Below are 59550 nucleotides of genomic sequence, written 5' to 3' on the forward strand. Positions count from 1 at the left end.
ACACGAGCCCAACCTAAGTATGGGAAATTGACGGGGGCTGTTTTGGAAATGACACCATGCAATTTGTGTCAGCGGTTTCTGGAAAGCAAATTAAGAGTTACTGGAGAAGCGATAAATTTAATACCTTTCAAATACACGACAAGTTGTACCACGGGGCGTTCAGATCAGATGTGATTTCATTCCGACTTTAAACACGTTTTCTTTCAACATAACGGTTCCGGTGACTTTTATTTTCTATGCAGTCATTCTTGTGAATTGGTGGATGTTTTGGTGTACTCATGTATGCGTGTGGCGGTGCGCAATGCATTTGTGGATGTGATGGTGGTGGCTCATATATACCGATGGTGGTACCCAGTGCATTGGTGGATGTTGTGGTGAGCTGATGTATGCCGGTGGCTTTGCCCCATGCATTGGTGGATGTTCTGGTGTGCTCATGTATGCTACTGGCGGTGCACCATGCATTGGTGGATGTTGTGGTGTACTCCTGTATGTCGGTGGCGGTGCGCCATGCATTGGTGGATGTTGTGGTGTACTCATGTATGTCGGTGGCGGTACGCCATGCATTGGTGGTGATGGTGGTGTCTCTTGTATGAGGGTGCTGGTGCCCCATGCATTGGTGGATCTTGTTGTGTACTCATGTATGCCGGTGGCGGTGCGCCATGCATTGGTGGATGTTGTGGTGTGCTCATGTATGCCAGTGTCGCTGCGCCATGCATTGGTGGTTATGATGGTGCTGTCTCATGTATGAGGGTGGTGGCGCCCCATGAATTAGTGGATGTGATGGTGGGTGTCTGATGTATGCCAGTGGCGGTGGACGATGCTTTGGTGGATGTTGTGGTGTACTCATGTATGCCAGTGGCTTTGCCCCATGCATTGGTGGATGTGTTGGTGTCCTCATGTATGCCGGTGGCGGTTTGTCATGCATTAGTGGATGTTGTTGTGTACTCATGTATGCCGGTGGCGGGGCGCCATGCATTGGTGGATCTTGTGGTGTCCCATGTAGTGCCGGTGGCGGTACGCCATGAATTGGTGGATGTTGTGGTGTACTCATGTATGCCGGTGGCGGGGCGCCATGCATTGGTGGATCTTGTGGTGTCCCATGTAGTGCCGGTGGCGATGCGCCATGCATTGGCGGATGTGATGGTGGTGTCCCATGTATGAGGGTGGTGGTGCACCATGCATTGGTGGATGTTGTAGTGTACTCATGTATGCCAATGGTGGTGCACCATGAATTGGTGGATGTTGTAGTGTACTCATGTATGTCAGTGGTAGTGTCCCATGCATTGGTGGATGTTTTAGTGTACTCATGTATGCAAGTGGTGGTGCGCCATGCATTTTGAATGTGGTGGTGGTGTCTCATGTATGAGGGTGGGGGTGTCCCATGCATTGGTGAATGTTGTGGTGTACTCATGTATGCCGGTGGTGGTGCCCCATGCGTTGGTGGATGTTTTGGTGTACTCACGTATGCCGTTGGCGGTGCACTATGCATTGGTAGATCTTGTAGTGTACTCCTGTATGCCGGTGGCGGTGTGCCATGCATTGGTATATGTGATGGTGGTGTGTCATGTATGCCGGTGGCGGTGCGCCATGCATTGGTGGATGTTGTGGTGTACTCAGGTATGCCGGTGGCGGTGTGCCATGCATTGGTGGATGTTGTTGTGTACTCATGTATGTCGGTGGCTGTGTGCCATGCATTGGTGGATGTGATGGTGGTGTTTCATGTATGAGGGTGCTGGTGCCCCATGCATTGGTGGATGTTGTGGTGTACTCATGTATGCCAGTGGTGGTGCGCCATGCATTGGTGGATATGATGGTGCTGTCTCATGTATGAGGGTTGTGGTGCCCCATGAATTAATGGATGTGATGGTGGTGTCTCATGTATGCCGGTGGCGGTGGACGATGCATTGGTGGATGTTGTGGTGTACTCATGTATGTCGGTGGCGGTGCGCCATGCATTGGTGGATGTTGTGGTGTACTCAGGTATGCCGGTGGCGGTGTGCCATGCATTGGTGGATGTTGTGGTGTACTCCTGTATGTTGGTGGCGGTGTCCCATGCATTGGCGGATGTGATGGTGGTGGCTTATGTATGCCTGTGTTGGTGCCCCATGCATTGGTGGATGTTGTGGTGTATTCATGTATGCCGGTGGCGGTGCACGATCCATTGGTGGATGTTGTGGTGTACTCATGGAGAAGAAAAAACGTGTTGATTTACAAAACTTTACAAACTTTAAATGTCATATTTACAAACATTTACAATGATGTTTACAAGGCTTGTAAATGTTTGGAAATTTAGGAAGGATTTTACCGCTACTTCTTTCAATTTTGCCATTTCTCAAGAATCCCCATGACTCTTTAAACTTACTAATTTATTATTTCTTTTGTTCTGTTAGAGTTCTTACTGTTGATATGCATAATGAATCTTGCATGTGACATATTTATTCATGAAAACTGAAGGAATAAACCATATTTTGTGTAGTCCATTTGTGCTTCATATCAATGCAACTGCGTCTGGTGCGTGAAAACAAGAAAGTTCATGTGTACGGCCAGCATTGATCCATATACCAAATACTTGTGCCTGTTAAAACAGATGTCTTGCCTTTGTTCGAGATCATCATCCCAAGCTCATTCCGATGCTTTTACCACTCTACTCCATGGGGACTATATGCATTCTCTAAATAACACCTGTCACTAGACCTTTTATGTTGGTGCTCATTAACGGTGTTATGCAATTGGCGTATTCAAGAAATCTCATAAACATGTCAATAGATAATTGGTTGTGATATCAGTACGTGTGGATTGGAGCAAGTAGTCAAATGAATTAATAAAAATCATTGTGTAACAAGATTTATATAATCATTTACAAGAATTATGTTACAGAATATTTAAATGGTGCGTGACGGTCTATCATTTGTTTGTTTATGTTCGGCGTACATAAATTTTTAATTTATTATTCATACATAAAACATAACTTACATAACTGTACAATCTGCTTTGCATTTGGTGACTTTCGTGAATATAAGAAATTCTTAAAGTGCTACACAATCATACATCATCAGTGTCAACAGTGATAGTTCACTTCATACACAACTGACCCAACAAGATGGGAAAAAACTTTTCCATACTCTGTTATGGTCTTCCTTTCTGCTTGAAGATGTTTTTTTGTCTTAAGTCTATGGTTACTTCGGTGAGCATCCACAATTTTACCATCAAGACACCAAAAATAATTATCTTACCAATAACATTCTCGTAAATGCTCTATATTAATACAATTAGTTTGTATGTGTGGAATGCACTTTACAAAGGTAAATAAACCAAAGTTCTGATACAAGATTATCATATGACAAACCACGAGGTTAATTCTTCAATCATATATAGTATCAAATCTAAAAGAAGCAGTGACGAAGAGGTGGGCAGATCTTAAGATGGACAGATTATCAAGATCAGATAATTCACTATTTCCATATAAGATTGTCATCAAGCTTTACCCATGTTTGTTATTGAAATTTATATACATATGTGACAACACATGCTGCATTTAAATTTTGTATTGTATGTTGTATGGTACCGGTGTCGATATAAACTGTAAAGCTGTTCACAATCCCATGTCATTTTTTACCAATAAAAAACAAACACAATAATTAAGCACAAAAATGAGATGTGTAAATCATTCCCTCTGCTGGTGATGGCTGTGTGGGATTAATTAAACGACCAAACCCAGTTGAGCAAGCCTTATAATTCTCTTACTCTTAAAATAAACAACTTCAGTCCAAAGAGGATACCACTAGTGGGATTATTTGGCCGATTTGAGTTAGTGTTTTGATAACGCTTAGTCTTGATGAACAATAGTCTATTTCAACAACATGGTCAATTGGTAAAATTCATACTAAAGTGACATACCTTTATTTACATGTTTCACAAACCGTTGGGTACACGTGCACTGTCCATTGTATTTTTTGGTTGGAGACGTTACAGAGAGGAAAAGTAACTCAAAGTAATTTGATGACCTTTTGAGATCTAAATACATATATGAACACCCGATGGGAAAATGCAGTTGATCATTGCACACCAACATACGGACATTTTTGCTATCGTGAATTTGAGACTTTGCATCTACAAAGCCGTTCAGAATGTCTGTCAGCGATATATCTTCAGAGGGCACATTCAGCTCAGGTGAGTATATTGCAGATGATGCAAGTATATTATTTGTAAAATCAGTAAGGCAACCCTGATGATGCCATGTGTTCCTTCAGCAGCATGGTTGTTGAGAAATCATACACTCAAGACTACCATATCATTTGGCAGGGAGCTCAATATACAGAGTATCCCTGCCATTCAGTAAGTGTTTAGTATATTGAATCACGATATGAGAACAACAACCCGACTAATTGGCTGATCAAAGGTTTATTACATGTCATAAATATCCTTCCTGGGACTTAATCAGGCTATGGGGGTGGAATATATTCCCCAGGTAAAACCAGCTGTTTTTTGTGGTTGAGCTGAAGGATTACCTGTTGCATGTAATTTCAATCATAATGTATAATCAGTATAAGACTGATTTTGGACATATTCTTACAGATGTAAAATGGTCTGTTTTATGTTTTAAGAGATAGGTTTCATCAAAAACAACAATGACGCAGCAATACAGACTAATCCCAGTATTCATGCATATACGTATTTTGGGTTCCCATATCACACGTCATTATATGGATGGAATAGTGACTTTAATAGATATATCCTTTTCAAAATCGCTAAGGCATTTCAAAATCAAATTTAACACAAATATATTTTAAAAAATAAATTGATTGTTTATTCCTTTGTAAATGTTTGTAACGTTTTCAGACAAGATATTCTTATACGATGTTGTATTAGCAGTAATTCGACTTTATTTAAGACTTTAGTTGTAATACCTGCTAGTCATTTTGTTAGGTTTTTCAAAATGCTAATTGCATTTTCCCCATGAATTTACTTTCACAGACAACTGTGAGGCAGGCTCTACGGAATGCTGAGTCTGTAGAAGGAATGACCCTAAATCCACAACAGACGTAAGAATATACTTTAATATGATTTAAATACAGTAACTGCAAGAGGTTCAATGCATTAAACCATTCAACAAGTAAAACTTCAGGTGTTTCTACAATAACCTCGACATAAATTTATCTTCATTGTGCTGACAATAAATTTAGAATTGTATTTTTTCAGTTTGGCAGCTCTCCCTGTTATTCCGCACGCTGAGTTTCAAGGTATTGCAGTTCTGCTTAATGCTCTGTCCTATATGCATCAGTGCACAACAAAAAAATGAGCACAATCCACTGTCATATAATGAAGAATGCTCATTTCTTGAGCTCCAAACAGTAAAATTATGTAACAAAATGTGATGTTCATGGGCGATTTTGTTCAACCGTTTGAATCGGGTGCATGTGTTTGGCGACGACTTCTTGCTATAATTCTGTAATCACTCTATAATATACGTCAGTTTTATTGAAACATAAAGTTTCTGTCAGGGTATTGTATTTTGTTTGTTGCAGTGGCTATGACAAGATGTTTGCAGACAAAAAAGGAAACCGTCTCAAGAAAGAAAAACAACCAAAACAAACACAATGATGTCATGAGAAGAAGTTCCAGAAAAACTACAGTAAGTAAACATGAAAACCAATTTAAGTAGCTTTCGGGAATCAAGAATTAGATGAAATTTTTTTAAGAGGATGCACAACATAACTTGGCTTACTATCAATTAGAAAGGAAGAAGGCATGTTAATTGATGAATCTTAACTGAGATGATATCAATTAACAAGGCATTAGGCCTTGTTAATTAATGAACCCTTACTGACATGACTCGCTCATCAATGAACAAGGGATTACGCCTTGTTATGTGTTGAGGCTTTGTTCAAGGCTGGGAGATACAGTAACAATCACCCCACAATATTAATCCGTGTGATCTTTCAAAGGAGAAAAAAGGTTGTACCATACAACCTCTGTGTTCTAATGCACCAAGTACACAAGTATCAATAATACCTGCTATGAGATTATGAGAATAACCATTGATTCTATTTTCACATTGGTTTACCATTCACTTAATGCAAGTATAATCATATTGACTGTTTTCTTCAGAAATCGAGTCGAAGGGATGCAACGGGCAGACCTCCCCAGCCATAAGAAAGCAAAATATGAACAAGTATTAAAGAATGCACAACTACAATGCTACCCCATTGTTTTTGATTGTATATTTGATAATAATGTGTAACATATTTTCCGTAAATTTGTAAATGGAATGTTTTTGTATGAAATTTAATTTTCCTCTTGTTATAATCTGTAAATAAACATCTAGTGTAAGCTTGACACTGTCTATTTGTTTTGGGATAATTTAATATGCATGAAAGACGGGAGTATTATAAACGTGAAACAAATTCCGCATTAAAGAATACCATTTCCATCAACAGTGCAGTATTGACCATTGAGCACTATCAAGCGAACATCAAATTTAGTTCAATGTTATGATATGCTAAATTCCTTGTTCACGCGTCATAAACCAAATTCAGCACATTACAACTTTCACCACCTAAACAACCCACTCCTCGGCGCATTATCGCGATGATGACACTGCAAGATGTCAAACCAGCCTACAACTCCTCAGAAACAATTTCAAACTGTTTTTTCTCCAATTTTTTATCCAATAAAGATGTAACAGAGTAGCGAGGGAAATGGAAGCAGTGTGACTCGCCACACCTCAAATATGGTTCCTATGCCATGTGAATAAACTGACAATGCACAAAGTCGAACGAAGGCCATTCTGTGTTTTTACAGGCACAAGGTGGATAAGAACTTACTAGTATTTGGCGTTACCACTTTTGATCACGAGATAAGAAAAAACCCCAAAACATATGAAATATCAACATGTCAAATATTCCACCACTATAAGTATTAGTAACATATAGTCCATTATATCAGTACTGCTGTTTGTAAGAAAATAATAAATTTACAAGCATACAATCGCGATTCAGAAGTGCAATATGTTTGGACTTTCGTCCCTCATAACGACCAAACCCAGTCATAGATGGTGGATGTGCACTAAAGTGTAACGACGGCTACCGATTATCTGCTTCATTTGCTGATACGCCGAGGGCTCATAAGGTGGGGCCCATAGTGTGTTCAGAAAGATGATGTGTTTGATGGGCATTTTAGAAGTATGGCGAGTCACAAGAAAGTACGATTCTTTATGGATAACAACTTTTTGTATTGTATATGATGCGTCGTTTCACTATGGATTGATATACCGTTGTCAAACAAAATCATATACACTATGTTGTTATCCATAAAGAATGTATGTAGAAATGTTGGGTTTTGTAAACCCATCTCTGAATTTGCGTTCGATCCAATAAAAAATCATCTCAGTAGAGATGGTGAACGACTGGAAATTGTAATTCGTCCAAGTACAAAGCAGGACTTGAAACTGACAAGCGTTTGCACCAGTTTCCGTGAGATCCAGTCATCCGAGAAAAACGGATGTAGTTTCTTTGCAACCCATAGACATAAAAACATGTCATATGTACAAGTATCACACCTGCTTAATTACATAATGTGGCTGAGACAGGACTCGGATGCATGAGTCATCAATCAATTTATTTTGTTTATGGCGTATAGCCTGATAGGTGTTAAGTTTAAATTGCATGTGGTCAATGACTGAAGCTGTGTATTGCATATTGTCTTTATCAGACAGACATTAAGCTTTCTCTGTGATAAAGGCTTCTTCTTACAATCAACATGTTTTTTATGTAACGAGTAGATTATTTACTTGTTTGTGTACACAACCAAGATTAGACTACTGCTCACGATCCGGGCATGCATACTGTTTCAAGCTCCGTGAACCTATTCACTGCGCATGCGGTATGGGCGCAGCACAACTGTTGAAACAACTTCTTCCCCCAGCGCTGGGGGAAATTTAGTGAATCGCTTGAACTCCGAATTCGCGGTTTTTTTCCATCGCGTTTGTTTTCTTTATAGGTTGAATTGGCATTTTTTATGATTTGTTTCGGTAACTGCATACCCAAAGGTATCAGAATCTGCAAAGTTGTGTTTTTCTTTTTCATGTGACCTTTTAGAAAGTTTCGTTCCATGAGATAACCTATCAAAATAATACAACATATCAATAATGCCCTATGTTCCATGGTGGGCAGTTCTCTCTGGAGGTTTTGATGTTTCTTTTTCTTTGGGAGCAGTGTCTGGCCAGCACTATGTTGCACCATGTTCAGTTCATTAATTTGCGTCTCCAGTTCAACATGAAATTTATCATCTCGAAAACGTTGGGATGGGCTTTTCCAACAAGTTACTTTAACCTCCCATGCCAACCTCCAACCTGTTATTTGTCCAGGGCACATTTCTGTCATGGGCTTCCATTCCTGAAGGTTATTGTTCAGTTATGTTAAATATAGCAGTATGTGTTAACTGCAATTAGCCCGTGTACAACAGGTGTAGTCCCACGAAGCCTAAAATTATTCAGTTGGCTTATGGGACTTCATGCCTCAATGATTTTATGGGATTATGGTGGATTGTTGCTTGGCTGACCACAGAAAGGAAGAATCAACAGAAACAACAAAAATCAAATATGATTGTGAAATATTTCAAAAGGTGACCTATCCCATCTGTATCACTGGTACTATTGGTAAAAGTTGGATCGACCACATGATTCATAGCAACATATACTGTCATGTGTTATGTTATCACAACACAATCTCTATCATTTAGCATATTATCAGAGGTGATATTGTTTATGGTTATTGTTATTCACTGTTCTCAAACACAAAATAAGTGGGATACTGAGTCGGAATTCTTTTCTAAACAGCTTGCGCATAGTGAAAGACACACCCATGCATCTTCACTCCACCGAACACTGTAGTAAGAGCATCAGCATCCTACCCCTAGCAGAGTGACCCCTTCCACTGAATAGTGGTCTGTCCGACTCTTATTTCACGCAGCAATTACCTCATTAATTATGTCGAGGGGTCAAACTGTAATTAGCCTTTGGGATTTATTAGGTGTGAATTTGAGGCCTTGCAGACCGTTTTACCATCACCCACCAGTTATCTCCCCTTGTGGATCTTTACAAATTGTAAATGTCTTGTAAACATCATCTTTACAAAAGATTTACAAGCTTGTAAAAGTGAACTCTTTTTCCAGTGTCGCCTGTTCTCTACCTGTATCATTTACACTTGAAAACGATACAAGAACCTATATCGAAACGTCGTGTTCTAGTATAAAAATGTTGTCACCCATGTACACTTATTCTGCTTGACTTCCAACTTCTATATATGCCACTCAAACAATACACACCTCTAATAATATACGTAAAATGACGTAAAACATATGGGTAATAAGTGGTTATCTCAGATGGAACACAACCTCCCTGATAACGATGTGATTAACCATGTAATATACAGTTAATAATACTGTTCGGGAATATTCACGTAAAGGGTTGATGGATAAGACAAGTTCAGCGCGTGTAAAACTCCAAAGCAGGGACAAAGCATGACAAAAGCCCATTATTTTACATAGTTCCCTTTACTGACAGAGCCCAAACAATCCACAAACAACCATAACGTTGTACCAACTGTCTTGATAACGTGACATGCACTCCTTCCAATCTGAAACATAAAGTTTTGACCTATTTTACTCAACAGTCATAGACTGAAGAATTTGAGGATCGGGACAAGAAACAGGTAGGTCCCACCAATCTTCTAGTAACGGGATGCTTCGGGTGGGCAGGTGCCTGTTTGCAAAGCGACCTTACCACTAAGATGATCCTAGCTCCCGTGCTTTAGCACGAATTTACGATTGCTCTTCCCCTGAATTCGTTTTGTGAAACGGGACCAGTGATCGGCGATCTAACTGAATGTTTGCCATCGGTCCAAGACAGTGATGATAGTTGATCATAATATCAGTCCCTGGATTGTCTGGTCCAGATTCGATTAGATACAAGCTGCCGTGAAGCAGTTAGAAATAGCTCTTTGGTGGCCAAAGGAGTGGCTACGTGTGTGAAACGCCGACAAATGACAACGTATCACCTTGATGATAATTAAATGTATATATCACGGCGTTTTTGTTTAATATGGGAGGAAAGCCCGAAGTCATGTTTTGAGCGTTGACCATTAATATTGAAACAACGAGCATGGCTGATAAGTATTTCTGTGGTCGTTACATATGAGTCATTCCCTTACCTGTAGAGCTACTAAGGGTTCGTATGTAAAAGCAATCAACCATGACATATATTTATTTAAGGCATAAAAATAATGGCACTTATGGCTAATGGGGTGCCACCGCGCTCAAAAAAACCTAGAGTGAAAATCAGGATTCGAACCCACAAAGGTTCCTCACACATGCGCTCGCAGAGAATTTGACGACTGGGACACTCGTGCTCCTATAGAGGGTTGGAAGGGTCAGATTCCCCCTTACACTTTGAGTCCGACTACTATGAAGGATTACACTTACCTTTACAAAATGTTAATAATTACTGCCAAGGTTGAATAATCCATCAGCTGTTTGTGTGATAACGAACTCTACAGATACGTAAACCGCTGACCATACATGTAAGTCGTGATAAGGTTATCCACCTGGGGGTTGTGGCTGTATAAATATTTACACGGCCTATAAGGGTTAACGTATTATGTTTTCATTTCACTCGACATATTCAGAATACATCCAAATCAACAGTAATCCGATTACTTCAGCAAACGAGAACGCCGTTATACATCTGTACTCTAATATGACGATATTTTCCCAAGAGACTTGAGCGTTGATAATGTAGGCGTGTTATGTTCAGTACGAAGGAATGCGTAGGTATTTAACATCATATACCATGACAAAGTAGCCTCGTTCCTTATGTTTCCGAAAACCCGAAGAACAGTCTCAACAAGACTATGAGAAAGACAAGGATGTCATGATCGGAGGTAGACTTACATTGGTTTTTCACCAGGTAAGTCTCAATGCACATATTTTTGTTTGGTTTGATGTTTATCAGCAATATTCCAGCTAGATATATGTAATCGAGCCTGGACATCATATTCCAGTGATCAACAACATAAGCATTCTTCGGAATTGGCTACCATGACATCTCAATAAAGAGATACTAAAGATACACAGATAGTTTATTTAAATGTAATTTGGTGGTTTTAGACTCGAAAGATGGATGTATCATAAATATGAAATTTCCAGGTTTCAAATATTATACTTAACCACTTCCTAATTCGATGGTGAGGAGCGTCTACACACATCAGTAGTTTGATTCCGTCATACAGACAAACGTTAAAATGTCATTCAGATTGTTATCTCGTCTGGGGCGCAATAGTAAAAGACAAACCCACAGTCTACCGCTTGCAGCCTGTAAACTATGCTTGGATAGGCTACCATTTCAAACAGCAGCATGATATCTCAGTGCGCTGGCGCTATGAAAACGATATTACCTAGGAAATGAACATACACCTGACCACAAATGACGCATCTGTTGTGATTTATGTACAGTATATCTACAGAATGTGATAAAACGTATCTGAGAAGTTGTTTGTTTATAGGGAAATTCGTTACACTGGCCATATCGCCATGTTAAAGAGACTGAGGGACGGTGGGGTAGCCTAGTTGTTAAGGCGTTCTCTCCTCACACCAATACAACCTATAAAGTTCGATTACTCACATAGATAGAATGTGTGAAGCCCATTTCTGATTTCATCCGCCGTTAAATACCTGAAACATTGCTACCAACGTAAACACCTTACGCATGTAAATGGTTGAGCATGTCACGGGCCTATCTGGCCCAGGGCGCCGCTACACGAAACATGCGTAGTGCAAGGATAGTCGCAAGGCTATGATAAACTATTGAGTTAAGACAGGTCCTAAGGTTTCGAACGCTTTGTGGATCGGAACCCAGATTCGATTAGGTTGTAACTGCCGTCAAACAACTCGATAGCAGCTACAATGCGACCTGAGGACAGGCACATATGCACGCATGTCATTTGCGACGTGACTGATTAGTGAGTACGGTTCTACGTCGCGTTTAGCAATAGTCCAACAACACGACAGACGGGGACACAGAAATGGGCTTCACACACTGTACCCACGTGGGGAATGGTACCCGGATCTTCGGTGTGACGAGCGAACGCTTTAACCACTAGGCAGCCCCATCGCCCCGAATGAGTCAGTAAGGTGTGACGCCGATTTAAACAGGACAGAGCGAGGGGTCAGATTAATGAGATAGGAAGGGTGGAACTGTTACAGGTCTCAATTGTTGACGTTGGTGAAGCCCAGTTCCACGAATAAACTCTTCGAAGTAAAACCAGGGCGAATGGGGTTTTTAAGCCATAGTGTCTGCCACTTCAAGTGATGTTACTATGAAGGGCGAATCATGGCGCTTCTCAATCCCTAGGTCATCTGTGCCCCCAGTTGTAACCACACGGTAAAGGTGAATATAATGCGGTCAATATTACTTTATACTCATGACTGACTATCTAATCACTCGTCAGGTAAGGAAATACCTTGGTCTATACCTGTCTAGGCAGTTTTTGTTATGACTAACTGAGGAACATTAGAAAGTGTCCAAGCTTTTAGCAATATTTCAGCAATATCACTGCTAGGGACACCAGAAATGGGCTTCACACGTACAACTCATGTGGGGAATCGAACCCAGATTTTCGGCGTGACGAGCGAACGCTATTACCTACACTCTACCCCACCGCCCCTGAATTACACTGTTATCAGGTTGACACTTTGGGAAGAAAGTACAAACAGGAGTCTTTTTTGTGGAGTATTGTGCGTGATTTTGAGCGTAACTGATGGATATATGTCAGAAGTGAATATTCTGTTTTCCAGACATTCGTCATCCCTAACTCACAACCGTTGCTAAGACAACATGCCACGAAGACTGGTGTCAGATCCGTACAGGGGGTGGTATTCCTGGGAAACCCACTTCAACGCTGCAATGCGCATGAGCACCCAGTCCATGTGGGATTTAAAACTGAAGAATGAAAAGGAAGACCTCTACTGCAAGAGGCATCTGGATAAAATCACCTTCGACCAAAAGATTGAAACTTCCGAGCATTCCAAAACAGTCAAGAGTCTCAGACATGAATATGACAGACTGGTGGCCTTCAAGAAGGTGTCTGGTTTGTACAGCTTCCAACTTCATGACAAACTGAATGGCCACAAATCAATCTCTTCTCCGATGAAAAAATCGAAGAATGTTCCAATTGCTAAGCCTGCTAGAGAAAATAAGTGGAAAAAGATACTCAATCCGCAAATAGATAGAGCCAAACAAAATACTTGTGTTGACGAAACCAAGACTGATGGATGTTATTACTCGTACAATCTCTTCCCAAGCATAAATCTTTACAAGGGGAAGACGAGTTGCGGTTCATTTTCTCGGAATCTACTGACGAAAGAGAATGGCGTTCCAGAAAAGCTACGACCTGAAAAAGTTGATCAAAATTGGTCTCGAACATTGGCTAGCATCAAAGGTATTGTGAAATGGAAAGCTCTCATCCAGGATTCTGATGTCTGTCTTGGTCCGAAAGTCAAACCTAGGGCCTCAGAGAGATCGGTTTTACCAGGAGGCTGTAAGAGTATCTATGCCCTGAAGAAAATGATGAAGAAAAAGTTTAAAGAGGCTCTCGAGTTTGAAAATAGAAAGAAGATCTCATTTCCACCTGTAGGCACAAGGACACGTTAAGTGTGACCTTTAGTACCACAAGCAACGTGGTGACTTTGACAGTGTTTCCATTAAAAATTTTCACAAAAAAGGAAAGGCCAGATTTATATATGTCAGCTTATATATGTCAACATTGTGTTTCCACAAAGAAGAAACTGACATCCATACATCTGGCTTTTCTTATGCTTTCCACTTCTAAATGTCCTTCATAGATTTCATTCACAAAAAGTTGGGGATATTCCTTTTAGCGCGCATACCACTAGCCATTGTATATGAGAAAAGTAATATATATAATATATATATCCACAGAGATAAAACATTTCTAAATTTCCAAAGGAATGGAATAAAATGTCACATTTTCCTTTTGAGATAATTTCTGTCCATCATCACCGTCTTGGCGTCATCATTTGCATTTTGTCAGTCTTGTAAATCCAATATCGCCTACTTTTTTTCGATGGTACATGAAGTACCTTCCACTTGCAGAGACGTTGACGTGTCAAAGATATTTTCATCACGAAATCATTTGTCAACGACCATGCAGCCATCTGACCCGTTGGTTTGGTTTGATGTTTAAAGCCGCGCTCAGAAATGTTCCACCTATGTGACGGCAGGATATAATCGAGTCTGGATCAGACAATTCAGTGAGCAACAGCATGAGCACCGATCTACGCAGTTGGGACAGGATGACATGTATCAACCAAGTCAGCGAGGCTGACCATCTGATCCCATCAGTCGCCCCTTACGACAAGCACGGGTTGCTGAAGATCAATATTCTAGTCCATATCACGGGTGCCAGCCATTTGAAGTACTTCATGTAAGTTCAGTCTTTGAGCATTGGCAACATGCTTTGAAAATAGATTTAGCAAATCTGACAACGCAATTACGATAAATTTTATTCCTGAGTATAGATTCTTCCGAGCTGTCATTTGTTTGCCATCATCTTCTCGCCTCGGACGAAATATCTGTAAGAAATAAAAGTAAAATGTTATCAGGTCGCCAATATGGAGCACATAGGCACACGTTAAGTGTATCACCTAATATCTACGCTCCAGCTCTGTGCCACACACAAATATTGTGGATATTTATAATGCGCAATAGTCCATACATCAAGTCTGCTTAATGCGCTACACATTATTACCCTGACGGAAATTGTCCTTTCAAAGCTGCTACTAAGCGCGACCGTATTGGTCCGTACATCCGCTTTTATCAAGGTACCGATTTTAAACAGCTGGGTGGACGAAAAGCCATGCCCAGGGGCACACCACAGTATGAAACAAAGGGCTGATTTGCACGAACCGATCTTATAGATTGTAACTCCCATTTTTCAACATAGGCTTCAGACAGTCGTAGATCTCAACTAACCATCATGATCACCACTACACCACTGTGCTCCACACAATTAATAGCCAGTTCACTTACAAGAGAATGAGTGAACGTTGTTTTATGCTAATATTTTCCAGAATTGTGCCACACATGTGAAGTTGTGTCGGATGGGAAACAAATCAACGTGAGATCTACATTAATGCCATACCAGGATGCAGTTGTACAAAACGATCTTAACGTTAAACTAGGGTGACCGTAACTTTCATACCTTAACATAGACCTAAGGCTGTCTCACCACTGAGGTTGTATTGCAAAACAGCATAGTCAGGGCTCGACAGAAGGAAATGAAACATCACGGAAACATCCGTAGTAGTAACCTTGCTGCACCAGTCAGAAACCTGTTGCTGTTCATAATAAAATCAAATGTAATGCTAGGGGTTTAGTTTTGATTGTTCTGAACATCAGGATCTGGGTCTGAAAAGATCATTCTCTATTATTTCTGTTCATGAGAGTCGGAGTATCAGTTATTCAGTCATTGTCAGTGCCATCGGAGTCACTGCTTTAAGTAAGTTTCAGTTGAAGTCTGTCTTCTTTGAACAGCAAAGATTAACACGCACTTGGCTCATGCTGTTGTATATATGACGTTGCACTTTGCAGTATCAGACGGCGCCAGTTGAAAGCACCTGGTTAATTCAAAAGGTGGAAATCTTACTTTTCAATCTTCTCGTCCAGCCAAGCTTTGTGTTTGAGATTTGTAACCCATGATACCGGAAGTGCAGACATTCCTAACTTACAGCCGAGGAGAGCTCCAGCTACAGCACCATTGGTGTCAGCATCACCTCCCTGGAGATGGATGATAAATTAACTCAGATAAGTGAGTGAGTGGTTTCATACCACTTTTACAGTATCAATATTCAATGCAAGGGGCACCTTCAGCTGACAACTTGACATTTTGTTTATATCAGGAACCAGTGATCAGTCAGAAGGGCACTCTGTTACCCGTGGCACACATTCCCATTACATACAACGACAAGGCAATGTTTACCTGCACAAACGTGCAAACATATGGCAAAACCTCTGACGATGCACAGGGGCGGTGCCATAGCCCATTTCTGGTGTACCCAGTCGTGATTTTACTGGCATATTGCTGACATATTTCACATATGTCAGAACTTACTACTAAATCTAAATCTAAACTAACACTCACCCTGACGACACACAAAAGGAAATAGCCACCCGATTATTGATGCGATCTGAAAACAGACGTAATATTCTGACCAGCATCATTACCTCCATGACGATTTTCTGCAGAGCTTTCCTGAAGTCCTTCTGTTTGAGCGCCCAGAAGCCGGCACCCAGGCACTTGTAGGTGTAGCCGATCTTGCCGGACTCGGACAGTTTCAGGTTCTGGATCTTCTTTATCTCCAGGAATGACTTCAGTTCCTTTTTCTGGACAAATGAAAGCAACGATTGAAAGATGTTCTCGATTTACAGACGGTGATATACGGCAGTGTCTTGTGCACTTAAGGAATGTGAAAATTCATGGAAAATATCTAAGCGAGGGACTAAACTTTACAAATGGGAACTCCAACAAGGTCGGAACGTAGTCCCATGTAATTGTAATTAAACTTGCAAAACAATCACTAGAAGCGTCGGCTAATGAAGATCAGTTTTTACCCGGATCTTCATGGGTAAGATGACATGTTAACTACCAATATCGCCTGTAAACAACAGGGAGGAATTCAGAAAATACCGACTGATGGACACTAACCTGCGCGTCACGGTCAGTAACAGGTAAAACAGAGAGGGGACTGGACGTTAGCACTTCTCCCGATTGGTGTGTCTATTGGCCGACCACTTGACATGCTGGCAAAAACCTATCCTTCCTTTATTTACAGTTTGAAGTAAAATACACTTGTCTGGATACCTTGGCTATCATGAACGATTGTATGCGGATGCTAAAGACATTTTTGGGTACCATATTTCTAAGGTCCTAGAAAAGAAGCTGACACCATATATGAAGCAGTTGAAGCACAAAGGAAACGGCCTCAGACTCCCCAACTAAGTTTACAATGGATGTTATACCTCTTCCTGGGTTTGAAGACAGGTAGCGGCCATCTTGAAGCTGTCATGGATGATTTTGTTAACTCTGTATTTCCCACTGCGCTTCATGTGTTGCGGCGCCCTCTTCAACATGAGGCTTATTGCTACCGACACAGCAACTGTCGACGCCTGACACCTGGCGCAACAACAGAGACGGCAGACTCAGTTGATATTCTACAGGAGTGAATAAGTGGGTTGGGTTTTACGCCTCTTTCAGCAATGTTCCATTAGTATCAGGCGTGGTACACCGGGAAAGGGCTTCGCACATTGTACTCAGGTGGGATCTTCGGTGCACAGAGCGGACCGCTTAACCACTTAAGGCTTCCGTAGCGCTCCAGTGTCACAGCAAGTGTGTGTGAGTGAGAAATGGGTTTCACATATTGTACACATGGTGGAACCCAGGTCTTCGATGTGACTAGCGAACACTTTATCGAACACATTAGTCTTCCCCAACGCCCCGTCACAGAAAGAGTGCTTGAGTGAGAGACTTCAGTTTACGCCGCACACAACAATATTCCAGCCATATGGCAGCTGTCTGTAAATAACCGAGTCTAGACAAGACAATCCAATGATCAACAGCATAAGCATCGATCTCAGCTAATGTGAACCAATGAAATGTGTCAACCAAGTCAGCGCGCCTGACTGCCTGATCCGGTTAGTCGCCTCTTACGACAAGCATAGTTATCTTTTATGGCAAGCATGGGTTCCTGAAAGCCTGTCCTATCCCGGATATCTAGAATAATAATGCGAGTACACAGCAACAGCCTTACTGACGGCAAAGCCGCCTGATAGTGTAATTTGTAAAAGCAAAAATAATATCATAGCGTGTCAGCTTACTGAGAGAAAAACCGGAAGTGATGAAGGTCACTACTTTGGTGTACCAAAGATAGGCGATGAACGAGAGGACGACTATTGGAAACCGTTCCCTTGAGAATGTCTACAGATCTGTAGCATGCGATACATTCCCAAATCTAAGCTTTCATGGCGTCACTTCACTTTTTGAAACAGTAAACGGTTATAATAACGCTGGTAATATATTTACACAAAACATTCAATTCATTGCTGGGCGGAGGGAAAGTCTAGTGGTTAAACCGTTCGCTCGTCACGCCAAGACCCGGGTTAGATTCCCCACTTGGGTACAACATGTGAAGCCCTTTTCTGCCGCCCCCTGCCACGATGATGCTGGAATATTGCTATAAGCAGCTTAAAACCATACTCACTCAATTCATTGCGACATATTTAGGTGAGGCCTTTGAATATCACCCGATTGCTTGAACCGGTTTACTTTGTTTTCAATATTAGTTACTTCTTATTTCAGTGCTACTGACAATGATAGTGGAACTTCAGAAACACATTTCTAAATTGTCATAATCGAAATCAGTGCTTCATAAACATCTGGGTCTGTGACTGGGTTTCCATTAATACGTTACAATATATCAACAAAGGTGCATCCGGGGAATAAAACTTCAACGATGATTTAAATGGCCTTTCCCTAAACCGTCAAATAAATTTCAAAGGTCGTCGTACTGCAAAGATGAAATCAGGGGTTGCTGAGATACTTTAGGAGCAATCCCAGAAATTGGGAACTGGTCTGTTGACATTTTTTAATTATTATACAATTTGCATAGAATTTTTAGAACTTAACATTTATAGTTTAACTAAGAAATCTTGCCGTTACATGTTGTACTGCTAAGATCACCTTGGGTCGTAATGAGTGGTTTTGCATATATCCAGGGCATTGCCAACCACAGCGTCGGTGTCCCAAAACTGGTGGACGCCAAGAATGGAGGTCCTCATGACAGCTCCATTTGAAGCCGCCATTTTCCCGCTCTCCAACCATTCCCGCGCAGCCTGTACGAAATAATCAATATCGGCCAAAAGGGAATGAGGTGTGCGTTATGAAGTATTGGTAATATCTCTTCGAGTAATTATTCTATCAGTGTGATAAATATGACAAGAAGGAATCTGATTGGTTGAGACAGATCGTATCTGAAATAGAGCGTAGCCGAGACAGAACGTAGCTGAAATAGAACGTGGCCTAGGCAGAACGTTGCTGAAATACAACGTGGCTGAGGCTGAACGTGGCCGAGGCAGAACGTAGCTGAAATAGAACGTGGTTGAGACAGAACGTGGCTGTGATAGAATGTAGCTGAGACAGAACGTGGCTGTGATAGAATGTAGCTGAGACAGAACGTGGCTGAGATAGAATGTATCTGAAATAGAATGTGGCCTAGGCAGAACGTTGCTGAAATACAACGTGGCTGAGACTGAATGTAGCTGAAATAGAATGTAGCTGAGACAGAACGTGGCTGTGATAGAATGTAGCTGAGACAGAACGTGGCTGAGATAGAATGTAGCTGAAATAGAACGTGGCCTAGGCAGAACGTTGCTGAAATACAACGTGGCTGAGGCTGAACGTGGCCGAGGCAGAACGTAGCTGAAATAGAACGTGGTTGAGACAGAACGTAGCTGAAATAGAATGTAGCTGAGACAGAACGTGGCTGTGATAGAATGTAGCTGAGACAGAACGTGGCTGAGATAGAATGTAGCTGAAATAGAACGTGGCCTAGGCAGAACGTTGCTGAAATACAACGTGGCTGAGACTGAACGTGGCCGAGGCAGAACGTAGCTGAAATAGAACGTGGCTGAGACAGAACGTAGCTGAAATAGAATGTAGCTGAGACAGAGCGTGGCTGAGATAGAATGTTGGTTCCTGCCATCCTTCTTCCTTCACCGATACAACCAGCCACAGAATCTATATTGACACAAAGGCACGCTCGCTTTCACGGGATAAGGAGAAACGCCTATTGTTTAATCATTCGGGCGTTGTTTTCCGAACTGTAAATCGTAATTTCACTAAGGGCAAAGAATCCGGTAATTCCTGGAGCACTTGTGGTGGAAAATGCTACCTACACTGGCTGCAACCTAACAATGGTAACCTCCGAGTACAGCCAGTCTCACTATGGCCCGCAAGTTTTCACACCTTTTTAATTGATTCTGTTCTGACCTCCCACTATGGACCGTGACTCCATTACAGCATAGTGCACTACTGAGAACAAACAATAGCATGAACAGTTAGAAATTCATGTTACATGTGAACATAAGTCATCAATCACATCAGTCACTTAAGTGAACATGTCATGATCGTTGTAATTATTGTCAACACCAAGAAGTAACACGGCCAACAACGGCACCACAAGCTGAAAGATATATGAGGCAATGCTCCTCACGAATGTACACGTTACCTTGTGTGGCTGTGTGACAAATTCGGGGTTGGCAATAACCTTCGCTGTTGTGGTACCAATCCCCATGCCAACGCGATCGCCGAGTTCAGGAAAGCCATTCCGAGACCAAAACTTCAGTCTGTCTGCAAAGTCCTCGGGTTTTACCTACCAAACAAAGGTATGCTTCTGTTCTTTTCTGTACAATGAAGTGTAAGGACAAGTGATATAACTGATTTATATACTGAATAAACAGTCGAGTGAGTTGTGTTTGACGCCGCCATGAGCAGTATTTTTATTCTATTGAATAGGACGGCATGTCGAAGTACGGAGAAATGACGAAAATAGCCTTATCTCCTAAATGAAACCTACAAAAACGGCCATTGTCGTTACAAAGCCATTATAAGAAATTAAAAACAAACATCATTACTCGTCTAGCATTACCTAACAGTGGAAGAATATCTTTCTCACCAGTCCATCATTGTGTGTAACACCATATTGAGCAAGGGCATCTCACCTGTCCGTCATTGTGTGGAAAGCCATATTGAGCAAGGGTATCTCACTTGTCCATCCTTGTGTGTAACACCATATTGAGCAAGGGCATCTCACCTGTCCATCATTGCGTGTAACACCATATTGAACACGGGCATCTCACCTGTCCATCCTTGTGTGTAACACCATATTGAGCAAGGGCTCCTCACCTGCCCATCATTGTCTGTAAGAAACTGTGGGGGAGTAAATCTCACCTGTCCATCATTTCGTGTAACACCATATTGAACACGGGCATCTCACCTGTCCATCATTGTGTGGAAAGCCATATTGAACACGGGCATCTCACCTGTCCATCCTTGTGTGTAACACCATATTGAGCAAGGGCATCTCACCTGCCCATCATTGTCTGTGAGAGACTGGGGGGTAGTAAATCTCACCTGTCCATCATTGTCTGTCAGAGACTGCAGGATGAGTATCATCTGGTCCGTGTCATCCGTCCAGTCTCCCTCCTCCCACCGTGTTCTGTGTACATCAGGCCACAGATGCTTGTGCTCCAGCTCAAGGTGCTTTCTTACTTCACCATACTCCTTGTTTTAAACAAACGTACTGGTTTGAGAATTCTAAACGCGTTATTGATATTAAATGTGAGCAGATCAAGTTTGTGAGTGAATATGGTGTTACGTCGCCTAGCGGTATTCCACACTGGGCCCGACTGGGCCCCGAAATTGGCATCACACATTTTGTCCATGTGGGGAATAGAACCCGGGTCTTCAGTGTGACGTGCGGACGCTTTAACCATTAGGCTACCCCTCATCCGAAACGTTAGTAAAGTAGCTATAACATTATACCAAACCTGCGGACACTCGGTGAATCATGCAAAGAGTAACATAAATCATAATTTAGATAATTCTGCATACCTCTTTCGCCTCCTCTTTGGTAAGGAACTCTGTCAACAAACCAATAGCATCCCCCACAGCCTGACCGTAAAGTGTCGCCATAATCTGATCCCGTGGGTAGTCGCCTGTAGACCCTGGGGTGGAGGCCTGAAAGGACTATTTTTATTTTGGCGCAAACAAAATATGAAATATTGCCAGCGGCGTAGATATCATTATAATAAAGAGCCCGGGTTTATACATGATTTGGACTAAAAAGATTGGTCAAGCCAACAATGCTATCAAAATATAAAATTTTGCAACCTGTCCGGCTTACAAGAAAAAATGGCTTGCTGCGCGCATGGCTGGTTAGTCATGAGTTAATACACAGATTCAGCGCGTTAAGTTATTTTATTACCAAATATAATCTTCACACACACGTATCCTCGTTAAACCACGACCTCAGATCAATTGCAAATTAATTGTACATCGAATTCATCATCATCAGCAGCAGTAGAAACAACATTAAAATAATAGCTATTAACCTACGAAACGAATGATATTTATGCAAGGAGTTCTGCAGTAGACTGTTTCACGGTACCTGAGCCGCGGCCTACCTTCCACCCAACCCGTTCAGTGATATGGTCAAAATGGAGCAAGTCTAGATTTCCCTAGGTCCAGGCTCTGAATTTCCCATGTTACTGCGTCTCCTTTTGAATTCGTTTCGGTCCTACTCACATATTCAGAGTCTAAGCGTTTCACTTGGCAAGGCGCTATATTCTACTAAGAAACACTCACCGTTTCAGCCATCGCTATTATTAGATGGGATGCCCCAGATCGTTGTTTCTAAACTGTAAACAAGCACGATTCTACTCTTCGGCCCCAGATTCCCCTGTTTGGCGATGTGCTGGGAAGTTCTCTCGCCGTTTCGTTCATGTTTGGAAGCAGTTCATTTAATAATGGATAACCTCCCTGGACAGTTATGGTTTACGATATTGCTTCATGTTATTCTCAAACCAGCGAGAAGTCTGACATATCGAACGGCATTCGTTCTATTAATACCCTGGAAAGGGAGGTAACTGGCATATGGCTATCGGGCAAACATATCGGACAAATGTCACTAGTTCTCATCAATGTCTAACTTTGTTGTTTTATTTCACGGGACAACAAAGAACAACGTCAATATTATTTACGTACTGAATTATATGCAAATGATGAAAGATTCACCGGTCATAAAAAGACAGCGCTAGCGTGTGTCATTTGGCCGGGGTTTCTGATCACACGATTTTGTTTTTACATTGTTAGAAAAAATAGCTCATGTCACATCTTCAATTTAACGGTTTATTTGATGTTTCAGCTGACCCCCAGTTATCACGCACATAATTCCTCTACATAAACCACTTTCAGCTATACATATTCATCCATTGTTTGGTTAAAGGGAACGTGTACAGAACATATCACGCGACACTTATGCGACACAAAACGGAATGTTATAATTGGTTAATATCAATGTTAGAAAGCACACACTCACTTTCCTCACACTGAAAGTAGAACATCCAATACGACTGTTGACATTTTATGCCGATATCATTATTTTGTTTTCCTAGTTACACGTACAGGACTACATCCCATGTCTAGCATGTGACGCCCCAAGACATTTTTATTTTTAAAAAAAAATAGCATTTCCTATTTAAACAATTCATAATATATTTCTACAGGAAATTACTGAAACTGAACTGATAAATTTAGTATTCTAACAAATATTTTATACCATATTTAAGCAATGACAAAATAGCTCTTTCAGCGAAAGTCATTCTGTTTGGATATAAAATGTCATGTACCATCTGATTTACTTTTCAATCAAAATAAAAAACTTTCCACGCATTTTCTTGGGTGGGTGGGTGCGTTGGTGATTCTATAATATTATGCAATTGTTATATCGGCGTGAAGCCAGTTTGTGATAAATAGCTAGTGTATACATATTGAACATTAGAACGCCTGCACCTGACAACTTTATAAACATAATGTAAACAAATGACAATATTGTGGATCAATAACAAAAGAAAGTTTTATTCTGAGATTTACACTTGAATGCTGTCAGCACGTTATGTACAGTCATAAATGAATTCCATGCGCCTCCTCTTACGAGCACCAAATTGCTCAATGATCTATTTCGTGTGAAACAGAATTTGATGAGTAGTGTGTGTGTGTGTGTGTGTGTGTGATTGTGTGTGATTGTGTGTGTGTGATTGTGTGTGTGATTGTGTGTGTGTGTGTGTGTGTGTGTGTGTGTGATTGTGTGTGTATGATTGTGTGTGTGTGTGTCTTGGGGTGGGGTGCTGGTGGGGGGTGGGGCTGAATGTATGTGTAACAGCAACTAATATGATATGATGATGACAGATACATTGAAATTATGATGTACTTGGATAGAACTTCCTGTCAATGTATCACAATATCTATTTCAATATCTCCTAAATCATTGCAATATATCGCTATATGAAAATAAGGGCAATATCCCATGTTTGCCGCAAAATGCGACTATGCTTGTAAGAGGTGACTAACGAGATCGGGTGGTCAGGCTCGCTGACTTGGTTGGCATGCTATCGGTTCCCAATTGCGCAGATCGATGCACATGCTGTGGATCACTAGATTCCAGACTCGACTATTTCCAGACCGCCGCAATATAGCTGGAATACCGGTGAGTACGGCGTAAAACTAAACTCACTTACACACACTGACTCACATCTCTCTGGCCTGTGAGGTACTGTGCTGGTCGCGTGGATCTATGGGTAGGACAGTGTCGTGACGTGACGTTAATGAAACCAGGAAGCAATACTAGTCCATATTTAAAGTCACCTGGGTAAACAACCGGGTTCCCGGTCCATATCCCTCCATTTGTCACACTGAGGAAGGATTAAAGACAAGCATGGCTTCATCAATTATGAGTTGTGAAAGATGACTAATTGTATGCGTACTGTCACAATTGAAAAGTCCTTTCAATTTGAATCAGTGACAATCTTTGTTAAAACTTACCCTGGGAACTCTTCGATTTTATGAACAAGGAAATGCACGTGCGTTTGACACACAATTGACAGGTTAAGACAAATACAATACTATCTATCATCCATATGATTTATACAGACTTTTATTCAATAAATAAATATGGATTAGTGACCAAGCTGTTACAGCTTATGTTAACACCGCCCCTATATCACATGATACAAACTGAAAATTTGAACAATATATACAATGTTATAGGCGGTAACACTAGCTTGTTAAACAGAAATACAGAAGTATGTTGAAAACAAAATATATGTGATGTGTATTGTAAGCACAGGAGCTTAAAACGATAAACACAGCTATCAAAGTATACACTGTCACTGATGGGATCCTAGTACTGTATGACCCGTGAAGGTCCCGGGTAGAATAGGCCTTCAGCAACCCATACTTGCCATAAAAGGCGACTCTGCTTCTCGTAAGAGGCCACTAACGGGATTGGGTGGTCAGGTTCGCTGACTTGGTTGACACGTCATCGGTTCCCAGTTGCGCGGATAAATGCTCATGCTGTTGATCACTTGATTGTCTGGTCCAGATTCGATTGATTCCAGAACGCCGCCATATAGCTGGAATATCGCTGAGTGCGACGTACAACAAAACTCACTCACTCACTCCTAGTACTATATGAAAGGATGCTACTAAGATATCATCAGGGGGTGTATATACCTTGAGGGCAGTTTCACCGTTACAGCTCTCCCCGTGTTTGTGTGTGTGTGTGTGTACATATATATATATATATATATATATATATATATATATATATATATATATATTTAGACATGAGTCCGCCACACTTAGGTTTGTGAGATAGGATAATAAAATGGACGATGATGTGGACATTAAATGGTTATACGTTTCCTTATAGAAGTTAGTATTACATACTCTTTACATACTGAAACTGAACGGAACTGAATACATTCAAAGATGTTTCCAGTGGAAAGATCACATGAACACAAAGCTACGCGTACTTCTACACAGATCAGCCAAAATACACGTTTGTCGTTTTGAAGTTTTATTTTCTCCTCATATTAACCTTCTTAGTCCTGACTTGATTCACCTGCATCTTCGTAGGTTGCTTTGCCGTCTTTTATTCGCACCAGAATCTTCAGAAACCTGAAATTTAAATGGGACATTTGATACAGTGTCTGGACCTGCATCATTCTCTTCCCACAGAGGTTACTCCTGTCATATCTTCCTACGTAACCTCTGTTCTAATACGGCCATATTTCCCGGTCATGGAGAAATCCCCTTGCGGCTAAAAATCGTAACAGGAATTATCTCCCTTGTTACAATCCAATCAGAGAACACGCTTTAAATAGACTTAGCTCCAATGTGGTGACCCCCATGGAGTTGGTTCATCAACGTGCGAAGGAAAGATTCGGTGTTTCAGGTTTAACTGAAAATCAGAAACTGACAATAGAGAGTGCAGGGATCAGTCGTCAGGATGTGCTTGTAGAAACAAAAACTATTAGTGGCAAGTTTTCCCAATGCATTCGGAAATTACCGAGATCTTGCGAATGATCACTCTTGAAACAACGTCTCTCATTGCACAACTAAATCTGAATACCTCCAATCGCGAATCTTGAACACTCGCACCATGAAAGGGCCGTAATGGAACAGAGGTTACGTAGGAAGATATCACAGAAGTAACCTCTGTGGGAAGAGAATGGACCTGCATGTGTACTCCATTGCCTTCGGGACTGTGATCAAGATTAATGATGTGACATCGTTGAACTGGGAATGTTCTGATGGCCCTTTACCCCGAACACATGGTTTCATGATCAATTCATGAAATCAGCCCTTTCATTGCTATTTTACTTTTGCGGGCCCAATAGAATCGGTTTACTCGGATAATATAACGAGAACTCTGAGTCGCACTGAAAATGTGGACAAGATCAAGCTCGTGTCATTCACTTTAGCGTCAAACATAATTAAGAGGCGACACATTACGTGGTCACTAATCATGACTTATCACTGAACGCAATGGTCACTGTTGGTTGACATCTGCCAGTTTCCAGCACGCCATTAGTCCCTGGACGCTCTGTGTATGGCAGAAGCCCTACCTCTGAACCATAAACAATGAACAAGAAAGGAACAAAGACCAAGTGAGGCCGCTTTCAGGAATAGTCCAGCAATACTAGTGGACACAGGAAATGGGCTTCACATATTAGGGAATCAAACTCAGTGAATCTAGGGAATCGGCATTACGAGCAAACGCATTATCCGGTGCTTTTTTCTACACACTGTCTAATTTTGGAATTGTGTCGAGGCACAATTTAAGCAGATCGAATGAGTTTGGGTGATTAGTTTTACATTTTCACCATGTTTGTCCTCAATACTTGTCTTTGTTATTATACTTAGTCTTAGCCTTTTCACTTAATTATCGCCTACTTCTCTAAGAGACAATTTCAGGTACTAACCTTTCAAGTTTTTCATCTAGCCAATCCTTGTGAATAAGCTTTGACACCCATGACACCGGAAGTGCAGGCATTCCTAACTTACAGCCTAGGAGAGCTCCAGCTACAGCGCCATTGGTGTCAGCATCTCCACCCTGAAGAGACAAAGGAGTCATGCATTTAACAAATATTACGTTCACACCCGTAGACTACACTCCGTGGACTAGTGACTTCCAGTTCTATGGCGACAGTCTGTAAATAATCAGGTCTGGACCACACAATCCAGTAATCAACAGCATGAGCATCGATCTACACATTTCGGATATCTGTTATTCACCTCTTATGACAAAGGTTTACTGAAGATCAATTTCAACCCGAATCCTCACCTCGGGGTACAAAGGACAAACCTCCATGACAATTGTCTGCAGTGCTTTCCTGAAGTCCTTCTGCTTCAGGGCCCAGAAACCACAGCCCAGACACTTGTAGGTGTAGCCGATCTTTCTCTCCTCACAAAGTTCCAGGTCCTTAATCTTCTTACACTTAAGATACTTCTTCAGCTCCTTTTTCTGAAGTTAAGAAAAATGACGGAACTGGTCAAAATGTGGTGACAGGAGACATTCACACAAGAACAGGCACACATGCAGAGGCAGGCACACACATATAAGTGCCTTGAATGTGTAAGTATGTGTTTGCCTACGATGAGTAGACAGCAGAATGGTGTCCATTCAAAGGACTATGTGTGTGTGTCATCTGGCAGATTTATTCCCAGTTAGGGTGGGTGAAATGAAACTAGTACGAAATCAATAACTACCTGCTCATCTGCCTCCAGACACGTGGAAGATGCAATGTGAAAGCACTCTTGTATAATTTTGTCGATGTCGTAGTTGCCGTTCTTCTTGAGGTACTGGGGCTGCCTCCTCAACATCAGGCTGATGGCGACGGACACCGCCACCGTCGAGGCCTGACACCTACAGTGAACAGTTGGCTCTATAAGCTTTCCTCAGGGATATATTCCATCTTTATGGTGGCTCACTGTGGGTATTCGAGTCTGGACAGCTTTTACAAGAGTAATAGTGATTGTGTAAGCATAATTGTTGTCGTTCGCCATGTTGAGTAATATCGAACAGGGGTATGATCTTCAAACTTTGTATCAAGGTGGGGATTCTTTGAAGAGAAAAGATTCTAGGAAGTCAAGCACAGAACATATTGGTAAGTTTCTTTTAGGTCACTTTTTAGCAACATTCCACCAACATCACGGCGCTGGTCACCAGAAATGGGCTTCACACATTGTACCCATGTGGGAAGTCAAACCAGAGTCTTCCACAAAACGACAGAGGTCTTTAACCACTAGGCCACCACAACGCCCCTAGAACCCATCAAGATTACTCAGCTATTATGATTCAGTTTGTGAAAAGTTGAACGGACAATGTGTATCTTTGCGAACGCAATATGTAACATGTTCCAGTATTGGTGTATTCCCAGAATCGACGTCATCATGACGGCGCCAATGGGAGCGTTTTCTTTACCATGTTGTACCCACACACGCTCAGTCTGGACTTACCTTGGATCGTAATGGGTTGTCTTACATATAGCAATAGCATTGTCAGCCACGGCGTCAGTATCCCAGTACCGGTGTATCCCTAGAATGGACGTTCTCATGACGGCGCCATTTGAAGCGACCTTTCTACCGGTTCTATCCCAAAGACCAAACGCTGCCTGTTAAGGTGCAATATTACCAATTGCAACACCAATTGCAACATGAATAAACACACAAGGATATTCTTACGTAAAAAAGTGTTGTTTACGTGTGGACGATATTTGTTGAATCTAATATAATGTTTGAGATGTTATGCTTGAATCATATAGTGCAAGGTAGGTGCAGGATACTGTATTCCCCTATACGAGTGGGTAATGGGCATGTGGAGAATGTGACCGGGTGTGAACGGTTTAAACATAAGGCTACACCACTACCCGATAATAACCTACAAAGCTTACCTTATGTGGCTGAGAAACAAACTCGGGGTTAGACATAACCTTCGCTGTTGTAGTACCGATTCCATGGCCGACGAGGTCACCGAGTTCGGGAAAGCCATTCCGAGACCAAAACTTCAATTTTTCTGCAAAATCCTCGGGTTTAACCTGTGACAGATAATATGGCAGTTTATTGTCTGCAGCATGGATGTAGGTTGAGTATCTGCTGCACACACGCTGGTTTGAAAAGTAATTCAGTGTTACCGCGCAGAATCATCTTGATACGGGACGAACCCCGAGATAATGCATTTCCCGTGTGCTTACGATCTTTATGAAACAGGGGTTTGTTGCTGACAAACCAAGAACCATAACCAGACAAACCGGGATTTGAATAAACCCATCTGTCAGTCATTGTCTATAACACATACTAGGGGATTACATATCACCTGTCCATCAATATATATACATCGAACACACTGTGGAGTGAGTACATGTTACCTGTCCATCATTATGTATATCTAACACCCCGTGGAGGAATTATACCTTACCTGTCAATTATATATCTTATACCGTCGAGGCATTATGTCAAACTTGTCCATCACTGTTTTTAATTATAATTGTGGGGGATTATATCATATAATTTTCTATAACACCTGTCCATCATTGTCAGTCTATAGCACGCACTTGCGATTGGGGGTTGTACCTCGCCTGTCCATCATTAGATTTAACACTGTGTGGAAGGATAATATCTCAAGTGTCCAGCGGGGTTCCCCTTGAAAACCTCTGAATATGAGTGAGTGAGTGAGTGAGTTTAGTTTTACGCCGCACTCAGCAATATTACAGCTATATGGCGGCGGTCTGTAAATAATCGAGTCTAGACCAGACAATCCAGTGATCAAGAACATGAGCATCGATCTGCGCAATTGGGAACCGATGACATGCGTCAACCGAGTCAGCGAGCCTGACCACCCGATCCTGTTAGTCGCCTCTTACGACAAGCATAGTCGCCTTTTATGGCAAGCATGGGTTGCTGAAGGCCTATTCTACCCCGGGACCTTCACGGGTCCTCTGAATATGACCAGTGTAATGTAAAAACACGCATAGAAAACCAACACTGCGTCGCTTCCGATGCAATAAAATCACCTACAAAACCACACAATTCATTGCTAGTGGTAATGAATGTAACTAAATTCATTCCAGATTTTAAAATGATTAGAAAATACACACGATAATTCTTTAGAATTCAGAGATGGAGACACATACCTGAAAAAGACGTTAATGGTTGAAAATCGATTATCTTTGTAAATTGTCTGACCCCGAAATTTGGGTGTTGACGCCAAAGGAAAATTTGGAGAGTCAACCTCACCCCCAAATATAAATGTCTAGAGGGAACCCTATTGTCCATCAAGGGCTACATCACCCTGTGGAGTAAGTAAGTGTTGTTTCATACACATGCATGCCAGTGTGGACAGAGCCAATCTCACTTGTACATCATTGTCTGTGAGAGACTGTGGGGGAGTAAATCTCACCTGCCCATCATTGTCTGTCAGAGACTGTAGGATGAGTATCATCTGGTCCGTGTCATCCGTCCAGTCTCCCTCCTTAAACCGTTTCCTGTGAGCTTCAGGAGATAAATTCTTGTGTTCCAGTTCGAGGTGCCTTTCAACTTTGCGGTATTTCTGATTTCAAGAATTAGACCATTTGAAATCCCTAAATCAATGAATGAGCATGAATTCGGCGTTATTCACTGTATTCATGACAAGGTGATAAAATAGTTTTCGAATGTTGCTATCCAGTCGGTCAGGCTATGCCTGAAAGTAACGAGCCAAGAAAATAATTCACTAGTTCGAAATTTGAATGCAGATATGGGTCTCATTATTAAGCTGCTAATATGATGAACATTTTTATCAGGTCATAATCTTGCATGGTTTATAAATGTTTTATAACTTATCCAGTCGGAGAGAATAATGTATCTACAAAAACCCCATGAAACTTCACTAGAAAGTCGGGCCAGGGACTCTGAAGATATACTGGTCCGGCTGGATTTTCATTAGCCATGGGCTAGCGGACCAGTGGGTATTTCGGACACTATTTTCGTGATCGTTTTCAACGTTACTTCCACCGTTATTTACGACTTAAATGTGAATGCCGTGAATGTGAAAGTTATAAGTGAATAATTTAGGCTATATATATACGTACCTCTTTAGCCTCCTCTTTAGTAAGGAACTCGGTCAGCAAACCAATAGCATCCCCTACAGCCTGACCGTACACAGTCGCCAGAATCTGATCCCTTGGGTAGCCGGCTGCAGTCCCTGGGGTGGAGGCCTGTATGAAATGTAAAGAGGACATTTTGTTAATGTTGTCAAATAACATGTACATTTCATCGAGTGGTCTGACAAAACTGATAATTATGTTCACGAGTTGCGCAGCCATTAACAAGATATTCTATTAATTATATTTTCATCATTGTAAATGATCGTGACATCGAGTAAGTCCACATTTTGTTACTCAACCTAAGTCTAGCCCATGAGCAATGTTGCACTCGCACCAAATAGTTCGCTGAAAAACAATTATGGTAGAATAATTATTGCCATGTTTCTACATTTTGTAGTCATATTTAGTGAAATACAAAGTCACATAAACGGTAAATGTATATCTTTAATAAGAAATATACTTCAGTATATGTCTGGAGATGCAATCAGTGCGCGTATTAATACACACTAACTTGAAGAGCCGCCATTGTTTGATTGTAAACCAGGGAGCCTATGTAGAGTATCCCTGTGTAAACGAAGCGAGGAATCGTCTTTGGTCCGACAAAACTCAAAAGCATCAAAATAACAACTTTGAAGTGATGAACAGTGAACGTAGCATATGGAATTCAGCCAATTGTCACTTTTGACTGATGTCATATTGTTCTCACTGGATGCAACGGCCTCTAAGCCCAACACGCACTGTCGACTGCGAGAGGGATACTGCATCAGCTGATTGTGTAGCCGATGGCCGGAGCATATCTGCACTGATGATAATGTCGACATGTTATTTCCAGGGAATATACTGGAAAAGGTAAGTAGCTGATGTCGTGACTGCGTTTCGGAGGAAAACGTAGCGAGGACAGGCGGCGTTTGGAGCCCTGGCTGTTTTTGACAGACTAGACGGCTGGGACAACCACGTCACTCTCATCAGCTGATGTGACAGTTGCACAAGCAGTAGCAGTGGAAGATTTCTTGGACAGGAGATGAGATATATATTTTTACTGATCAGGATTTAACTTTGAGTAGTTGTTTATGAGTACTTGTTTATTGAGTTGACATTGTGGTGCCCTGAAAATGAAAATAATCTTAGCTATTCACAATAAAATAGTTTGTTTTTTGTTGTGTTGAAAATGGTTGAATTCTTTTTTTTATTAGGGCTATTAATCAAAATCAAATATATTCTAGACATATAAATAATAACAATTTCTATATATGCCATGGATATTTCACAATGCTACACAATCCATGATACCTTGCTTATGCTTGATAAAAATCAAATATATTCTAGACATATAAATAATAACAATTTCTATATATGCCATGGATATTTCACAATGCTACACAATCCATGATACCTTGCTTATGCTTGATATTATATGCTTGATATAATAGAATTTTTTTAGCTATTTATTTTAGTTATCAAGTTACCGCCATAATTTCACACTGCATATAATCTATATATTTTAACATTTTCATCCACAGTACCTGATACTTGGATTATCTGGTTGGCAGGGAGCCCTTCATCTGTGAGAGTCTGCATCAGGTGTTTTCTGACACTAGAAATAGTAAAGCCATGATATAAATTTGATTGATTGTAGAATGGTGATAGATCTACACTGAATGGGATAATTATAAACTTATTAGCATCATTAGTGATTAGTAAATTTGTATTAAAATTAGAAAGTGATCAATTTTATGACTTTATGTTAAGAACTTGATATCTAACCTGTAAGGAGTTATTCTTTTGTTTTCTTTCATTGTTGTCCCTTCAGTCATTGTCTTCATTATCTTGTACAAAGAATTGATCCCGAGTGGACATTTTGTGTACCAAGGTATACCTTGTTTGTAGTTAATATTCACAGCAAGAAAGAATGAACTATCCAGTTCTGACCAGCCAAGGGGTCTATTTGCCGAAAATAATCAGTATTGTACAACAGGGTCTGACTCACTGCCATCAGTTGAGCATGCTCTAGGTTTAAGAATACAGGTATCTCCAGGATTTTCACCTGTTCTGGTTTTTGTTTGGCATTCCTGTGTGTATCTGAGATATTCTGTTCCTCTCTAATGTGTTTCACATCTCCCCATCTTAGATTATGGGTCTCTACCTGTACGCATGCAAAACTGAACAGTACAGATCATCCTCATAGATTTCTCAAGGGCAGTGGGAATTGAACAACCTTGAGTTTGGACCTGGTACATTTCGTCATTGTTGTTTGTGGTTAGTGGTTCTGCAGCATGAGGTTTGTTAGCCTTTCCCATTGATTTTGTGTGTTTTTGTTTAGCGTTCAGTGTTTTTCTTGCCTTATCAAAAATATCATCTTTTAGAATGTTTATGCCAGTTTCTTTCTTTTTCATATACCGGTTCAATGATGAAATGTATGATCTGAGGGTTGAGGGCTCATATTCGCCGCCATCACGCTGCCAAACTGCCATCAGGAAGGAGCAAATGTATTCATTCAGCTTGGATGCTGGTATCTCCTCTGGAACTCTGAAATCTTCCGCTGAAAACCAGTACTGGCAAAATACTTTGACATCAATCTCTGTTTTATCCTTTGTAGATCTATTCACATTCTCTTGCTCATCAAGGAATTGATCCACATCTTCACAAGTGACTGAAGAAAATCTTTTGTTACCTTGTCTGCCTTCTTGTAATACATTAAAGTCAATACCCTCAACTACTTCTGCAATTTTTTCCTCTATAATGTCAAGCAATATGCTTATGTCCAATTCAGCAATGTTTCTAGCAGACGAACAAAGGGACACAACTCTGTGTAATAAAATGCCATTTTCAATTCTGTGTTTCACATATGAAATGGGAGTTGACAATACTTAAATTTACTTTGTGTGTTACCATCCGTCATTAAAAAGTGTCGGAAAATATTATTTCGATTGTCAGCAGTTTCATAGGTTAGTTTACGAATCCACAGCAGAAAACGTAAAGAATACTATTTTCTTCAAGCCTAGTTTCACAATATCCAGCTAAAACAGAACAGCAAAGGACATGAAGTGACCGGTACACGTTCTGCGATCTTTAAGTTCTCCCTCATTCCCCGCCTTTTCTTTAATACAAATTTCAGTCGACCCACCCTCAGGATAACTTTAAAAAGATCACTCTAACAGAAAATATTAGGGCCAAGTGTATTGAATGCAAACGTTAAACTTAAAGCGGTATGCTTACTTAAAGGGTGCGAATCTACTCCGGTAGTACAATCACGTAATTTAAAATATGGAATTTGCTGGACCATCGCCTGCTCTTTAGAACGCATACCCACGTCTTTCCGTGTCTTTAAATATATACCTTTGTATCATAAATTATCTGTTCACAGCCTCGATCTTGCAAATATACCACAAGTCGAATTCTTGGTTTCCTGACATCCTAAACAAAACTACAGAATTCTTAGACCATCAGTCACTGAGTCACTCATAAAATGTCAAGTCTTAGAATCACTCACCGCTTCGGCCATCGCTATTAATAGACTGAATCCAGTTGCGCTACATTGCCACCACTGAACAAGATGGTGTATTCACGATAGGCAGCATTTTATCGTGGATGACCGCCTCTAATAGTCAAGGTTCAAATATTGGCATAGCATATGTACCGCATCGTCAAGGTAAAACATAAAAAGTCTTTATATCTCTCGTCGAACATCGTAAATCGAACTGTTGTGAACCTAAGGAAGGGAGGCAACTGGCGTCATCATAAGTGACACACCTCCAGAAAATTGGCATTCGCAAATCTTTGTTTAGTTTTCATATTTTTCTTGAGATGTCACAAATGTTGTACTTGCTATGTAATTCATGTGCGTTTGCGATGATAGTTTACCTCAATAAATCGTGTGGTGGTCATGATAGTTGGCGTTACTACTGAGTTAAACGTGAGCTTTCCGACATTAATTACTGGGTGGTTGGGTACGACACCGAAATTACGGGTTCACTTCCACACATGGGAACGTTTAATGAATGTCAATTCATGATTTTGCGAGAATTGGTAAAACCGGACTAATGCAATACTCACCCACTCCCGACATAATGCGTGTTGCGCACATGGACCAGTGCGGAACGGTATTAACAGTGAAATACCTAGCTAATTACGCCCCCATTAGGGACCACAGTTACTGGAGTTTACTTACCAGTTCATGAGGCACGTTCTAAAATGAAAAGGATAGACAGATATATTGTTTGTCATGGTCTCACCACAATAAAAATACATTACGTATCATGCAGTAAATATGGCAACATTTGAGCAACTCCTGCGTGCAGAAATCGGAGACTATTATATTAATGTTTAATAATTAGGTATTCCTAATTATAATGTACTTTTAGTTTCTCAGATAAACTGTGCAATAATTAAACATATTAGAGTACATACCCGTATAGTAAAAAGTTATTACTGGCCATGTTTACATAAGAAATTGGCTTTACAATTATGTAATGTTAGGTTTTAGTTAAACAGAAGCCGACCGTTGAAGGCCCCGGGGTTGAATAGGCCTTCAGCAACCCATGCTTACCATAAAAGGCGACTCTGCTTGTCGTAAGAGGCGACTAATGGGATCGGGTGGTTAGGCTCGCTGACTTGCTTGACACGTGATCGGTTCCCAGTTGCGCGGATAAGGCCAGACTCGATTATTTACAGACTGCCGCCATATAGTTGGAATATTGCTGTGTGCGGCGTAAAACTAAACTAAACGGAAGCCAACACCTGGGTTGGATGATATCAAATTGGGTGCCGTTGTACAAAACCACCTCCATGCAACCACTGTCGTCAGTCTGTGTTAAGATAAAGGTGTTATGTTCCAGGAGCCAGACCCCCAGTTCTGGCAGCCGAATCAGATGAGGTTTTTCGCTATCAGGAATGATTAAGCTTTGATTTGAAAGTTGGTTACCATCAGCTACCGTGCATGGCTACCGTGCAGGGACCCTTTTAAGGTGTAACATGTCGGGTCAATTATTGTAATCGTGTAAATGATTACTGGGTGGTTTTATTTAAAAACATATTGGTTTGAATTGACTGATTTTCATCAGAATGGTAGTTTTGGAATGCCCCGATCACCGTGGATAATAAAATTACATGTATGCACATCGCAAAATATATTAGGAAGGTCAAAGATCATTTTTCATAGAAATCGCATTGATGAGAAAATATGAGGTGAACTTTACAAAGAAGTTGAGGCTCAGGAACGGCGTCCATGGATAGAGTCATTCGCCACCATTCGCCCCTTTCCGTAACCTTTAGGAGACTCTTCTTCTCGCCCCTCCCCCTCTTGTTATGTGCGAATACATCACAAGGCGCGTAACGGCCGCGGTGCTTTGATTAAAAATATTCCCGATTATCGTTTATTCTTGAAAAACATTTGCAAAATATCTATATTGTCATATTGAAAGTACTAAGGATGTAGCTAACAGAATGGTGCTGTCTAACGTGAAGTTTTTGGTAAGAATCATGCAACTGTCAATTTGACGTTGAGAGTTTCAAATACACGAACGGGCGTATGTTGACGTGCGTATGTTGAGTACGGTAGTCTGCGTTTTCACGCTTGTGTGTTGTGTATTTGGATCGTAATTATCCTGTATCTGGTTACACGTTGTATATAGGTCCATGCATGCTGACTACAATTGTTTATTCGTATTACAAAATACACGCACGCACGAACGAGCGTGTTTATCTTAATGTGGGTCCTGATACCTCTCCTCCTCAAACTCTTATAACTGAACAAAATCGTTCAACGCCTCTTGAGCTGTACAATGAAAACTTGCGACGAGAGGCAGTGGGGTAGCCTTATGGACGAAGTGTTCGCTCGTCACACCGAAGACCCGAGATCGATCCCTCACGTAGGTACATTGTGTGAAGCCCATGTTTGGTGTCCCCCGCCGTAATATTGCTGGAATATTGCTAAAAGAGGCGTGAGACAAAATTCACTCACTCACCCATGACCAATGCTTAAAGGTAGTATCAATGAGTATCTACGTCGTCACTATTCGCATGACGTCTCAGTTAGCGACAACAGCGGGAAACGTGGTCATAGGTGATAGTAAAGTTACGTTTTTGACGTCACCGTGTTTTGGACCTACTTTGGAAGCTCCACCAGCATTGCAGTGCGGTGAGTATTACCATCACTGTCTTCATTGCCAGCATATATATCATATTGTCAGTGGTACTGCCAGGGAACTGGTTCTCTGTACTGGCTCTCTGTTTGTACTGCCTTTCTATGTTGCAATGCCATTAATTTAGTACTGACTCTCTATGCTACACTGCCACTGAATTTGTCCTGCCTTTCTATGTTGCACTGCCATTGAATTTGTCCTGCATTTCTATGTTGATCTGCCATTGATTTTGAAGTGCATTTCCATGTTGCCCTGCAACTGAATTTGTACTGCCTTTCTATGTTGCACTACTATTAAATTTGTCCTGCCTCTCTCTGTTGTACTGTCATTGAATTTGTATTGTCCCTCTGCCGTGTTTGGTGAGAATGCTGTTCCAAGCAAAACTTAACAGAAGATATTCAGTGTAAAGGGAGTGCAAGAATTTGAAGGGTTGTGTTCAGGCGAACTTGAATATTTGATATGTGGTTGGGTGGTTAATATAGGTGATTTGGTTCTACGGTGCTTGAAATATTTTTTCACGTACATCAAATTATACATGAATTCATGACAATTATCTCCAACGACATGAAATTATAATACTACGAGAAATATAATCATCCCTGTGTCAGTCAGAAGTATTTCGTTTCCTGGGCAAATGTTTGGTTGATGAGCAAGTATGCACCATCCGCTATTAAAGTAATTGAAATATTTATAGTATTTGTCTTCCAGTAATTTCAGTTTAAATAATGCCGATGTTATTATTTTTACTGGCAGTAAAACGGACAATGTCGGTGTACTTTCAAAACGTTACAAGATTTCTTAATAAGTTGCCTAGCAACCGTTAAGACACGGGTTAGAATTGATCTTCAGTAACTCATACTTGTCATAAGAGGCGACTAACGGGATTGGGTGGTTAGGCTCGCTGAGTTGGTTGGCACGTGTCATCGGTTCGGATCGATGATCATGCTGTTGATCATTGTCTGATCCAGACTCGATTATTTACAGACCGCCGCCATATAGTTGGAACATTGCTCACTCTCCGCAAGGAGCCTAATTAATGATTGTCCACTTTTACGAAAAAGATCGGTACATTTTTCATTGAAAATATGTGTTAAATGTCCAGATTTCAAGTTTTTCCATGTAGATTTCGACCCGTGGAGGTCCCGGGGTAGAATAGGCCTTCAACAACCCATTCTTGCCACAAAAGGCGACTATGCTTGTCGTAGACTGACGGGATCGGGTGGTCAGGCTCGTTGACACATTTCATCGGTTCCGAGATCGATGCTCATGTTGTTGATCACCGGATTGTCTGGTCCAGACTCGATTATTTACAGACCGCCACCATATAGCCGGAATATTGCTGAGTGCGGCGTAAAACTAAACTCACTCACTCCATGTAGATGTCAGCCCAGGTCTTAAAATGTTGCCGAGGAAGTGAAAAGGAAACAGGCTTATCCTCTAATAACTTTTTGAAAATGTTTTAAAATGAAAATATAAATGACCCCAATAAATACACAAGGACATGCATTCAATTTTATTTCCAGGATTTTGTAGGATTTGTGATAGCACTTGGTACTGTGTAGTTAAACAACTGGAAGTCTGGATAAAACTTCCGCCACACCTGCTGCAGTAGGGAGGGTGGCACATCTTGGTAATAGTGTCTCAGAAGGTTGTTCGTCTTCTCATTGCGGTACCAATCTGAGCGCTGTGGAAAGGCGACACTGGATGGCGCCCCTATGTGATCTAGTATGGCTTGGGCAGTTGTCTGTAACTCCTCATATTTACCAATCAAGTCGTATTTAATGTTACACACTTGACATAGGTCTTCCTGCAGTTGCCAGTGTTCATTCAATGTCAGTGTATTTGTTTTCACGACATATTCCAGAAATTCGGAGAATGACGGATGAGGGTCTTTATTTCGGGAATTATTCCTGTACTTTTTCACAATACTCCTGCCAAAGGATGCAAACATCCCTTCTCTGGATGCAACGAGTTTATTAAGATAAGCTGACAGGAGTCTCTCAAATGGTTCACGTACAAAAACAAACTTGTAATAGGTTTTCAGCACTTCATCTATTTCCACGGGTTGAAGAGCTGATAAAAAGGTGGTATACTTTTCATACCTGTGGTGAATGTCACCCGGTTTCATGTTTAGCTTGAGGGATGGGCTCATTTTGCTGGAGAGCATGAGAAATACACGTTTCCAATTCGTTGTAGCGACCTTGGGAATTTCACAGTAGAGAACCTTGTACTGATGGTCTACAATGATCTTGTGGTACGCTCGTTTAGCGTGATCTGATGTCAGCCCCATTTCCTTACATTTTTTCTCAATCGAGATTCCACCCTGCAACAGTGAAGAGAGCATCTGCTGTCAATAATTATGCACAATTTATTACATTTTATTATTTATCATTTACAATCTTGTGGGAGTCATCCCTTTAGTCACCAGTGGTTGTACGTAATGTAAACGATTATATAGCTGTACGACGATTTGGGCAATATTACGGCGTGGGAATGCAGACACGGGCTTCTCACAATGTGCCCATGTGGGGAATAGAACAGGGTATATAAGGCGTGACAGGCGAAAGCATTAACCAATACGCTACAACACAGCCTCCTTTGCTGTATACAAACTCACATGGCACTCATGGAGACGAAGACACTAATGCATCACTACGTTTTCGCCGTTAATGGCGCCGTCTTTAGTAATCTCAGATGGTGATACTGATAACATCTCACTTAATTAAATGAGTGTCTAAAAGTCACTTAAGCAGTGTTTCAGCAATATCTCAGAAACTGATTTAAAATTAGTATTTATATCTAAAGATCACTACTCAAGGTACGATAGGGATTTCCGGTACTTTTGCCCCTGCAATGATCCTGGCTGGATTTACACCATCCATTCAGACACTGTAGTAGTCAAATTTAGCCATCATTTAAATTCGCAAATATACTACCTTTGAAAAGAGTGGTAAGCGTACGTTTACTTCAAATGCTTAGGGACTTACGTTACGACAATAATTTTAAAATACGTTAAACGCCTTTGGGGATAGAGCTACAGTCAATCTCAGGTGCTAATTTAAACACTTGTTTAATTAGTTCTATTTCTTATATAAACTCCGCGCGGTGGGTAGCCTAGTGGTCAAAGCGTTCGCTCGTCACGCCGAAGACCCGGGTTCGATTCCCCACATGGGTACAATGTGTGAGGCCCACTTCCTGGTGTCTCCCACCGTGATATCGCTGGAATATTGCTAAAAGCGGCGTAAAACCAAACTCATTCACTCACTCATATATAATCAAGCAGGACACGCTTGACATTTGCTTCTTTCATCACGAGGGATGCAAAACGGAGGATCGTCACTTTTTAATAATATTCATTAGCTAATCTTGTATGTTCAGTGCCACGTCGTCTCATAATGACTTCTTTGAATCTGGACTGACAACCCAAAAACTGGTTTTATTTGATATAATGTATTGACACCTACTTGGATGTCCCACTTCTTTGGCCTTAGATTATAGATGTAAGACCTAATAACAGAATTGTAATCAGTGTATGGGATCAGAAGTGACGTCACAGATATGTAAACTACCCCTCAACAGAATACACTGACACACACACACACACACACACACACACACACACACACACACACACACACACACACACACACACACTTACACACACACACTTAATTGTACTCTGGTAGAATAGGAGATCGGAGTGGTAATCCGTTTTGTAAAATGTGTAAATGTTGTATCATGATCTCAAGTCACATTTGAATTTCATGTGCCATTGTATATATCTTGTTTTACCCGAATAAAATGCAAATTATTGTTCAACTAAAATGTCTTTTCGGTTTCCTACAGATCATTCGGATTGTCTTGAACTGGAACTTGTACTGGTAGATCTCTGATTCTACCAGTAGAGTCTCCGACTGCAGTGTGTATTAGCACCCGGGTTCGACTCCGCTCATGGTATATGAAGTCCTTTTCTGGTGACCCTCGCCATCACCTTGATATCACTGGAATATTAAGACCATAATAAAACCATACTCACTCACTTGGAAGGGCAAGACTTCTGTTACCGTGGAATGTGTTCCAGTTGACATAATTGTTTTTGACCTCTTGAGAAGAAACAGTCCATCTACAAAACCAAATAGTGAAGAATGTGGTCAGTTTTCAGTGAATATTTTATAATAAATCACAAATCTGTTGTCTAAACATCTACACAGTGTTAGCTGAATCGGTGAACTGTATGGTTTGAACAACGCTAATCATAGAACATTTCTGCGTGCGACCCTAAGCAACAAACATGTCTGCAGAGAACACGTGTCAACTCAAATGTAATCAACCTTCATGTAGATAATACTGAGTGAGTGAGTATGGTTTTACGCCGTTTTTAGCGATATTCCAGCAATATCACCCCGGGGAACACCAGAAACGGGCGACAGATTGTGCCCATGTGGGGAATCGAACCCGGTCTTCAGGGTTACTAGCGAACGCTTTAACCTCCAGGCTACCCCACAGCCCCCGATAGTACTGGTATTGTGGGCAATATGTCTGAGAACGAGTGACGTGTTTGTTTGTTGTTTAACGCCACACTCTGCAATTTCCCAGCTAAATGATGCTGGTATGTAGGAGTGAGTATTGGTAAATACATTGTGTTGCAATATACTTAACATTGCGATTCAGGTGCACAGTTTTGGAACTAAAGTGTTTGACAGTGACACCAGTTGTGCGTGTGAATCCTATTTTGTATATTATGAGCCTCTAAATATATATGTTATGGTACCCGTGAAGGTCCCGGGGCAGAATAGGCCTTCAGCAACCCGTGAATGTCCCGGGGTAGAATAGGCCTTCAGCAACCCATGGACCCGTGAATGTCCCGGGGTAGAATAGGCCTTCAGCAACCCGTGAAGGTCCGGGGTAGAATAGGCCTTCAGCAACCCATGCTTGCCACAAAAGGCGACTATGCTTGTCGTAAGAGGCGACTAACGGAATCGGGTGGTCAGGCTGACACATGTCATTGGTTCCCAATTGCGCAGATCGATGCTCATGTTGTTGATCACTGGATTGTCTGGTCCAGACTCGATTATCTACAGACCGCCGCCATATAGCTGGAATATTGCTGAGTGTGGCGTAAAACTAAACTCACTCACTCACTATATGTTATGGTTCTGACAATAGCAATCCCAGCGTTAGGTTGCATGGTCATTGTTTCTATTTTCGTATGTATACAATGTACAGCATTACAGTATGGAGGTTTGTCATTAAATAGCGATGAAAATCATTTGTTGTGAATGTGCACAAACTTCATAAGTGTTCTTTACCCATTGGCAACATCCCGGTTGTGCATACGTATCGTTTAGAGACGTACTGCGAATTACCGATATACCGGTAATGTCGTGCGGTCGTACTGGTCATATGTAAATACCCGAACTTGATGACTGAAATTATGCTCCTCGATGTACACACGTCACATGCTATTGTGTTTCTGTACGTTAGAGACCGCCCCTCAAGGATGCCGATATAAAATAATACACCCTTTGAAAGTGCGAACACTACTGAAAGGCAGCTCCTACTATGTTTAAATAAAATCCAGAAATGGACTTTGAAGGATCTTCACTGTGTTCATTTTGGATAACCCAGCGCGCCTCTCATAGAGTTCGTTCGTTGCACCAAAGGTCCGATAGAATGTGGGAAGCTCATTTCTGGTGTCCTCCGACGTGATATTGTTGGAATATTGCTAAAAGCGGCTTAAAACCCAATTCACTCTTTCAAACCATGAGTAAATAATGATTCAGATTAACTGAACAATGCCATTCAATGATACTCTAACAATATGTAAATAATCGACTACCCAGTGATCACCAGCATGATTTGAAAATCTGGAATACGATGCCATGTGTCAACCATGCCAGCTAGCCTGACCACCTTACAAATGAATGTTGCCGTCCAACAGTTGGTTATGAATTCAAGCATTTTGGAGTCAACCTTAAACCGTCCCTAACCACGTAAGACCACTTCAGTAATCTATTTAGAACGTGTCTCTTCCAGCTCCCAAAATATCGCCATATTTATATTTGAAAAGCGAAGCGTGATTTTTCTAATCTTTCCCGCCTGGATTACTGCAACAGCCTCCTCTCTGGCATTTCTGAAGATCAGCTCAAGATTTCGATCATCGCAGATTTCAGTTGTGGGTTTAGTTAGACTAAGTCGAGAGACTACAGCCAACATGTACTCAAATACCGTCATTGGCTACGACTCCATGAAAGAATACAATCTGAAGCTCTATACCTTGCCTACCTACCATAGATTATCAATCTTCTAGAAACCTTCTTTCAGCTGACAGCTTTCTGTACCATGCTTAAAAACATCCGGTGCCAGATCGTTAAAGCACTATGCTACTGTAATACTGAACTCTCATCTCAGATTTGCTCCTTTGACTGCCTATAAAACTGGCCTAAAGACCCAGCTGTTCCCAAACTACTGACAGTTTACCCCCTTCTCCAAACATCACACTGGTCACAGAAAATCTGGTGAATTAAACCTGTGAAACTGTTAGAAATGCCCGTGAAAGTCAGCTCCATATAAGTAACCTTACTATTATTTTCTTCTGCTTTTCAGTTAGTGCTTTCTGTCTGGCGTTATATATTCCTGTCATACGAGCCATTTAAAAATATGAAGAAAAGGGAGAAAATCAGACTTTCCAGAAGAAAGATTAATGGAATATATAGCTCTGATGAATTTTGATTGGTCCAAGTGCATAAGTGTCCCCGTCGATCAACAGAATAGTTGATGTTGACATTGTTAAGCCGATTGGAATATCTATAAACAAAACCTTCATTGTCATATTTTGTGCAATTATTCTACATTATACCAATGCCCAATATGCCATTAAACAATTTCACAGTTAATTATCACCCATTTAAACACAATGCATGTAAAAGGAATATTGTCATATATATGTACATGAAACGTGTATATACAGGTAAAATATATGCACATAGTTATATCACTCACCATAAATGATATAAATCGCCAATGGCATGGTGAAGATTGCCGCTATGGCCATTCGAAGACGTATTCTGGAACAGGAAGTATCACTAGAAACTGTGAGGAAAGTACAGTTATACAACATCAATTGGCAAACCAATGTACGTGACCTTTATGAGCATGAAACAGTTTGACAATTATGCAACATCCGGGATCCAGACTTTCGAAGCTCTCTTAGCTCTAAGATAATCGTAAGTTAATGTTAATGTATGGCACGTACGGCCAGCTTAGCGACAAAAGAGCTTCAAAAATCTAGACCCAGAAGCTTTATGGCACATAGTCCATGCAACAGAATGCATCTGTCATATATTTTGTTATCAGATAATCAAACCAATCACTGAAGGATATCTCAGTGTCCTAAGATAATGATATCGTATCAAGCCGAGCCACTGATGACACGTCCTGGTTCAGTCAGGGTGTACATGCAAGATCGTATCTGTAATCACGGCTGTTCCAACGTCAGAACTGTTTGCACGCACTGTCAGTATTCAGACATTGTATTTGTTTTTCGTATGTGTTACACGACGACTGTCACCGGTCGAGCAGGACATTGGTACCCTTCCCCCAACATTTGTTCCCTTCACACATTTTCATTGTTTCGTAATTACAATTGTCATCATCATCTGGTCCTAGACCCAACGGAATGATCAGTTGGGGTGGAAAGTCTCAGTTCCATAACCAGCACCTCTTACATGCCAGTATGTCTTTACAAATACCAAATAACAGCTCTTCTCTAACAGCCGAAGCAACCGGCATATTAACGGCTCTTAAATATATCAATTAACACCCTTATTTTAAACAATATATACTAATTTCAGACTGACTCTCACGCCTGCGGGTTATTAAAATGTATCTTGTAACCATTCATTTTTTAATGAAATAAATGAAAATTATCTGTGCGTGCTACTGGTCAGTACAACATTGCCCTTCTGTTGGTTACCTAATCATGTTGGAAATTCTCATAATTCAAAATTCATTCGGCTGGTAATGAAACCTTCAAAAATCTGTGACAACACTTCTTATCCCATACGCAGATAACAAAACCGTGTATTGAACTGACAGCCATCATTTTATACAAAAGAAGTGGGTCAAGAAATTACATGCAATAAATCCCATTATTGATTGCACCTACTTGGTCTGTTAATCCAGATTTGAAGAGGTAATTGAGCAACGGTTTTGCATTTACCATGCACTATATACTCATGAATATTTATCGAATGATGATGATCTTCCGTTGTGCATACTTTGAGATGAAAAAATTATGGAACAGCATTTCTTGCTTGAATGTATCGATTCTTTTCCAGTGCAAGAGATAAACATTTCAGTGTCACAACGCTAACAGATCTTTTTGATAAGGTTAATTCTAATTCTTAAGAATTTCAAAGAATTAACTGAGCGGAAGCATTCAGATTTCCCATTGTCAAATAACACTAAAGGTTTTGCTTTGCCAGACCCTCACTGGTAGATACTTAATGAGGTTATATGAACCTTGAACATTTGTTGTCAATTTCAAATATACCGACAAGTAACAAATCAACAGCCTTTGACATATAGAGAGGAGACAAAGAACAAACGCTCGGATGCACATTACCAATAGTATCAATCTTGCAATCATACATTACTCACTGTTCAACATTTACATAGCAAGCATCGTTACAAAGAAAACAGAATGTACAATGCTCACCCATAGATCCAATACAGGGAACTTTCAAACAAACGTCATGCGTGGGTTAAGAAAGGCACACATGTTATATAGTTAATAGTGCAGCCGTTTCAATTGGCAGGTGCTCAGTAATGGGTATCAATTCCTCACGTGTGTCTAATGATTACACTATGGGCTGCTTGTTTTATTTGTTTTTTAGTTGACAGTTTTATTACCGAAAAAATGAAAGGCATGTTAGAAAAGTGTTTACGACAAACTTAACCATGGTCTTTCGAGACTTGAAGAGTGTTGAAACTAATATACTATATTCACAGCATTCGTGTAAACGTGTGTTACACATGCCAGAAAACAATGGCCAGATTTACACACCTGTGAAACATATTAATATACACACTTGAGTGTTCATTTATTTCCACACCCCATGAAACGTGTGCAAATCTGACAGCCAGATGATACGTAGATTTCAGACGTAGTTCATATGTCCGCTGGGTGAGTGAGTGATTGAAAGAGTTATAATTTAACGTCACATCGGCAATACTGCAGCCATATAGTGACGAGAAATGGTGTAGATACACAATAAATACAGGTGGTTAAAGAACCAGTCATCGACGGACCATAAAATAAATATACATTGTACCAGTCATCGACGGACTGTAAAATAACTAGAGTATCACAAAAAATGAATTACAACTAGCTAACATGTATTTTTAAAAGCAGAAAACTATCCTAGACAATATCGTATAAAAATTGGACATTGATCCCCAACAACTGAAGGTAGATCACCATAGTAGGGTCTCCGCTCCGCCGAACGAAACGTTTACTTAGAAGATAAAGTAAAGTTGTGACACACTGTTCGTGTGGTGTTATGATACCGGTGTTATAACCCGTGTAAGTCACGATATGGCTTAAACACTCTCGGTGTGACTTTAAATATTAACTCACTCACTCACTCACTCACTCACTCACTCACTCACTCACTCACTCACTCACTCACTCACTCACTCTTATTTATGGTGGCTATCGTTGTGATGTTCCTAAAGAATCGCTAATAGCCAGGCTCTAGACGCCTACTGATTAGTTGCAGGAAACATTATCAATGGGTACTTACCGTTTCATTTTCGTAACTGTGTTCGGAACCCCAGCACAGCCTCTGAAACCCTACTAAATATAAACGGTTCCGTGTTAGTTGGATAATAAAAGGCATAGACTCTGTATCAATCAGTTTATTGCATGAAGGCCAGTGGCCCATATACAAAATATATAATTATGCATAGTATGTACAACATATACAACATACGACACACGTTACAGTGAATCTCCTCTCAGTATGAGCGCATGGTGAATGTCTCATGTTGTAATAGGGATGCTTGACTTGAAAGTATTGAATAAAGTTTTGTAGCATTCTTGTGTGATCGTAGCCATGGTGGGAAATACATCTGCCTTAAATCATTATATACAGGACAAATAAATGAAAAGTGAAATTCATTCTCAACAGTGTTACAGAATGGACAGGTTCAAGTAGAGATATAAACTCACGATAACAGTCATATCTTGAACTTTCACATAGAGATGAATGCCAGTCCTGTTTGAAGATAACGACAGCCCTGGTACCAAAATGTTTGATAAATGCATTAACATCGCCCACGGTTTGGGATAACCAGACAAATCCAAAGCCATATCTAAACAAAAGACTACGAATACGGGTTTCCCAAGTGTTTTTACCAATATTATCAAGATAAACAATCATATTGTAGGTTTTTAGGCAGACGATGTTCTGGCATATTTATTATTTTATACCCCTAACTTCGATATAACAGAGAGCAATTGTAGTAAAGCCTTTTCCCCTCTACTTGCCAAATTAATAATAGATTTATTCAGGTTTAGTGTATGTGTAAATAATATCCCTAGATATTTATATAATAATTCGTTGACAACGGTCATACGTTCACCTTTACAGTACCATTTCTCTATAGCAGCCGCTGGGCCATCCTTACGAAAAACAACAATTTTGGTCTTTTCAAGATTAACATCCAGTCGCCAGTTAGCTGAATAATGTGATACTCTATTAATTTGCCTCTAAAGACCAATAACAGTGCTTGACATTATAGGATCTCATCGTCGGCAAAAAGTAAAATGAAGAGTTCAACAAGATCAGGATAATTGGATGCCATGTCTGCCAGAGTGTATAATGTCAAAGTATACACCGACTTGAAACCTTACTACAAATCTACTGTCCTAAAACGGACACTAATACCAATTATTTGCCTTACTAATAGTGCCAAAATAGTTAACTTATCTTCTGCATGTAGGATTTCAGTTGTTACTACACTCAGCGAACTTAAAGAGCTGTTGAAAACAAACTGGGCTCAATCTTAAATACTACGCTGCCACCATATAGGCTACACTGGTTACGTAACGACCCGAGACATGCGTTCAGGGGCTTTTCTGTGAGTTTCTTCTCCATCTGTATATAGGCTCCCTGCCCCTACATAGGAAACCATGGGAGGCATGGCAGTGACAATATGTTTGTGCGGGAGGACGCGAATGAATGCGGCTGACAGTGGCAGTGATAGAGATACAAGAGCGCTGCTCGTACAATATGTTTGTGCGGGAGGACGCGAATGAATGCGGCTGACACTGGCAGTGATAGAGATACAAGAGCGCTGCTCGTACAATATGTTTGTGCGGGAGGACGCGAATGAATGCGGCTGACACTGGCAGTGATAGAGATACAAGAGCGCTGCTCGTACAATATGTTTGTGCGGGAGGACGCGAATGAATGCGGCTGACAGTGGCAGTGATAGAGATACAAGAGCGCTGCTCGTCTTTTGATGTTGTGTGTTACTGTGCAGTCCTGATAACATATACGCAGAAGGTATTCAATCTCTTGATAACATTCACAACTCTTCCAACCAATTGCCCGTCAATTTTGATGAAATCAATAACTTTTATGGGCGACGCCATATTTGTTTACACTCATGAGAGGCCTACTAGACGTATTTGTTTACGTGTTTTTATAGATTGTTTTACTTTCGTTTTTATTACAGAAACTTGAGTTATCATAGAATTGAAAATAATGCTAGTAACCACTCTAAATGAAATAAATTTTATCTAATTCCATAGAAGTGTTTTCGTTTTACATGCTCTCAGATGTGAAAACTTGAATGAAAATCATGAATAGAATGAGTGATGAAAGTAGTACCAGTAATGTCAAAGTTCACCAAAGTTAGCCAATTAAATCATTAGAAGGTTATGAAACACCTTTACGAAGTAGCACGTGGGTAATAAAAACGATTGTAGTCTATCAATGAGACATCTTGGATCAGTACTTCGGTCATAAAAAGGGGAGTTCGCAGGGGCTACATGTATACAAAAAGGAAATAAGTCATTTGGTAGATTAAACACAGATCTGTGAAACTTCAAACACACAAGATTGTTGATTTCGGTCTTCAGTTCAACACATTTGTCGCACACCTATCTTATAATATTACTACAGAAGGACACTTATAACATGTGACAATGCACTTGTGGGTGTTTATGCCGCAATTCGTATTCAAGGCAAAGGAATGCCCAACAGATGTAGATTCTCAGATCTTGTATTTGTCAGTACCATGATAGCTTGTCTCAGGAGAAACATTGTGTCCATTTTTGGTATTCACACATACCTGACAAAGTTCCAAGGATTGTGGGATCATTATCCATCAGAACCATGAAACTCCTAACACATAATACTACTACTAATGCTAATAATACTAGCTCGGCTATAGAGATGGCAGTTTTCACATGTCCTGGGCATGGCCGTGACCAATGTTCTAGACTCACAACTAGGCTTTGAAATGAACATATTTTACAAAAAAGCTCATGTTTATATTTATACTGAATACATTTAATATGAAAAGGATCCCTGAAAATTTCTTCATTTTCAGAAGCGGAAGCCGTGGAAATCTAGACTTCTAAACTTGCGTGGGCTCTTTTTGATATATTTCCTTCAGGGTCTGGATGATAGGCTATCAGTGTTCCTACTGAGATGGTTTCCGTGCTAGTCAATCCTTAAGCATCCGTCACGATCCGGGATAGAATGTATCTTCACCCGTTCTGCTAGTCCTAAAAGGTGGGTAATAAGATACGGTTGTCAGACTCGTACTGGACAAGATAAAACCAGCGGTATTGTATAGTGTGGCAAACCGCCGTCATACAGCCAGCTGGAGTACCGCTGGATGCGGCTTAATACATGGCCTCAGACCACATCTACCCCCTCTAACTTTTAAAATGACTCGGAAGGAAAATAGGAGAATATAGTGCATTGTTTAAATAGGTTGTTCTGTCTGTGGTAATGTTTCCTAGATTACTTGTGATAGCTTAAATGAAAGGTTAGACATTGCACTTTATGGCCATTTTGTTTGGCCCCCAATCTGCACATGGTGTTGACCCCAAGTTCAAGACTGTTTAGTCTGTTTCGGCATGACACTTCCTGTGACCATTGTTGACACTGGATACAACCAAATCTCGCTGGCCAACCCAGGGTGATATATTGTTAAGTGTTACCTCATTATCATACGTACATGTTTGCCCCATCATACCCCCATATTTGAAAACGGTGTAAGAATCTATACCAAAAACGTCGCCATTATATGATGTGAAAAAGTGATCATCCATACACTTCTGTCATCCCTGTACCAACAATTTCTAGAATGCCACTCAAACAAATCCTTGTCCATAGACATGGAGCAAATGTGAACAATTCAGATTATTTTGCGGATGGTACCTTATATTTAACCATCACATTAGCGGAAAGGAACACTCAATACTTACTGTCCTCGAAAAGAGATTCTCTCTGTGTGTGAGTGTCAGTAAGATATTAAGATATTTTTAATGGAGGAAATACCATTTGTCCATCTGACATCGACAGCTGTTGCCGCAAGAAAAATGGGATGAGACAGTCATGACTCATGATATTACGTCACTGCCGCATTGTCTGCCAACAGAGATGCCTGAAAAACTGTGATCAACATCTATCTCTCACTACACACTGCTCTTCCTCTATTTCAGCTTATAATTCAACGGTCGCAAATATCAAATGTAGTACACAGCATATCAAGTACGATATACTGTATATCACATACACTACACATTACTTTGACTTTAATGTTGGTACTTGATTTTGTCAAATTATCCATTGTCGCCTCAACCTCGGCTGTAGTGATCTCAAAGCAGACAGATATGTAATCGAGAAATATCTAAGTGTTCATGTGGCCATTATGACGTAGACGTTATTCAGTACCTTTTCACGTGTAACTATAAAAATCTAAGAACTGCGTATTATTATACTCAAGGATATGTTGTTAAAACTACTTTGAACGGTAACGGAGCATTAAATAACTCAACAAATTGTGACATTCTCAAATCATTACTCCAGCTCATTTCTAAAATTAATCGTTTTCAGTGATTATCACCTCTATACATATATTCAATGTAAGACAAGCTTTATATAACTTGATTTTCTGCGGCAGGTCATTTTGTTAATTGGCATAACCGACACCATAATCAACATTTTTATTACTCAATCATATATTTATTTGGTCTTAGTATAATTCTTTGTTGTCAAACTGTTTCGTGTGTGTATCCAGCTACTGGAATTATATCCTCGAGCGGCGTTTATATAAGCAACTAGGCTGTTACCCTATCCCGGAGACTTCGAGAAATATAGCTAGTGTAAATTGACATGACTCTCACAAGGCATAGCGATGAAAACACAATGCCATTTAAGAAGCAGCTAAGTTGTGCCGTTGAGGCGAGGTGCGGAAGTCGAAAAAGCTGGTTTTGGGTGCTACTCTGTATCCCTAAAATGTAGACAATTGTAAACAGCATATGTCGAAATAATCCACGTCGTCCTAACTGGGCATTTAGTGGGATGCGTAATCGGATATCCAGAAAGGCAAGCTTACTCGTAAAATGAGGCAAAGCGTAGAAAAAATAGAATGGTTGCAAAAAACTATAGATCAGATTATAGCTGGCAATAGGGTCGCCCAACCAGGTATAACGACGGACAGTCGACTCAGCTGGCATGAAATGCATACGCTGCCTACGAGCACAAGGGTCCATCAACTTCATGCCTTTCCGTGTGGTTGAATATGTCTCACCTGTTGATTAACACCGTACCGTAAGTTTATGTCTATTTTCGTAAAAGTGCATGATACCTATAGAAAAGCTTAATTCACCCAGCTTACTACCGTCTGATAATATTTAGGTGGCATGACAAGCTGTTTTTGACATTTGGGATTCAGGTACATCATATAACGATGATAAATGCTTGGCCAACGTGAATTTGCGACCAAGTGTATTTGCAATATCTGATTTATTAGTCAAAATGTTCCCATGTTTCAAAAGGTGAATGCTGAATTTAGAGCCCTGATTACCATGATCATGTTCCATATCTTTGACATCGGCATGCGCGAAAACATTTTTGAGGACCAATCAAGAGTTGAACATGTTCCTGTACCAGGAACATATTTCAATACGTATGTATTGCAAATGCATGAATCAATATTTGCAACGAAATGCTTCAGTGATTTACCTTTGGTTTTTGTATTAGTGCCACCTCAAATAGGGTTGTGACCATTTGAATCACCTTTGATTAAACAGGGTTTAGATAGTTCGTCATAAAAACCTCGCAGATCAGTAAGCTGAAGAGCTCTATAAAGCGCACAAAGTAAAAGCAACGACTTAGTGGGACTTCGAGATTTGTTACCGTGGATTTGAGCTATGAATAATATTGCTCCTCACCAGGACTTATGATCCACCAGAGGCTCTATCATCCACAGGTGGAAAACAATGGCATGCACTGAATCGACAGAAGTCAATATTATTCATCGTTTTCAGATAGGTTTCTTTTACGCAGACAGCTGATGGTTCAGATCTCTTGGCCTGGTAAATGTAAATCGTGTAATCCCTCTAAATTCCTTTGTCTTATAGGTGAAGACATAATTTCTACAGGTGGGCATGAGATCTATCCCTCATGCATCGGGACGGCATGCATTGTGTCGTACCATGGCTACTTGTGACTGTTAAGGGAAATCAGCTACTGCGATACCGATAGTCTATTGCAACATACTATTGCGATAGTGATAGTGCAGTGTGACCAACTGTTGTAATCGTTTTTTGTTGTTGTTTATTTTTGGGTTTTTTAATTGTCTCATTTCCCAAAGGAATGTATAGTTACTGTGAAATAAAAATAAGTCTTCAGTCTCAGAAACACAGATCTGTAAACATTTAAAACCAAATTAATGAAACTGGAAGCCTCCGCCCAAACACCCTGTATTTTGTGCTGCGTATTTATCAACTGTCTAACTGTCGATAGTCACGCATACTATCGATGCATCGGTAGTTTTTCTTTGCTGGCATCGGTTGACTGTTTATCGGAGACTCACCAATCTCAATTCATCGATAGTCTGGTGCACTGTTACAACTCTACTAGGAGGGTATACTCGATCAGGAAAATATCTTGAAAAGACGTTCTTACAAGTTTGCTCCATGAACCTACGCCGTCTGGGCATAAAGACTCTAGGCAAAAGAATAAATCCAGCGTGAACATGTTAAAATGGTTAATTTTGAAATCAGCTGAGAGACCCCTCAAAGGCACGCTTGTATGGATTTCAGCAGGCCCAACTGTTTCGTTTATTGATTTTAAAAATCTCGATAATATTGATACAACAACATGTGTCGATATATGCTTGAACTGGATAATATTGATACGACAGCATGCGTCGATATATGTTTGAGGACAAAATCCAAAGTAACTGATTTACATGACAAACAGAAACATGAAAACCGTAACGGACTTAGAACGCTTAGCCTAGCAGGTGGGTGCAATCAATATGTACAGATCAGTTTTGCATTGATCGGAGCCTGTATGAATAGTGGATTGTGTGAAACAAGAGGTGTATGGATATCATGCCCGAATATCATCTCATGGACAGAATGCTACTGTAAATAGGGCTTTCTGTTCGTGTGTGTTTAACTGCAGGGCAATCCAGGTAGGCAAGAGAAATGGCTGTTAATATGTTCCACCACCCACCTCCTGCCGTCCATGATTTAAATACATTTGGAATGTTAATTGTAAAGGCTAATAGTTCGTGTGAACAAAATAAAAGTCATTTCTAGCGCAACAATGTTTCTAAAATAGATTCACAAACACCACTGCATGAAATTTGGAATATGGTGCAAACAGTAGAAGGATAACGTCCCATGTCTTGTGTTTACCATCTTAAAGAGAGTGACACTGTGATTACTGTGATTGACAAGACGAAAAATGTAGACGACAAAGCAAGACGAAGAGACAATAATTTTGATTCTGAAAAAGGTGAGGGTTATAGCGAAGGTGTTCCATTTATGGGCTCCATTCCGTCTCATGGAAAGTTCATGATACTGTTACAGGTGCTCCCGATATTCATTACCAGTTCCCTAAACATTTATCTGATTCCTGTTCAGAAACAGTTATATATTTCATCCGATTTGGACAAGGGTAGTGTCCCTTCATAATGGCGAAATGCTGTTAAATTCCAGTTCCCAAACCAACCTGGCCGTGATCATATGGATGCTTCAAACTACTACAAACTACTTCAAGCCATTACCTCAATAGTGCTTGTAAAACCATGAAAGAGTGATCAACAAGCGATTAATATAATACTTAAAAATCAAATGATGAATAAAATTATGTTTTCTTGGGCCATTGGCAGTGTTTCATCTCTATTTTGAGAGTAAAATAGGACATAATTATGACACATGAACATAACAGGTTACAAAAATCGAAGAACTCAATTATAAGCAACCAGAAAATTACTTAAAACTAGCATTTACATCTAGAAACATGTAATACATTGTACATGGTTATCAAAGCTCATGATTACTTAAACTAAGCCCTAATATCAAATGTATTTACTATATAAATATACATACAAAAATGAAAAAAAATACATTACAGTGTCATCTGGCTAGTAGATACACAATAAATAATTCTAATATCAACCATTCGTGTAATCAAACTTGCATACCTGTAATATGGAAATTAGAAGAACCCACCTCCTATTGCCAGCATGGTGTGTGCCATGCACAAATCACTTGTTGCTTTTATATCGCCGGTCTGCGCAGGACACATGCGCAACATACTATATCTTCTAGAAGCCAGCTCATCAGTATGGCAACCTGTTGGGGACAAAGTGGCGTCGTGGAATGAGCCAGCGATGCTCTGCTACATATACAAACGATGATAATTTAGCTTACTGTAGGACCATAGTTGAATTATCACCATCACTTCAGCCGTTGACGAGTGTGCTGTTTATCTACTTATGTATCAAAACGTTTCAAACAATTCGGTTTCTTTTAAACAGTCCCTGATTAAACAGCAGCAAACATTGCCAAAAAGAACCTTGACTGTTTTCTTACTGAAATATACTTGGCGTCTTTAGTACAGCGTCAAGTGACATTTACACATCATAACCACATAAATGCTGTTTTCTGATTGACTGAACCGATCAATGAACCCCGCCTAAAAGTGAGGTACATTTCATATGTGACCCGTGAAGGTCCCAGGGTAGAATAGGCCTTCAGCAACCCATGCTTGCCATAAAAGGCGACTATGCTTGTCGTAAGAGGCGACTAACGGGATCGGGTGGTCAGGCTCGCTGACTTGGTTGACACGTCATCGGTTCCCTATCGCTCATGTTGTTGGTCACGGGATTGTCTGATCCAGGTTAGATTATTTACAGACCGCCGCCATGTAGCTGGAATATTTGCTGAGTGCGGCGTAAAACTAAACTCACTCATTTTATATGTTTTCCGCTGGATATGTCGAACTGAGGGAATTCATTTGGTACTTTGTGTTAGTAGTCTTTGGGTTGTTGTGTAACTCCGGTACTCCTTATGATCCAAACAGTTCAAAATTAACACTGAAGTGTTTGGTAAGATAAACATGTTATTCATTGGTCCCTTGGGCCCACGGGTATGTACCCTCTATGTGTGTTTATGATCCCTGCATCCTTTGGGCTAAGGGAACATAAACACCCATACTGGCTGTATGAGTCCATGTCCTCCACATGACCAGTGAACAACTTATAATGGCAAATATATAGAAACGCCCAACCCAATCCCCATCCCAAATGACAATGACAAACATAAAGCACCCGGTCATTCAATATCTTGAGTACCCAAACCGATATCGCGCCTTCAAACACTAATGCACCGTTTTCTCAGACTCCTTATCAAGTTAAAAAAGAAAGCTTGCGGAATTGCATTTTCCTCTACAAGATCTCTGCGCAGTCAGAGAGATCCACTGTTGCTAGATGCCGTGGGTACACATATCAACCGACTTCATACCAGGATGATCAATTGGGTAGAGGTCTGGCAAGCGTGGTAGCAGCGCCATCCTGCTGTCTAAGGAATCCTGTGCCATAAGAGCCAGGTACAGCCTGAACGAACGGTACTTCTTTTCAGATTCTTTTCAATGAGTCCCCTCGGCCCCAGAATGATGACTAACCTTTCTTGCTGGTGATCCATAGCCCTATTTTTACTTTTGTAATGGGATCGTATAATCAGATGTTCTATTATTCTACAACTATTCTGTGATTTATTGCCACTTATTACAACGTCTCTCGATGAATTAGTTTAAGTTATAGCAACAGTACAAGGTGTTCTAGTAAAAATACGGATGAAGTAGATGTTGCTCACGTGACTTTACATTTTAACTCATTTTCTCACATATGGGGAAACCATGAAGTTCTCATCTGAAATAAGTACCGTGTTTTCTTACATGATTATTCAGACAATGAAATCTTAAGATCATAGCTTTAACATATCTGCAAATGGGAAGTGTGTAAGAGTGAAATACTTGTATCCTTGCTACAACGCATCCCTGTGAACGAAACGAAATAACTTACATATGCAGTTTCCACTTGATTCGTGAACGGCTAGACAGTGACATCTGCAGCATTATTAATTGACCCCAGAATCTGTTTGACACATTTTCATAATGCCCTTTTTAATTTTTAGCCAAAGGATTAGTCTACCAACATAAATTTTGCTCTTGCTGCGTGTGACAGGTTCATCAGATATGAGAGCTTGGGAAATCTCCCGTCAGGAATGTCATATAGGTACGTTTGACGTCCTGCACAAGTGTAAAATGTATTACTACTGGGCGTAAACGTGGCTGAATTCCTGGTGTAGTTAGCCGATCTGTCTCAGCTCTTTGTAGTAATATTTTTGAAACATATTTACAATTTTATTGCAGAGCAGGTGAAGCGTACATTTGCTCGTGTCACCTCTAGGATGAGGAACTATTTTATTCCGCGATGAAGTTGTCGTACAGCAATGAACATGAATCACATTAAGTGAAAGTCAATTCTCACACTGGGGTAAAAAATAGCAATAGAATATGGAACCCAATGCCTCTCTGTCAACGATGAGCAGTGAAAATATTAGAGTATCACAAATAGGAATATAAACTGAGCATGTGAAACTAAAACTTTAATAAAACAAGACCATACACATAAAACATGAGCTGTAGATCGCCAACAACTGAAAGTAGATCACAATGCGACTTAAAGGGACGTACAGTGCTTGAACTACCTGCATGGATTAATATGACAGAAATCAAATAAGCAAGTGTGCAGTGGTTGGGTTGTGTGCTGTTTGTTTGAAAATTATATTAATATATAATAGTATATTTGTTTTGTGTTTGTTTTTGGTTTTATTCCGCACTCAGCTATATTCCACATCGCGACGGTCTGTAAATTATCGTGTCTGGACCAGACAATCCACACCGTGAGCATCGATCTACACAGTTGGGATACGATGACATGTGTCAACCAAATCAGCATGCCTGACCATCTGATTCCGTTAGTCGCTTCTTACGACAAGCATGGTTTGCTGCAGACCCATTCTAGAATGGATGTTCACGGATGCGATGATTAGGCTGTGTGTAAAATGTGCTGCAAAACATGGGTCGCTTGCAGAAGATTATAGATGCAATCGCTTGGAATCTTTCTTACAAAGCTTCAGCTCAAGAGGCCTTACTGTCTCAGGGGATATATAAGACACGAAACGCCTAGGAAAAAGATATGGCACGAAATATTTTAAGATGCCGGTACATTCGTATTATGACTCGTGGGTGATGGTCAAGTTAACATATTCAATATGGCCACCATGTCTTTAATCGGATGGGAATTCTGTGAAACGTTTGCAGAGAGATTTAAGCGTGACAAATCATGCTCCTCCAATTGTTTTACAGTGTCTGCCAGGATGTCAGAATTGCATGAACACAGATGGTCCATCACTGACATTTTCTGCACGGCCGACGTGTGTAAGGTTGGGCAGAAATTCCATATTCCTCCCGCCTCCTTCCCCATACTGAAACGCCGGCTGTACAACAGTGAGTGCCACATTCCCCACACTGAAACACAGGCTGTACAACAGTGGGTGCCACATTCCCCACACTGAAACGTAGACTGTACAGCAGTGGGTGCCACATTCCCCACACTGAAACACAGGCTGTACAACAGTGCGTGCCACATTCCCCACACTGAAACGTAGACTGTACAACAGTGGGTGCCACATTCCCCACACTGAAACACCGGCTGTACAACAGTGAGTGCCACATTCCCCACACTGAAACACAGGCTGTACAACAGTGAGTGCCACATTCCCCACACTGAAACGTAGACTGTACAGCAGTGGGTGCCACATTCCCCACACTGAAACACAGGCTGTACAACAGTGGGTGCCACATTCCCCACACTGAAACACAGGCTGTACAACAATGAGTGCCACATTCCCCACACTGAAACACAGGCTGTACAGCAGTGGGTGCCACATTCCCCACACTGAAACACAGGCTGTACAACAGTGGGTGCCACATTCCCCACACTGAAACGTAGACTGTGCAACAGTGGGTGCCACATTCCCCACACTGAAACACATGCTGTACAACAGTGAGTGCCACATTCCCCACACTGAAACACAGGCTGTACAACAGTGAGTGCCACATTCCCCACACTGAAACGTAGTCTGTACAACAGTGGGTGCCACATTCCCCACACTGAAACACAGGCTGTACAACAGTGAGTGCCACATTCCCCACACTGAAACACAGGCTGTACAACAGTGCGTGCCACATTCCCCACACTGAAACACAGGCTGTACAACAGTGCGTGCCACATTCCCCACACTGAAACACAGGCTGTACAACAGTGCGTGCCACATTCCCCACACTGAAACACAGGCTGTACAACAGTGCGTGCCACATTCCCCACACTGAAAAGGGGCAAAAATAAACAATGTGACATGTCAAAATATCACATTTCGCGTTTTTATTAGTTACTGCTGAATTT

The 59550-nt window shown here is 40.7% G+C and overlaps 3 protein-coding genes across 4 annotated transcripts; all 3 read right to left on the minus strand.

Moving 5' to 3' along the window:
• Positions 1–14555: 14555 nt before the first annotated feature.
• Positions 14556–22767, minus strand: LOC137296059 (ADP-ribosyl-[dinitrogen reductase] glycohydrolase-like). Of its 2 annotated transcripts, none has more exons than XM_067827713.1 (9): positions 22494–22767; positions 21741–21866; positions 21261–21410; positions 20356–20499; positions 18810–18961; positions 17093–17246; positions 16298–16456; positions 15720–15850; positions 14556–14646 (listed from the first exon to the last, which is right to left on the minus strand). In XM_067827713.1, exons 1-9 carry the CDS (start codon positions 22503–22505, stop codon positions 14607–14609), a joined length of 1068 nt encoding a protein of 355 aa, XP_067683814.1. In that variant the 5' UTR covers positions 22506–22767; the 3' UTR covers positions 14556–14606. The 2 variants fall into 2 exon arrangements, with proteins under 2 accessions (XP_067683814.1, XP_067683813.1); XM_067827712.1 differs by having other exon boundaries at positions 14574–14646; positions 21741–21875; positions 22494–22731.
• Positions 22768–25515: 2748 nt separating this feature from the next.
• LOC137296058 (ADP-ribosyl-[dinitrogen reductase] glycohydrolase-like) lies at positions 25516–35063 on the minus strand. Its single transcript, XM_067827711.1, has 9 exons — positions 34824–35063; positions 31319–31444; positions 30649–30798; positions 29144–29287; positions 28710–28864; positions 27960–28116; positions 27556–27714; positions 27173–27303; positions 25516–25865 (listed from the first exon to the last, which is right to left on the minus strand). Exons 1-9 carry the CDS (start codon positions 34833–34835, stop codon positions 25790–25792), a joined length of 1110 nt encoding a protein of 369 aa, XP_067683812.1. The 5' UTR covers positions 34836–35063; the 3' UTR covers positions 25516–25789.
• A 3908-nt stretch (positions 35064–38971) lies between these two features.
• On the minus strand, positions 38972–47350 carry LOC137296061 (carbohydrate sulfotransferase 14-like). The gene is made up of 4 exons (XM_067827714.1): positions 47280–47350; positions 44476–44540; positions 41514–41596; positions 38972–39796 (listed from the first exon to the last, which is right to left on the minus strand). The coding sequence occupies exons 1-4, from the start codon at positions 47285–47287 to the stop codon at positions 38987–38989; spliced, it is 966 nt and encodes a 321-aa protein (XP_067683815.1). The 5' UTR covers positions 47288–47350; the 3' UTR covers positions 38972–38986.
• Positions 47351–59550: the final 12200 nt, after the last annotated feature.

Source organism: Haliotis asinina, chromosome 9 (assembly GCF_037392515.1).
Source record: "Haliotis asinina isolate JCU_RB_2024 chromosome 9, JCU_Hal_asi_v2, whole genome shotgun sequence".
NCBI lineage: Eukaryota > Metazoa > Mollusca > Gastropoda > Lepetellida > Haliotidae > Haliotis > Haliotis asinina.

What these genes read in the sequence shown, in the direction of transcription:
- LOC137296061 (XM_067827714.1), bottom strand. An exon ending in GGCGATTTATATCATTTATG is followed by an intron (nt 41,597 to 44,475) that starts GTGAGTGATATA and finishes TTGGTTTTGTAG; the next exon opens with ATGGACTGTTTCTTCTCAAG. An exon ending in CAGAAGTCTTGCCCTTCCAA is followed by an intron (nt 39,797 to 41,513) that starts GTGAGTGAGTAT and finishes TCACTGTTGCAG; the next exon opens with GGTGGAATCTCGATTGAGAA.
- LOC137296058 (XM_067827711.1), bottom strand. An exon ending in ACAACCCATTACGATCCAAG is followed by an intron (nt 28,117 to 28,709) that starts GTAAGTCCAGAC and finishes TGTTCACTGTAG; the next exon opens with GTGTCAGGCCTCGACGGTGG. An exon ending in GTCTGGAGGCAGATGAGCAG is followed by an intron (nt 27,715 to 27,959) that starts GTAGTTATTGAT and finishes TCTTAACTTCAG; the next exon opens with AAAAAGGAGCTGAAGAAGTA.
- LOC137296059 (XM_067827712.1), bottom strand. An exon ending in GTCTTCAAACCCAGGAAGAG is followed by an intron (nt 16,457 to 17,092) that starts GTATAACATCCA and finishes TCATTTGTCCAG; the next exon opens with AAAAAGGAACTGAAGTCATT. An exon ending in TGCAGAAAATCGTCATGGAG is followed by an intron (nt 15,851 to 16,297) that starts GTAATGATGCTG and finishes ATCCATCTCCAG; the next exon opens with GGAGGTGATGCTGACACCAA.